This window comes from Colossoma macropomum, unplaced genomic scaffold (assembly GCF_904425465.1).
Source record: "Colossoma macropomum unplaced genomic scaffold, Colossoma_macropomum, whole genome shotgun sequence".
In the NCBI taxonomy this organism is placed as follows: Eukaryota; Metazoa; Chordata; class Actinopteri; order Characiformes; family Serrasalmidae; genus Colossoma; species Colossoma macropomum.
Window position 1 is genome coordinate 14,537,252 of NW_023494794.1, and position 72,089 is coordinate 14,609,340.

The window sequence follows — 72,089 nt, forward strand, 5'->3', positions numbered from 1 at the left end:
GCTCCTGGGTGGTTAATCGCTGTTTAAACTGTCCTTTATGGTCAGAACACGACAAACATTAGCCAAACAGTGGAACATTTCACAAATCTGTCATGGGAGAGTGGGAGAGAGTTTCTGGTGAGCCGTTTTTACCAGCTGGAAAAGCACCGCTGTGGTTTTTGTAATAGTCATAATTTAAGAAAGAAAACATTATTTTAGCTGTCTGGTGACGAGTGCTAGACTATCCCGTTACACATGCTAAACAAGTGGCCAACAACAGTGCTAAACTGTTTAGTTTCTCAACAATGTCAACAGACAAACGGAGTCCTCCTTTTAGGTATTTTTAAGCTGAAAGCAGTGCTTTTGTGACTTGTCTGATCTACAGTATCATCAATTCGCCATGCTGTGTGAGTGACGGAGCGCTCCCTCAAGTTAGCCAGCTGCTAAAAACAGCTAGCCTGGAAAGATAGCGCTCTCCCGCTTTGCAATGCCTCGGGTATGCACTAATACTAAAATACGACTTTTTGAGCACTGTAACAGCGCTTTAGTTGTGAGGATTTAACGCTGCTAAAGCTGGTTAGCATGTTAGTAAAGAGGTGAGTTCGCTGTAGGACAGTACAGTTACACCACTTATCTCATCACTCACACTCGGTCACAGGAGAGCAGATCGCAGGTCGCCCCACTCAAACAGGGAATGTATAACTCCGCGTTTCAGACATTGCTAAAGTTTATTTGGCGACCCTTTTTTTTTTTTACTCATGGCCCCCTCCCTCTCTAATCATGTCGAAAAACTCGGAAGTGCGCCATCTCCTGGCGACAGCAGAGTAGTGTCGCTTTCCTTGCAGTAGAAAACGCCACCAGGGCTTTCACTGAACGTGGAAGTGTGAGAATGGTGTATTATATCGAACATTCATCGAATATGTCGCATCGCTCTATCGAGGAAAAAAGTTATATCGTGATAATTATCGTTATCGTTTTATCACCCAGCCCTATTTAAACCCTATATTTCACTGAAAATAGTACAACACATCAAATGGTAAAACTGAGAAGTTTTATTGTTTTTGACAAATGTATGCCGATTTTGAATTTGATGGCAGCAATGCATTCCAAAAAATTTGGGCCTGTTTACCACTGGAACTGAGGAAACCAATTGCTGTAGTTTTGAAAGTGAAATGTTTCCTGTTCTTACTTGATATAGGATTTCAGCTGCTCAGCAGTTCAGGGTCTCCTTTGTCATATTTCTCGTTTCATAAAGTGCCATATGTTTTCAGTGGGTGACAGGTCTGGACTGCAGGCAGGCCAGTTTAGGCCCCCTAACTTTGTAGAATGTGGTCTTACACTGCCTTGCTGAAATAAGCAAGGCCTTCCCTGAAAAAGACATGGTCTGAATGGCAACATATGTTGCCAAAACCTGTATCTCTCATTCAGAATTAATGGTGCTTTCACAGTTGTGCCAGTCACCCATATCATGTGCACTCCCATTTCATCACGGATGCTGGCTTTTGAACTGTGTGCTGATAACAAGCCTGATGGTCATTAGCCTGGAGGGCACAGTGTCCATGGTTTTGATTTGTTGGACCACAGAACATTTTCCACTTCACCTTCACCTGGAGGTTAGGGAACCAGCCCTGTGACCGGAAGGTCGCCGGTTTGATAACCAGAGCCGACAGTACGTGACCGAAGTACCCTTGAGCAAGACACCTAATCCCCAACTGCTCCCCAGCTGCTGCGGATAGGGCTGCCCACCGCTCCGGGCAAGTGTGCTCACTGCCCCCTAGTGTGTGTGCGGTGTTTCACTTCATGGATGCGTTAAATGCGGAGGTGAAATTTCCCCATTGTGGGACTAATAAGGGTCACTTAATCTAATTAATCTCAGTCCATCTCAAATGAGCTCAGACACAGAGAAGGTGGCAGTGTTTCGAATGTTTAAATTAACCACCAAGTGTTTTTTTTAGCAGTACACAACTTTACCAGTCTTTTGTTTCCTCCGTCTCAAATTGTTTGGAATGTGTAGTTAACATTGAATTCAAAATGGGCATATATTTAAAACACAATACATTTTTTTCAGTTTCAACATTTGATATGTTGTCTTTGTACTATTTTCAAATAAATATGGGGTTTAAATGATTTGCACATCATTGCATTTTGTTTTTATTTACATTTTGCACAGCGTCCCAACTTTTTTGGATTTGGGGTTGTACATCCACTCTGCATCTAAGCGCTGATCAGCCGCTACAGTCTATTAACTCACTACAACCACATCTGTAAAAGTGAAACTCAAGCAGCTAGATAACTAACAATCATACAAGCCTTAATGACACTTACTAAAGGGTACTTCGCTCACGCACATAACAGTGCATGATAAAATTAAGTACTTATACTAGAAGACTTGGAAAAGACTTGGAAAAGACTTTGAAAAGACTTTTGAAAGACTAAAACACAGTGTCACAGTTTTTAGTCACAGAGTACTGAATCTTGCAGGGTCACGATTTGTGAGACTGCAACTAGATTTTTGAGATTATTTCCCATCATGCACCTGGTGGAACTTTACAAGCAGATAAACACTTTCCTTCCACTCTATGGTGGTACAGATGGGAAGATACGCTGGCTGGGCATGTAAAGATCTGGGGCTCAGAGCAGTTCACTGTAGAGCTGTATACTCTGGCAGATCATCGCCCAGAATCTTTTCATTAACCTGTAAAATGATACTTTTTACAGGTTATACTTTTAAATTTGATATAATGATTTACGCATCAACACAACAGGCAGCGATTCAACGTTGTTGATTTGGTGTCATGAACTAAACCACAAAAAACAGTGTAACAGAAAGCAAAAATAAATAAATAAATAAGGAAAAAACATAAATGATTCTTCAATAATGCCATTCTTAAAGTCCTGAAATATTAAGGCAGTCAGTTTACATTTTAAGTTAATATGATTATTGTATTAAAGTGGAGCAGATTTGCTGTTTTTACAGAGATTTCAGGCTCTCACACGTACATTCTCTCTCTCTCTCTCTCTCTCTAAGCCAAGACTTAAAACTTCCGATAATATTAAACACGGTTGATTCTGTCGCAGCGTCACGACGAGAAAAGGACTGGTTTAAGACCACCATCAGGACCACCTTACACTAAACGATCGAGATCGACGCGACTCTAACAAACTCATGATTTTATTCCGACATTGGAGATTTGTCTGCAACAGTAAAATCGCCGACATTATTTCTCCTAAACGCGCGACGCTCAGAAGAGTCCGGAGTGAAACACTTTCTTCTCTAATTCAAACTCTTGCAATAAAAGAGTAAAACATCCAACTTTTAGTTCACGAGTTCACCCTGTGCAGGAAGAGGAAGCTGTTTGTGTCGCCAGCTGGCTGAGAGGAATTAAACGAAGATTCACTTTAGACATTCCCCCTAATTTCATTCGACTCCTGTGGGTACGCGACCCTAAGTTACCTCAGGAACCGCTGCTTTAAGGTAACTTCAAGTTAGCTGAGCTGTCGTTAGCAGTTATTTATTATCCTGTTCTCGGCTTAAATCAAAAATGGGTTCATTAACATTTATCAGGACAACAGTAAGTTTAATGAGACAGTGTTTCAGTGGTACTGAAAACTGGACGATCACTAACCTCTCTGTACAGGCCAAAGTGCCGCTCCTTCAGGTGTTTGGTCAGATTTGTTGTGTTAGCACCCGTAACTGGAACTGTCCTGAAGCACCGTTTGCATACTGGCTTGCTCGCGTCTTTCGCCTCTCCATCCTGATTTGGTACGAAGCCAAAGTATTTCCACACAGCTCCCCTGCTGTATTTTTCGTCGACTAAGACCGAACTCGCTGCAGCTGCCATTGCAGCAAAACAAACCGCACCACTAGTGAGACCAGAGAACTTGCAGAGAGAGACGGGGAGACCAAAGCCAGGTTAAGGTGAGCCTGGCCACTCCCCAATATCATCCATTTGCAGCGACGCGCCGCCTTACGTCACCAGAGGCTTTATAATACTAGAGATGACGTCAGCGTAGTAGAGCAACATTAACAGTGAAAGTAGTAATAAAAAAGCAGGTAACAAAGTATGGGAAAACAAATTGAAGGGTTGTTAGAATAATAAAGGCAATACTAAAAATAGGGAGAAAAAAATAACAGCACATATTTGAAAGGGAGAATAAGTCTGTCTCTAAAATCCAAAATCTAAAATTTATATATATTTTTGCATTACATTTTTTTTCATGCATCTCAGAGAAGTAAAAAAAGATATTCATTTTGAATAAAAGTTAATTTAATAAAACTGAAAGGATGGGGAGTTTTTTTTGTTTTTTTTTTTTTAGAAATTTTACTTTGTGAATGAATAATTTAACTAATAAATTCAAGTTAGTAATTAGGAATTCAGTTTTCCTATTTTGCCCCCACAAGTCATGTTTTTGCTAGTAAACATGCACAAATTCGGAATTTGAAGTGTTGACCATTCATTCAATTTCTTCCAAAATGTTTGGCTATAATTGCATGTAAAAATCGAATTGTCTGATATTTCAAGAGCTGTCAGGCAAAAAACACAGTTATTATGGTCGAAATCAAATCTTAGTCTCAAAAATTCACTGGAAGGGTATGTCGTGTTCCGAGTTTTATAGTGAACCTCCTTGACTTCAGGAGGGACAGGGAATTTTAAATAAAGCGAATGAGTATGTTTAGTTATGTGACATGGGGAAATGGAGGAGATCCACTTACTGTTATATGAAAAGGGATACTGAGCCTAAAACAAAGTTGGGCTCTAATAAACAAAGTTGGGCTCTAATTCATTTCTTCCTACATACCATGTACAAATCTTTAAAGGAATACTTAACGTTGCGCAAGATTTTGCTATGGAAGCAGAACATGGGAGCAAAATGGGCTGAAACCCAAACAGAATGAATCTGTTTTAACATTTAAAAAGACTTCATCAAGAACAGCAAACAAAGCTATAATCAGATTTCATTTGTGAAGTCCAAATTATTCTCACCAGTCAGACTTACTGTGTTAAGGTTAACATTACATAGTTTACACAATAAATTAAAATCTTTACGGTGCTTGACATTGGTTAGCACAGTAACATGAGTTATCTTACCCTGCTAAATTTAAGCTTGGTAAATAAACCTGAATTAAAATTGAGCTAGGTTATCTAGTGTTAGCTGACAGTTTGCAAGTTTACCCAAATAGTTCTAACAATATCTATTGAGTTACAACAAACAATGAAATAACACACAGATGAATTGTTTCCGGGCTGTATTCAGAGATTAATCACATTTGCCAAATAACATTATTTCTCTTCTTATTCCATGTTATTTCTAAAGAGACGATAACGTTAATCTTCTTACTTTAGTATTCTGCTGCCAGGCATTAATGGAGAAGGCAGGGCTAGGAGCCGCCCTGGGGGGAGGTGTGGCATTGAGAGTGAGAGGGAGAGATGTGAGCTGGTTCAGGAAAGCTGGCTGTTAGAGAAAAAAATAGCTTTGTTTATGTACAGCATGGCTGTGGCTGGCAACAACTAGAAAATAAAGCACCATAACTTATGCGAAAGCAGTGTTTCTTTTAATAGCAGTGAATGCTAAAATATTATATTACACCACTCTACACTACAGTATAGTGTAATAATAGTGAGTCCAGTAGCTGAACATATTGACTGTGCTGTGAGTTGTTCGAAACTGTGCTCAGTCACTATCGACCTTAAACTATGTGTGAGTCAAGTAGGCTCTTGTCATTTTCAAAAATGACTTCACTGATGTATGTTAAATGTCTCAAATGTTTCTTTTGAAGAACCAGCAGTAGTCAGCAAGCATGCAAGTAATGCATTTCCTTGTTGGAATTGTCTTGACGTGTGCCATGTCACGGACATGCCGAGATTCTCAGAAAAGATATCCAGATAAGAGTCTGAACATGTTTTTATAGTGACGTTACACCCACCCCGCAGATCTCTATGATATAAACAGGCCACTCCTTATGTCTCGGCCGTTTTCTGCCTCATGATTTCCCAAAAAGTTCTTATTAACTCTTGAATGACAGCCATGCTGCTGTTACTGCTTGTCTCCTCTTTTTTAAACATCACAACTAAGCAATTAATCCTCCTGTTTAGTGCATAAAAATGCTGAGCAGGCCCAGCTGACCTTCCTTTTGGATCATGATGTGACTTTGAAAATGGGATCATCATTGTTTCACAGACACCCAGAGCTTCAGTCACAAAGACTGCTCAGCTGACTAGTGCTTTAAAGGGACCAGTGACTAAAATGGCATCTGCATTTAGATCTGTGTGAAAGACATCAGTAAATAGGGCTGGAAACTGGTTGAAGGCACACAATCAGTGACCGTGATTATTGCACATTAGTGCACTATATAAGAGCAGCTGTTCCTCAGGTGACTGAGAACATCAATACAAGACTGAACAGTCTGTCCACAACTACATAGAGAGGCATTTTAGAGTAGAACTGCAGTTCAAAACCTCATTACATCTCTTTACACCTCATCACAAAGACAAATTCACATTTGAGAGATCAGTGGTATAAAACCATCTGCAATAGTCTACAGATATGTGAAAGAAAGCGAGATGGTCCGATGAGTCCTCCTCCACCACACTCTACACAAGTAAGTGAGTGCATGCGTGGCATACACCAAGAGATTTAAACAGGCCTGGATGCTCAATTTCTGTAGATAGGTGGTCTGGTGCTACATTTAGCTACATACACTATATGGACAAAAGTATTGGGATGCACCTCTTAATCATTGAATTAAGGAGTTTCATTCAGTCTCATCACAGGTGCATAAAATCAAGCGGCTAGCCATGCAGCCTGCCTTTACAAACATTTGTGAAAGAATGGTTTGTTCTAAAGAGCTCACACAATTCGAGCATGGTGCTGTAATAGGATGCCACCATTGCAACAAGTCCGTTCACGAAATTTGAAATTCCACCCGTTTATCCTCTAAACTGAAACTGATCCTGTGTTTTGATGCACCTGAAGCAGGCTAACTACATTAGCATTAGTATAGCCCAGCAGGGTACAGATCAAAAACAGCTTAGATCTGCATGAACTCCATGCTGGTCTAAGTTGATCTGTGCTGGTTTAAGCTAGCCTATGCTAGTTTAAGCTGGTATAGTGCTGGTCTGGTGCTGGTTAACTGGTTACCTATGGTCAACCACTGGTTGACTATCGGCATCCAAAACACAACAATGCTGGTTTTGCTGGTGATTAGCATATTAACTTTCTTTGCTGCGGACCTGCATTGCAGAATTCAACATGCAACATATGCTGGTTTTGCTAGTGACTGGCTATGCTGGTCTATGCTGTTTTTTTAGCAGGGTAGCCTGGCAGGCTACAGCTTAAGACACTACAGAACTGGTTTCATTTAGGCTTTCTGCCACTCCAACATCAATCAGTCAAATTTGCTCTCATTATTATGCATTTTTACTGTCTATACCTGTGATAGCAGAGTGGTGTTTTTTTTTTTTTTTTTTTTAAGTGTTTCGCAAAATGTTTTCCCAAAGTTGGCAGGTCTGCCCTACGCAATACCAATAAGAGTCCTTGGGACGGGACAACTTCATTACCTTCACCTACATCTGCAAAATGATCAAACTGTTAGTTGCTGTGATAGACAGTCCACCAAATGCTGTAAATGTAGTTCCACTTTTTAGCTTAAATGTGAAACTAAAGTTTGTAAATAACACTATCATTTTCTTATACATGGGTTTAAAAGCATATTGATGGAATCCAAAGTAAATATATGAAGATGTCATCATGTATTTGTGGAAACGGATTCTAAACTAAAAAAAACTTGAAAACGTCTCGGGGGAAAAATGCAGTGAGCATGGTTAGTCTGCTTGCAGTGGTGGACAGTAACTAAGTAAATGTAATTCGTTACTGTACTTAAGTAGTTTTTTTGTGTATCTGTACTTTACTGAAGTATTTCTATTTTGGGTGACTTTTTTACTTTCACTCCACTACATTTCAAAGTCAAATATATTACTTTTTACTCCACTACATTATGAGAAATCTGTCGTTCCTTTTGGTTTATGTGTGTATAAAAACATAACATATCATAACAAAAGAAGCACGAAGCAAGAACACCAATCAGGGCACAGCGCGCACTTTGTTTTCAGCTTGTTTTGACCTGTTGGATGTAGCTACCCAGTTCAACGTCAGTGCAGCAGCGTAAAAGTTTGGGAGTGTCTTTTCCAACATAAATCATGGAAGAAACTCCTGACTATAACTAAATTTTGTGTAAATAAACCACACTTAGTTTCTTTGTTCTAAATTTATACAAACACTATTTCATTTTATAGTAAATTCGTTTTGGCTAGTTTATGTTTATGAACAGGGTCCTACAGATGCAGTTTAGTAAAGGAAAAACAAGTTTTTATTAAACTTAAACTTGTAATTAAGTTGCAAATAAATCTTAAACTGAAACTTTGCTTGTTCGCAAAAAGTTATTTCAGAGCCACTCAGTTCTACCTAAATTGTTTGCCTTCAGTGTTTTGTGCTTATGATAATTTTAATAGACATCAGCGTCAGACTACTTAATGACATTCTATTAAAAGACTGGTGTTACAAGAGTGACACTGGAGTATTTTCACCTAAAATGAGTAATGAAGCAAGTCTTCTTACAAAAACAGGACATTAGAGTCACAATTAATCTTTTAGTACTTTTACTTTCGATACTTAAGTACATTTGAAGGCAAATACTTTTGTACTTTTAATCAAGTGGAGGTCTAAAGGGAGGAACTTCTACTTTTACTGGAGTAATATTTAAGTTGAGTATCTCTACTTTAACTCAAGTATATTCTTTGTGTACTTTGTCCACCACTGTCTGTTTGTATAATTTGATCTATGCTGAGCATGTTCAGTTTAGTAGTCAAATGTCATGATCTTAAACCTTGTTTAAATGTCTCCAATATACTGCTGTAAGACAGAAAACTGCAGTTGTGGGAATGTTATGAAGTTTCTGGTATGGTGTACAATAGGGTTGTAGTACTCAAGACCTTTTTTTCAATCATCTCAGACTTTAGGATTTATTTTGGTCTTGCCAAATGTTTTTTTTGGTCTCAACTAAAGTTTAAAAAGATTTTACTTCTGTCACCAGTACGCTGTACACAAGCAGCTCAGAGCTTTAACTCAGCCAGAGCAAACCGAAGATGAGATCTGTCTCAATGGCAAACAGAGCTGAGCTCCTGCGCTGAAATTTGATGCAAATGCAAGCCTTCTCGCAAGCCTATGAAATATTTGTGAAATCCATTCAGCGATTAGATGAGATGAAATAACGTCTAAACAGTTGCACATTATTATTTGTCTCTCATGTTTAGTCTACTCTCTTGCTAAATTGTTGTTGCTAAATGTGCTCACAGGCACACATTTGCACCTAGCTAGCTAACAGTATTTGTACTTTAATATTGTTTGCTAATCAGTGTGAAACTAGTTTGTTATGTTAAGTAGGAAGGCTGGTTTACAGTAGTTTGAGAAACATGTTTCCAAAATCTGTTTTTGTGGCATTAAATCTGGCAGTAACATGCTGCACAGAGGGGAACCACTTCACTAGGTTTCTGTATAAACTGTATTGCACTGTACTCTCTTAAAAACATCAGACAGATGATCCAAGCAGGTAACAGGACAGGGAGGGCTCTTGATGCCAGATCCCTAACCCTAACCCTAACCCAAGTAAATTAACTGACTTAATTAATGGTTTAGGACAGATACAGATAGGCTGTTATTTTGTTTCACCTATTCATGATATTTTAATGATATGGGCACTGGTCAGATTCATTCAGAGCAGGCATTGGTCAGATTCATTCAGAGCAGGCATTGGTCAGATTCATTCAGAGCGGGCATTGGTCGGTTTCGTTCAGAACAGGCGTTTGCTGGATTCATTCGGAACAGGCATTGGTTGCCTTCATTAAAAATGACTAAAAAAGATTAACTAAGGCGTGTTCTTGAGGAGGACTCGTTTTTTTTTTTTGGCTATTGGTCTTGACAGTTTTGCATTCATTCGGACTTGGTCCTGTCTCAGTCTTGCTCTCAATTGGACCCAGCCCCCTTTAGGCTCAATCTTGACTAAATATCGACTAGCCATGGTCTTGGACTTGTCTTGGACTCAACAGTGGTGGTCTTGACTGCAGATCCTAGGTGTGCATATGTTGTAGTTATTCACAAGAAATTCATTTGTTCTTATCTATCTGTCTGTCTGTTAATTTGACATTGGGCAGAGCTAAACTGATGTAGGTTCAGTGGGTTGTGTGGGCAGAGCTAAACTGATGTAGGTTCAGTGGGTTGTGTGGGCAGAGCTAAACTGATGTAGGTTCAGTGGGTTGTGTGGGCAGAGCTAAACTGATGTAGGCTCAGGGTGGTGTGGGCAGAGCTAAACTGATGTAGCCTCAGTGGGTGGTGTAGACGGAGCTAAACTGATGCAGAGCCATGTAGATAGAGAGTCGTGTCATCTCCATCCTCTCCAATGGACCATTTTTTTCCAGCAATGGCGGATTGTGGAGCCTCTCAATAGTTCCCAGAAGTTAGCAGCAAATACTAGCAGCGCAGCAGAACAGACCGTTTGTGATGCACTTTTAAAGGGTAAGGTATTTAAAGAATCAGTTTCTATATAATCCACACATCGGAATCAAATTATCATGTATATTAAAGCATGTTAGTGAATTATCCCCCACTAAATTAGTAGATTTAGGGAATATTAACAGATAACAGATTAGGCTAGCATACTGATTAAAGTTAACAACACATAGCACTAACCATACACAGCTTATTAATTGTAAATTCCCTGATCTTAATGCCATTTCATCCACCGTTGTTGAATTAGAGAAAAATGCTTCTTAACATGATTTTTCACAGGGTGGGGTGGGAGTTAAATATTGGTTAAATATTACATTGGGGTATGAGCTTGTAAAGTGGTGGTGGAGGAGATGAAATGAGGATAACGATATCCATTTTGGAGTACAAGCTAACATACACAATAAAAAAAAAAAGAAAACCATATACTCTCTCCTTTCTCAAAATGACTGAAGCATCTCCATGCAGCAGAGCAAACCATGCTGGGGACTATATGTTAGGACAACATGGAGAAAAGAGCACAGACAAACTGATTGACATGCTGTTCATATTTGAGTTTGTTATAGCTTTATTTAATGAATTCGTTGCAGTAAATAAGTGCATAGTACTTATAACTAATAACACCAATTCCAAAAAAAGCTGGGACGCTGTGTAAAATGTAAATACATGTAAATAAAAAACAGAATGCAACAATGTGCAAATCTCATAGACCCATATTTTATTCACAATAGAACATAGAACACATATCAGATGTTGAAAGTGAGACATTTTACCATTTACTGAAAAATATTAACTCATTTAGAACTTGATGGCAGCAACGCATCTCAAAAAAGTTGGGACAGGGCCGTGTCTACCGTTGTGTAGCATCCCCTCTTCTTTTAACAACAGTCTGTGAACATCTGGGAAGTGAGGAGACTGATTGCTGGAGTTCTGGGAGAGGAATGTTGTCTCATTCTTGTCTGATGTAGGATTCTTGCTGCTCAGCAGTCCTGAGTCTTCTTTGCCAGGTTTTTCGTTTCATGATGCGTCAAATGTTTTCTATTGGTTAAAGCTCTGGACTGCAGGCAGGCCAGTTCAGCACCCGGACTCCTCTTCTGCAAAGCCATGCTGTTGTGATGGATGCAGTATGTAGTTTAGCATTGTCTTGCTGAAATATGCAAGGCCTTCCCTGAAAGAGATGCTGTCTGGATGGGAGAATGTTGTTCTAAAACCTCTATATACTGTTCAGCATTGATAGAGCCTTTCCAGATGTGTAAGCTGCCCACGCCACAGGCACTAATACAACCCCAAACCATCAGAGATGCAGGAACTGTGCACTGATAACAAGCTGGATGGTCTCTCTCCTCTCAAGTCTGCAGGACACCACGTCTATTTTTAGACGCGGTGTTTCGCAGATTGGTGAACCCCTGCCCATCTTTGCTTCTGAGAGACTCTGCATCTCTAAAATGGTCTTTGTATATCCAGTCATGTGAGTTAGTTTACTTTTTTGGAATTGGGGTTGTAAAAAGGTGAGATACATAGAATATGTTTATATGTGTACAAATATATATAAATAGATGTGATGTGTTTTAATGTACCCCTTTTTAATAGCAGATTTCTGCACATGCAAGCCAAACAGTTTCTAGTATAAGTAGTAGTATACCTTAAGTATAGATTCAGTATCAAATAAATGTATTCATAGTTAGTTGAACTATTTCCCTTGATTGTACATTCCGGCAGGAAAGCACGTCAGCAGATTTGTGCGAAACCTGCAAATCACTAATTGCTGATCAGCTCTTTCATCTCATGAAGTAATCTGTTACGGCTTAAACCAAACCCTGTGCCTAGATCATCAGGGTCAGGATCCATATGGCTGGATCATCAGTGTCAAGTTCTTTCTCAGCTTTGAAGGCCCATTTGTCCTCTGTAGCACAGACATGTTTCTCCGGTGCTTCAGCTTGGATTTGCCAGTGTTCATGTCATTTTCTGATTTGTTGTGGTGTGTATTGATAATGTAACATGGACTACTTTGTCAAGAAACTCAGTGGAGTCACAGATCTGGTCAATAACTCAGGTTTATTTACAAAATCCATCATACAAGACCATCATACAAGATCCTCATTTGCTCCTGAGATGTTTTTTCTCCTCTGATCTTATTGTATATTTCCTTGCTCATCATTTCCTTGCTTAATAAATGGTCCACTATCTCCATCACATAGGAGACTCTCTGAATGAGCGTTGTCCTGTGTTCATCCACAAATTTAACAGCTGGAACACAAATAAACATCAGAATGACACTTAAATAATGTACACTGTAAGACTTTAAGGCTTCATCCCGTTACTTTGCCTTCAGAAGATCTATTTTCATGCACATACCAGTAATGTAATATTTTGTAAAACTGAGAAAATCAGAAAGTCTTACCTGCCACCACTTCAGCTGAGGTTGCCTCTGTACTGTTATCTGCTGTAAAAAGATTGCAAGTTCATACAATATTAAAATAGTGTACAAAAAATGTATTAACACTTGTCTACCTGTAAGAAAGACACGTCGGGGCTCCCACACCTCCCGACCATCTTCATCCAAAAGACCTATTCTGGCATTCTTAGTGTCACAGTCAAGGAACACCTCAAATGTGGGATGAAAGTTGAGAGACTTGAAGTGTATGTCACTCTCAAATGTCTCAACCTAGTGGAAAAAATCAAAGCACAGCAGACTATTACAAAATGTGTAAAGTATACATTACATACAGCCAGTGTTTTGTAGAAGAGTAATACTTGGGCATTGATGGAACAAGTCTTGAATAGTAGATTTCGTAGATCTCTTATTATTCCAAGCAGAGAGAGACCTTGGATGTGTATGATCACATGTGTGGAAGTTACTTGCAGGGGTGTAATGATCTCTACATTATCATCAGTGAAATGTGCCACAGCCTGCTTGACCTTATTCTCTTCTGAAATGAGAAAACAAAAACATATAAGAATCTTTACTGAATGTTAACATTTTATTTTGGAGGCGCTGTTTTCATGTAATTTTCGTGTAATTTCATCTACATAACTGAATTCAATATTCACATAACAGTAACTACATTTGTCGTTGCATGATTAATAGCTTTTGGCAAGATAAAACAGTGCTGTCTAAAACATACAGAGTCCATTATGGTAACATTATAACAATATAAGGCATTTTGTTGTAGGACTGTTCTGATCCTTCAGAGTACTAATGAGGAAAGAATACATGTATGCCTCTCTGCCCTCTACGAATACTCCAGCCACTCAAGAAGCATCTACCAACAAAGTATTTTTTTACTGCAAGCAGCACCGACTTTACACTATCTGTCCATTTCAAACTAGCCTTCTTCTGCCAATCTGTGCATCTCAAGGGTAAAGAAAAGAAAACAAATCAACAAACAAGCAAATATACTAGCCCACTATTCCCAACTTCCTGATGGAGGTCCACACCTTCCTGAAGACCCTTTGAAAGATTATATCCAAGTCTTGCGATTTAATTGGTTTACTGATAATTGAAGCATAAAATTCATAAAATGTTATGAAAGTAAAAATAAACTTACCAGTATCATCAAGTATCTCACAGTGTGGGAGGTGCAGATGACTGATTGGACCTTTGAAGCACTCAATATTGTATAGAGGACCTGCAGGCTTCATCTGGCCTAAACCATCTAACTGCTGGGTATCCCAGGGCTCTATTTTGTACAGTACCTCCCCTTCACCCTCCATCACAAACACAAGACCAGTCACTTTGCACTGAAAGTGACCAGCATGAGGGCACAAAAATCTGAAAAACAAGAGAAAAACATGTCAAATGTGGCCTTTATCGATTATCAATTGCTTGTTCTCCTTGTTTAGAACAGAGATTCTCAATCTAGACCTGAGGGCCAAAGCCAGATCAGTTGTTTTTCTGGTCCAGCTCCTCACACATGGACCTTGGGTCTGTTACACCAAGAGGTCTAAACTAAGGTGGTCTTAACTGGTGAGACAATCATAGCTAAGACTAGTTTTCAGAGTGGACTCTATGCCAGTTGCACCAACTAAAGTTTTCCAAAGTATACCTTGGCACAACTAAGACACAGGCCCAACTAAAGCTTTACACAGTGAAATTTACCTGCAAACTTAGCTGCTTGAAACCTACATAAAAATAAATTTTACTTTAGTGGCATAATCTAACGCATCTCCCCCAAATCAGCCACAAGTTGCAGGCAGCTCAACTTTCAAGGTTCAGGAACTGCACACATGAACATGATACACCACTTAAAAGGATTGGTTATGAATGGTGTCAACACGATGGACAAGAACATGAAATAGAAGTAGGTCTTTTGGAGTGAAAGAGAGATTCTTTTGACTGCAAGGTTGGTGGCTTTTCATAATGTCAATTAACTTAATTAAATTAAGTGATGACAACAAACGAGAGTTTCTCAAAGCTAACTAGCCAGCTAATGGTAACAGCTGTTTAAAAGGCTACTTGCAGTAGAGTTTATTCTAGTTTGTTAGCCTACAGTTACATATTTATCTAGATTCATTTTCTCCTCTCTTGATGCTCTAATTTTACACAGAGCTCAGATTCTTTTAGAATCCAAACAAATGAAAATTATTACAGAAAGGTGACCAAGATGCTTGATGAACATGTTGTGCTACTAAGACAAGATGAACGAGACAAGTGCAACTTTGATTTTGTGTAACTATCAAGTTGCATGGAAATTATATCACAAGCAACTTACAACATGCAGCTAGTTGCTTGAAAGTGTTACAGTGTAAAGCCAGTCTTAACGGTGCTTAAAGTTACTAAGCAAAACTGCTGTGTGCGTACCGACAGCTGGCATCTTGCAGACTGATGCTACTAAAATCCAAACATCAGAAGTAATTTCACCAACAGTGAAATGTGCATATTGATTACATTACATCTGCTAAAAGTCACACTGGTGTATAAAAAATTCAACAGCTTAAGAAATCTACATGGGAGGGCAGCTGAATAGTGTTTCTCCACCTTTTTGAACTACAACCATCCAAAGATGTATTTTAAGATGTACCCTACTGTTGGTGCGAGGGTCTTAAATTAACTCACATAATAAAGGACTCGACTCAACACCCAGCTAAACTTTTGGGAGTGGGAATGTATGAACTGCTTTCAGGGTCTCTGAGGTTTAGATTGAAAACACATGGAAACATTTCCAAAACAACTAATTTAGAAAACATAATGAAATAATTACCTGTACGAGGTTGTGATCTTGTCTCCTTGACTTTTTTCAACCATTTCAGGATTAAATATTTCTATGTCCATCAAGGACAGCTAGAGTAAAAAAAAACATTAAATTATATTCTAGATATTCTAAAGCTAATAAGGATCTCTCAACAGTGATTTGTTACTCAGAATTATACACCAACTACACTACTGAGCAAAACTCAGATACCAGTTTACACTGTTGCAAATTCAAAACACAATCATTTCTCTCAATTTTACAAGTAAAAACACAACACATTATTATTATTATTATTATTATTATTATTATTATTATAATTATTATTATTATTATTTTTTTGTTATTATTATTACGATTAGCTTTAAGAGCTCCATATGCAGCGTTTGTTTTAGCCACAGTATCCCTAATTGCGAATAGTGCACTCACGTCTTTAATGTCCGGCTGCGTTAATGTTGCAATGTAACTGCTGAAAATATAACTGTGTCCAGAAAGTTCCTCCACTAAGGACGGCTCTGTCATTTGAAGGATTTTAAAGAATTCTTCTTTCACAGCTGTTCCTCCTGAGTCTAGAGCTCTGTACAAGATCCTCATTTGCTCCTGAGATGTTTTTGCAGTTTTTATGTGGCTGTACGTTTCAGCAGTGATCATGCCTTTCCACTTTAACCAGCCTGCAATTGCCATCACTGAGGAAACTCTCTGAATGAGATTTTCTCTGTTTTCATCCACAAAAAAAGTAAAAACACCTGAAAAAAAAGAAAATTGAAGTGAATTACACATTTTTAACTCATGCACGCATTGAGTGTTGGGGATTTCCCTTCTTCTAGACACCACAGTGGACTCTGCTCTGTTTCCCTGCACCAACCACTCCTTACTGACATGAATTCTGACAGAAAACCAACTTTCAGCACAAAATATATTTTGGTTCATTGGATATAACATCACACATAACATGATCCCATATATTTCACATCAAAATGCTCCGTTAACTACGTTGCGACTTTCCAAAACTGCAGCAGCAACTTCAGTGGCTGTAAACTTTCTGCTGGCCGTTTCACAAGTTTCTCCAAAGCCCACTTAATAAAGGGCTGCGTTCATTTTCGACTTGGCCTGACTTGATGGTCAATGTGAGCTGCCGATGACAGCAGAGAGGAGTATGAAAACACTGCTGTGGACACATTATACTTTACTTACCATGAGCTCACAGCAATAGCTGATTTTCCCGCGTGTGCTTTATTGTTGCAGACGAAATTGATGTGCTTGAAATTAACGCTGGAAATAAAAACTGCAGCGTTTGGTGACCAAAAGAAAAAAAAAAAAGTGTAGTTTTTTAATTTTTTAAATTATCTTTAATTATAATTAACAAATAAGTAAATAAATGAGACTTGGCATGTTTATGATTGTTCTGTCTACAATTATGACTCATTGACTCTTGAAAGAATCATACAAGTATGAAATAGAAGAAAATAGCATGAGAGATTTTATTCTATTTAATTCATTATTTTATTTTTGTGTGTTTGTTTTCAGTGGGGTTGACAGATTTTATTATACTGTTATTAAAAATATTTTTGGTTTATTGTGTTTTATTTGCTTTAAAAAGTAAGAAAAAACAAATGAAGCATCCTCTAATTTAGTGAATTTGTAGGCATGATCAGAGTCCTCTCTTCTCTACAGGCCAGTGAAATGATATGATCATCAAAGCAATGAATAAAAAAATACATATTAAAGTTTGTTTTAGAGTTTCATGAATTGCATAACATTTTAACATGTGGTCCAGTTTAAGTTTGACATTGGCTTTTTTTCTTTCTTTTTTTCTTCTTCTAGTTCCAGTGTTGCTCAACCAGACATATCAACTCTGATCTCAGATCAGTTTGTGAACTTCCACCGAATAAACTTTTGCTTTCTTTTTTTTAAGCTATTAAAATGTTGTGAGGTGAGAAATGTGATGTAATAAACAATCCATGTATGATAATGGGCTCTTGGACCTGAATAGTGAAGAATAATAACTATTATTAGATTATTCTTAAGTATTAATATTATAGGCCATTTTTAATTAAAGTTTAAGTTTGATATTGGGGTTCATTTCCCCTTTGAGTCAGTAATTAGACTACCATGGTGAAGTAGTTCACACACACAAATAAATAAAGTAATTACAGAAGTGGAAGTTCACCTGCTTTTTTGTTGGAATTTCTGTTCTACCTTAAATAGCGCAGCAGTTACATTCTGGCACTTCAGGCTAAATGTGTGTTCTGATGTACTCACTACTCTCAGTAAACCATTTCAGCTTCTCTGCGATTCGATTGCAGCCAATCGTCCTTAAGATCTCCATCGTCACTTGAACAGCGTTCCTCGTGGTGAAGGTGTTAATGGGAAGGTCTGCCAGGTCCCAGATGTCCCTCACCTTCTCCACATTGTGGAGGCGCAGGCGAGGCTTCATCTCAAGATTGCATAGTTTGTTCTTGAATTTCTTCAGATCAGCTTCCTCCAGGTGGAGCAAAGCCCTCTCCAGGTGGTACTTGATGATCCTCTCCCTGTATTGTTCACTCTCTCTTTTTCGTTCACTGCTCTTTAAACAAACAAACAAATAAATAAATAGATAAATGTTTACAGTAAACAATAAAACATATGATTTGTAATATTAACTGAAAAAATGAATAAAAAATCATTTGTACTTAATTGCCTGGAATGAAATGAAGCATGATGTGTGACTTTTACACAGTACTGCATACAAAATAAGACTGTCCTAAATTGTGCTACTAAACTGAAATCTTGTACTTTTTCTAATATACTTATTAAAGCCAACTTTATTCTTGCATTTATTTGATTATATACTAAAACAATACAGGAAATGTCAACTAAATAAAACATATTGAGGCTCAGTTACTCTATTTCTCACTGCACAGTAGTCCAGTTTTGCCATTTGTCCGTTTTGCTGTGAGCAATGAATCAGATCTTGTATGCATTCAAAAACATTCAGCCTGTTTGTTTTGTACTTTATCTCGTATGGAACTACATCTCAAACTTAGCTGAGACTGAAGGAAGAACAGAGCTTTATCTCCTGAAATGAGGAGGAAAAACTCCCTGCATTCTGTACAGTCATTAAATTTAAATTTGACAATCAATTTCCATGTAAATCATTTCTACTGGTCTTTTTTGTTCAGTGTGTGCAGCTGTTAAAGTACAAGCCTAAAGAGGCCAAACCGATTAGCTATCTTATCTCCTAACTGTCGATACTTAGTAGGCCTAGTTACCAACTGACCGACAGAACCAGCTCAAGCTCAAATAAAAAAAAAATACTCACTGCTGCCCCCTAAAGCTGTTACAGCACCAGTCAGAAGTTACAGCTTTTGTTGTCTCAGCAGTGTTTAATGCTTTGTCTTATTTACATGCTTTTGTGTCAACCTAAAGGTAAAATGCGCCCATGCATGTGATCAGATTATGGAAAAATTGTTTAGTTTTTAATTTTTATTACATTATAACTAAATATTTTAAGATACAATGATATTCATAGCAATTTACTCCTCAAATAAGTGAAGTTCCTCTTAAAAGCTCTACTCAACTGTTCTGGGTCCAGCCTCCAGTTCATCCGCTAAGAAAGGCTGTGTCTTTTTAAGGATTTCATAGAATTCTTCTTTCACAGCTGCTCCTCCTGAGTCTAGAGCTCTAGCAATAGAGCTGTTCCTCCTGAGTCTAGAGCTCTAGCAATAGTGCTACTGACTGCTGATTGGTTGGCAAGCAGAGGAGCTCACTGACGTCATGGATGTACATGAGGCGGCATTTTAAACCCCTATAACTCGAGTTTAAAAGCTCTTACAAAATATAACAGCAGTGTAAAAATGTTTTATACTATTCAGTGTTCAGGAAATTAATGTATCCTTTTATCTTACAAATGTTTACGCATTTATAAATTACGATGTGGCACAAATTGCACATCTTATCCCATTCATTTTGGTCTCGCTCAGGAGCGCCCTCTAGCGTTTGAGAAACCCAGAAGACATTACAGAGTGGCAGTACTCTGGCAGTAATTCGCTGGTCACGTCCAGTTAAAAGTCCAGTAATAGAGTTTGGTTTCGAATGAATCAAAAAATCCCTCAAAACTAAAGAGACATCACCAGACCAAACAATTAGTCTTGGGAAATTGGAGTATTTTTAGTAAGAATGCGATGTGGACGTCACTGTCCACATCTACATTCCTGTTCTGCTTTTAGCATCACTACAACTGTGTGTGTGTGTGTGTGTGTGTGTCTGTGTGTGTGTGTGTGTCTTTTTTTAACACATTTTATGTTTTTTAACATGCCTGCAAAAACCCACAGACTACTAGAACAGCTGATCCGATCTTGTTCAGGCCCTAATTTTTAGGTTTTCAGTGTTAAAGTTTAAGAAAAGAAAATTAAAGTTGTGTTTAGAAAAGCTGATTTTAGTTTTCCTCTGGGCCGCTATGGCCTGTAGTTATACACAGGTGGGCTTCGGGCTGGAAAAGTTTGAGAACCCCTGTTCTATGGGTAAATTACAGTGGTCAATAGGCTAACCCAAATCTTGTTCTAGACTGAGATCTTGGAGAGGTATTCCAGTGTGTGACATCAAGTTAAATGTATAGATTTTAGAGACAACATGTTGTACATGAATCAGACAAAACCACTTGCGTTGGGGAAGAAGAGGATGTGGAAAACTGCTCTTTATGGAATGGGCACTTCAACAGGGTTGAGGAGGGTAGACACTTCTAACCAGTAGTTCACCACAAAACCCACCCTCCTCAGACACAATTACTCTAATAAACACAACTATATACAACCAACTCCCACACAGTAACAACAGTCCCTTTTTTACCTGAAGTGTGGCATGAGGGTCACTTTGCATGGCCAAACCTGCCAAGCTCTTCACGCAGCACAGAACCTGTGGTGGCCATTTGACTTGAGCTCACACCTCTGATTTTAGCTGAGTGGTGTTATAAAGTTGGGAAATGCAGCAAATTCACAAAACCAATCAAATGATAAAGCCATGAACTCACCAGTCATGGATTTGAGGACTTCTCTCTGTTCATACCCCTTCTTCTTCTCTTCCACCTCCTGTAGAATCTTTTTGTCCAGTTCAAAATGGCGTCCACTGTTTGCTGCCACCATCTCCTCTATCTTCTCCAGCAGCTCTGTGACCTGAGTGTCATCACTCCTGTTCTCATTGTTGAGAACATGATACCTGTTCCCACATTTCTCAACCAGCCACTGGAGCTCCTTCCCTTCACTCTCAATGTGCTGCTCTGTGGAAGTTTCACCTAAAGAGTCTGGGTAAGAGAACAGAACTAAAGTATAATTCCAAACTCTCATAGTGAGTAATTCTAAGTTCGTCTGTAGGTCAAGTACATCCACATTTTCACATTTTTTGCTCAGATTTACCACCAACAGTACAGCATGGTGTCCTGGAGAGCAAAGAGACACAGCAAACTCCATTTCTTGTTGAAGTAGCCTTGATTGATCAAGTCCAGGCTTTGTCTTTTTCCATCCTGGAGCTTCAACCACAGTGATGTGTCTCCCTGCTACTTCTCTCTGTCTCTTCACACACTGAGCAGCTCTCTTTAACTCAAACTCCTCTCTGTTCAGGATGGTGTTTCCTGCTGAACTCTTCCCAGACTCTGCATTTCCCACCAACATAATCCTCAGTTCTGAGAGGTGGTGCTCAGACCCTGCAACAAAATAAAGCACATACATCATCAAGACTGGATATGGTGAAGATGTTTTTCAAATGCTTTGAAATAAATGTAAGGCTTCAACAAACAGCTTTGTTCATGATCAGTTAGTTGCTTCGATATGACTTTAAAAGATAATTAAAATAAATAAATTACTAAAATAATAATGCAATTATTATTTTATTACTAATTTTATATATAATATTATTTTAAAATAATGAAATATTTAATCAATAAAACAATAAATTAAATAGCTTCTGTGTGGTTGATAGGCCCATGTATCTTTTGGTTATTCGATATTCATTTCAAAGACAGTATTGAGAAACGGCAAAATGGGTTGATTCTTGTTTTGGTTCTGTTATTGTCAGAGGAAAAGTCAAGAAATAGCTTTATAGACAGCTTTAAAAACTGAGACTGTTGAAGATATTTTTTAATTAAAGGGTCATATGTTACTTATCCAAATTTAAAATTTCCTATCACTTAAATCGGGCACACGCAAAAGCACAGAAAACAGGCCTGCAGCTTGGGGCCACGCCCTTTCCTCCTGTGCAGGTCGTACAGCCACACACGCACTCCGGGTGATATCGGCTGATGCACAGCAAAGAGATGGTGGCGGAGCTCCTTGGTATCCTCCACTCTGGTAATGCTGTCCTTTCCATTGGGTTCCTGAAGACAAGCTCCATAGTGTCCCGAGCTCACTGCTGAACATAAGGAGAGCTGGAGTGATCCCTGTCGACTCCTGCACAACAGAATGGCAAGCCAGTAGGACCAGAGGCAAATGTTGGTCAACATAAAACATTTTATAAGACCATCACCCTGAGGGTAGAGCAGTGGAGTCTTCCAGATGCCCTGCTGGTTGTAAACAGCCATGACTACTGGCAATTCTTAGCATCACATGGGTGGCAGGACATGGCATCTGCACTACTATGAAGACACCTGGCAAGTTGTACTTCTGTAGTGTCATTATTCATCTCTCTACTTGGCCCTCAGTCTCCTTGAATTGCATGAATGCACAAAGCGCCGGTAGTATGAAGCCAAACCAGAAAGCTACTTAGCTCACCAACACTCCACAATGTGTTAGTCTGGTACCTGGACCAGCACATCATTGAGATGAGTCAATGAGTGCAGTGAGATGTTCACCATCAATGCTGCACTCCATTCACAGCCTGCAGCAGTGGTTTCTCTCCCAGGTGGCTGCAACACCAAGGGTTATTCTCTCAGGGGACACCTCGCCATGCCCCCTCTTCCATCGCATGACACAGTGTTACTCGCTTCAGAGCCCTGTTGTAGAGGATGAGCTCTGCTGTTTCGGCTTTAGTGGCAGCAGCTTGGAAGCTAGTTGGTTTGTCCTACGTGTCACCTCAGCATTTCTGCTCCGCTATGCCCCAGCTAGATGCCACCAGTCACTCTGCTACTTACTATTTTATTGGTTCCATTTCTTTTGCTGGCCACTCCACTGCTTCTCTCACTGGCTACCGTTGCACTGCTTCTGTCCATTCTTCTTTTCTTCACCACCATGTGCTATCAAAGTTCATTATAGTACCATTCCTCTCCAGGCCACTGGGGGGCACTTTGCCACTTCTGACACCAAATATAGCAATGTGCAGAAAGCGAGTCAGGAGAGGCCATAAAATGCTGTTTTATTTTGAACAAAGAAGAAAAACCTCTTACCTAACACCTAATAGCTGAGGTCACCTAGAGCAATACAATTCTATTCTATGGGAAACACTTCATTCGTCTAACTAAACCCACCACCCAGCCCATAAACACACAGTAAACACAAACATGTCTCAAACTAACAAACAACAACAACAATAACACTCCCTTTTTACTGGGGGAGCACTCCTTCAATGAGCCTCTGCGAATGGTCATTTGCAGAGCGTGTCTCTAAGATCCTGAAAGGTAGCACACTTCATGGTAGCTGCCGCAATATACATTTAAATCATTTTTTTAATATCAATATTATTGGTATTAAATGTTGCAGCCTTAAACATATGGGAAAATGAAAGTGCTGGATTTGAAAGAGTCTTTTAGTGAAAATGCACAAACACAAAGGTCACCATATTACAGCTCACAGGCCTGCAACATATTGTAGCATCAGTATATGCATGCGTTCTGCTTGAGTCCCCCCACCCCCTACCCCCCCAAACAAATGCTTTTCTTCTGTTGTTAATTTGTAGGGCAGGGGTTAGGCTGAGGCTAGGCTAGGCAGTCATTGTTGAGTAACAGCGGCTAAGCTAAACACAGTTCTGCTGTAAATGTTTTGAACTATGCCTTGAGTAAAGCTGCATTATGGACCAAGACCCTGACTCCCTCAAGTTTCTTGGAGAAAATGTTCACATCAGCTCCTGATGTGATCATTAAATCCAAATGCAATTTGTGGAAATGTACATATTTTTTAACAAATAAAATAATGTTTGGTACAAAAGTACTATTTTTAATGAAACAGTTTAAACGTACAGACCTAAAGAAAAATACCTCTGCACTATGCTGCATTTATTGGGAAAAATTTGCCTTTAAATACACAAAGTTAAAGATTTTGTTTGGGTTTACTAAACATCAGTGACAATAAATGAAGTTAAACCACTGACGTAAGACATACTTTACACTGGCCACTTTGGAAATGAATGTAAGCCAATTAATCAGGTGTCTCTTGTGGAAATAAAGAAAATAATCAGATACAGAAGAAACAATTTGAATAACTCACCAGAGCAATAACATTTAGCCATCATTGATCCCATCTTTTTCTCTTTAACTTCTGTATCTAGAAAAAAAAAAATAATGTGAATTCAGAGCTTTGAGTAAAGACAGCAAAAGACGCAGTACATATATACCATAAAATGCTGAGTGGAACTCGCCCACACTGCCTACTGTACAATTATTCATAAAGAAACAACACCAACAAGTCCATGAGCCATTTTCATGTAGCTTATATTCAGAGATGGGGAGTAGCTAAGTAGTGCACACTATTTTTATAGCTAACTACAATTTTCTGTAGCTAGTAGCTGTAGCACCTACAAAGTTTTGTGTATCTATAGCGATAATTTTCGCTGCACTTTTGCTACAGACTTCAGGCAATCTGCACAAAATCTGAACCACAGAATGTGGTCTTAACTGGGCTGGTGGCGATCGTGCAGTCCCGACTGAGCTGCAGACAGTTCCTTACTAGTAGGATTAGCTCAGGGGTCGTCAACCGAAATGTTAAGAAGAGCCATTTTAACATTTGATGTCCGTTTTACCATCATGGCAGTAAATATGTCTCAGTGTGTGCTGATGTCCTTGTATAGGATAAAAATATAATATAAACTAAAATGCAGACTTACTTTTCTCTGCTTTAAACTTCAGCTCAGCTATAGTCATATTTCTCGCATCTCCAGCTGGAAATGTTTTTGTAAAATGTCTCTCAACGTGTGACTTTTTATGAGGCTGAAGTCGCTTCTCATTCACCAGCTTTTTGATCAAATTGTCCCGTTCCACCTTAAATGGGACCTGAGGCACTGGAATGTACTGCTGCACCATTTAAGGTGGAACGGGAAAATTCGAATGAGAAGCTGGCGAATGAGAAGCTGGCGAATGAGAAGCGACTTAGCGTTTGACAGTTTCTCGTTGCAGATTAAACATATCAGGAAACCAACTGGAGTGATTATAAATGCAAATAAGTCTAATTGTCTCCAAATTATGGATGTTTGTCTTCACATGATGTTGCTGTTTTCATTTGTATGTAAAGAATTTATATAATATATAATGATTAGAGTCTTTGATGCAGATGGTGCAGAGAGAAGCAGAAACACTAGACAGAGAGAAGTGCATTTACTCAATACACTTAAATGACAAATGAGAACCCAGTTTCTTGGTGCATTGCTAGTGCAAACTGAGGCTTTACATAATCATAGGCTGAAAATGACTGGTTTGTAGGAGTGACTACATAGGAGCAGTCTGACAAAATAAAACACCCCTTGAAAGTGTATGGGGAAACAAATGGTCAGAGTAATGAAAGAAAGATGGACACACTGGACCTGGGGTGACAGAGCTGTCTCTGTAGCTGCCCCCACTCTCTGGAACTCTCTCCTCAAACCTGCACCAATCTATGTTCATATCACTGGTCTGTATGTTGTGATTTCTGGTCTTTTTGTTTAGAGTTCTGTTTGTCATTTTAAACTCATGTAAAGTGTCTTTGAGTACCTTGAAAAGCCCAATATATAAAATGTATTATTATAATTTTTTTACTGGGCATAAGCAGAAGGTTCTGGATAGTTTGGTGGCTCTAACCTATAAGACAATAAGAGAAAGAGAAAAAAAAGAAAAAAGAGAAGAAATAAATAATATATGTAATTAAACAAACACCACCAAAGGCAGATTTATAAATGTTAACAACCGCTGCCAGATAAACTAGTTGATGGCTCTTGAGGCTTATATAATAACTTACTGTCCAACATGTGAATCGAACACATCCTGTGGTGAGAGCGGTTATGTGCACCAGGCTTTGGGATCGGCTGGAAGTGATCCGACACCACAGTGAACATTTTCATTTTTTGTTTAAATTCATTTTTTTTATAAATCTGACCCAAGTCAAACAAAAAAACACTATCTGAGTTCAGATGAAGTCGGGCTGAAGATGTAGAAAAGTTTATCAGGTGCAGTAAACCGCATATGCTCTGAATGCATTACAGTAAACAGAGTGTGGTAAAACTGCTGTAGGTCATTTATTACAGCCCTGTAAATTATCCTGCAGAACACACAAATTATTTCAGAAACACCACAAATATAATGGGAAAACGACTCTCTTACCTGTTTCTCTGTCGTTTCTCGGCCAACTGGAAAGTGAAAGAACCCAAAAAAACCCAGACAGTAGTTCCTCCTTAGCCTGGTGTTGTTTTTAGGCAAAGGGTGAAGAAACAGAGTGAAACACATTTTAACCCGTACTATCCCATTTTCTGTGTTTTGATTTTCCCCACTGAAGATTTACAAGGCACTGTGAAAGGACACAAGCTTTCAATGCACATCTGCCATGTTGGAGCGGTTAAGATCCACTTGTAAACAAATACACCTGTACTGAGATATGATGAGTTTAAATAGATGAGTTTAATAGAGCTGAAAATACTTTGTTAAAATGCAATATAAAGTGGTGATGACACCAGAAACAAAAATCTCTGTAACAAATGCATTTTTTAAATAACACATAGATCTCATGAGGAGACTCAGGTCCTTTGGCGTGCAGGGGGCACTTCTCAGGACCTTCTTTGTGGTGGCATCAGCCATTTTTTATGGAGTGGTGTGCTGGGGCAGCAGCATCTCCATTGCTGACAGGAAGAGACTGAATAAGATCATCAGGAAGTCCAGCTCTGTCCTGGGATGTCCTCTTGACCCAGTGGAGGTGGTGGGGGACAGGAGAATGAGGACTAAGCTAACAAACATGCTGAAGAACCTGTCCCACCCCATGCACCGCTCTCTGACAGTACTGAGCAGCTCCTTCAGTGCCCGGCTGCGGCACCCACGGTGCGTGAAGGAGAGATACCGCAGGTCCTTCCTCCCAGCCGCTGTCAGACTCTATAACAGTCACGGCACTCAGTAGACAGTAGTTTACAATTACTTTCCATGTGCAAGAACTCTCAACATCACTGCCACAGCACTTTACTGTGTGCAATATCTCAATCCACCATGCGTAGTATATTCACTGCGGATCATTGTCAACATGTTTACCACCATTATGTGCAATTATGTCAAGTGCAATATTTCTCCATTTATTTTTTATTTATTTGCTATTTTATTCACTGTGCAATACTCACTACAATACATACATTTCTACATTTCTAAATTTAAATTTAATACTTTGTATATTTTTCTTGTAATCTTTGTACATATACATATATATCTTTATACTTTTATTGTTTATTCTATTTTATATATTGTTTGTATATTTCCTGCTGCTCTGTCTTCTGTGCTGCTGTAACACCGCAAATTTCCCCGTTGTGGGATTAATAAAGGATTATCTAATCTAATCTAATCTAAAATGTAGTATAATCTTGATGATATATATAGCAAACATGAATCTGTTTATACAATTTCTTAAGTTAAACCTTTTGAAAATATTGTTTTGTATTGAAAATGTTTTGGTTATGCAAGGAGCTGTTTTGCATATGCAGAACAACTTTAAAACATGATAAAAAGAGAAAAATCCATAAAATCATAAGAGAAATGTGTTGTTTAATTAATTTATTTAATCTTAGGTCTATACATACACATATGTACACACACATTACATTCTCTCTCTCTCTACACTCTGAAGCTGTATATATATATATATAGCTGCTCAGCATCGCTGTGGGAGCATGTGGGCCAGTGCTGGGGGGAGGTTGTTCTCCACAGCTCTAGCACAGATGGTGTGGCATGGAAGACACAACAGCAGCAGAAGTCTGGGCCAGTGTGAGTGCACTCCTTGCTGTAGTGCTTAGCATGTGGGCATTGGTCACTCCAGTCTTTCCTCCCAGACTGTACTGACCAGGCTGTGGAACCACCCCTACCACTCAGTCTCACAGGGCAGTAGGGTCTTGGTGGTGTATACAGCCCAAAGGAGGTCCAACTGATCCAGGAAGCTGGAGGCAAATGGCTGGCTCTTGTTCAATTGTACCCAATTTTATCTGTTGGCCTTCACCATAGTTTATTACTGTACAGCAGTCACCATGGTTAAAATCTGGAACTGTTCCCGCGTTTTTATTTCATAGATGAAAAAATTCTATGACAAAATATGGTGTGCGCTGCTGCGAGTTGCCCTGTAAAGTCTGAATTAATCATTTAAACGTCAAAGGCATTGGGTCGGATTTTAAGGGTGTTTTTCAGATAACACTATACATCATTACATATTAACATAACATGCACAGACTCCAAAAGAATATCCGGCTCGATATTTAAAATAATGCTCAAAATGTTCAACACCTGCAATTACACATTTCTGCCAGAGAGGTCTCCAAACTCTAAATCTTTCATGGCATAGCTTTAAAGACCTTCTGCACTCAAAATGTATGTTTTAAATGGTTAACTCCTCTTGGATGGCTTATTATAGAGTGACATATACTAAAATACACTAGTGAGAGGATATGCCATGCGCTGATGAGTTGTGCCATGAGGCCAGAGAAAAAGCCCCAAGCACCAATGATGCTAAATAGTTTGTAAATAGTGGTTTGAGCCCATGCTATTGAGGTTAAGCATCAGCTGGCTGTCTTAAAGGGCAACATGGGCACCTGAACCGAGAGAGAGAGAAAGAGAGGGAGCGCTTGTTGCTCCTTCCTCTGTTGACCCAGCTCTCTCATCCCACAGCAGTGTCACCGGGTTCATACGTGAGATGTGCCACACTGCTAAATGTTAGCACTGAAAGCTAGCATTAGCTTAGCGAGAAGGTCTAAGTTTTACACACAACATTGCTGAAGTCTCACTGTGGCAAGTTTAGAGGATTAAAAAGTCAAATCTGAGTGAGTGAAGTGAAAGGGCAGAGTATAGAAACGGAGGCAGGGGGTTGAGTGATTCTCAAATAAAGCATTCATAGCTTTTGAATGGCTTTATCTTGCTTTATCTCTCGTCCATCTCATGAGCTTACGGTCCAGAATCTTTAGTAGAATCTTCCATACTTCCTGTAGTGGAAAAGAGAAGAAGAAATAAACTGGACAGATCTACACAGCATTGCAGAGCACTGAAGAGCACCTAAACCCCTTAGTAAATGTAATGAGATGAGAAGTATTCTCAGTTATATCAGATAATAAATATACATAATATATAATAATATACATACACTGACATGCCAAAAGTCATGGGACAGGAACTAGTATCGTATAGGATGCTCTCGCACGCTTGTTTGGGGTCTTTGTGGAGGGAGAATGTGGACATTGGTAGGAAAGAATTTAAAATGCATGCATGCATCAGGGGTTAAGAACTATATGTAAGATTTTCAGATAAAAATAGTGATATTTGACATACACCTGCAGTGAACAAGACGTATGCACAATTCTGCAAGAAAAACAGTCCTGTCTGTATATGCACCACTAAACTACTGATAATTAGGGATGTTTGTGATGATGTCAGGCAGACTGTTTTGATGTACCTCACCTTAAGAGACTGTTAAAGACTGATAGGAACATGCGTATGAAGATTGGACATTGTAAATACTGAATGTGTACTTACCTGTTGTGATGCCACTACAGGAGTGAGAGCCTAGGTGATCACATTCCTTTCTGGTTCCAGAAGGGATCTTGATGATCCGGGCGGGGCAACCTGTGGAGAGAGAGACAGGTGAAAAGAAGTTATGATTAGAGCATGCTAATTAAGTAAAGAAATTAATACCATGACAAAAAGAAATGACCCAAAATGACTTGGAAAAAAGTCTTGTTCCATTGACTTACATTTAAAGTAAAGTATGTTTTTTCATTCTCCTGTAAAGTTATCGTTTTGGAGATACAAGGTTTTCTTCCGACAACAGCGATATATTAATGTTGAGTGCAATTATGTCTCTGTGGTAAGTGGAGCTGATAAAATGAACAATGAGTATAGATACAAGCAGGCGGTTTTAAAATTATGGCTGATCAGTGTATACCAGCGGTCACTAATAGGCGGACCGCGGTCCGAGTCCGGACCCAGACGCTGTCTTATGCGGACCTGGACCTACAACCGATAAACTATAGAGAATTATTTAATTTGTTTTACTGTTTTAATCGGCGTAGCTTTTCTAGTCATTACGGTAGCGCTTTAGGGGCCCGGGAAACTCACAGACCAATTGCATGCGTTGTAAATATCATACGTGACGTTACTCAGCCAATCAGGTCTGTGCATTACGATGAGCACCGAGACTCGAGTGAGTGATGCGCACACAGGGGAGGGACGAGGCGAGAAACAGCAGTCAGAGAAGAAAGTGAGTCAGAGGGAAGTTATTTCACATGTTGTGTTCTAAAAAGAGAAAACTGATGATAAATATTGTTGAAATGTTACTGAATTGTACTTATTTGATTTGACATTTAGTTGTTGACTGTATAAGATGTTGATATAACTACTAGGCTACTTCAGTAGACAGTCTATGGCACTGAATCATGATGCAAGTTAGACATTATGATGTTCTGGACCTTTGCTTGAGGAAATTTTCTCTAACTGGATCTTATTTAATTTTAATTAAAGACCCCTGGTGTATACTCTTACTGAGTTTATCACAAACTCCTCCTCCTGGGCCTGTGTGTTAATGCTCATGGTTAGGCCATGTGCTTCTGTTTTTCTTTCCCAGCTTATGTCCACCCATTCATTTAGTACACCTGCAACTCATTTTCTGGACTCATTACCACCATCATATTGTTCTCTGTTTGTAGCTTTCTTTTTTGATGTGTCTGCTCTGTTCTGTTGTGTTCCGTTGTTTAGTTATTGGTTTGTGTCATAGTTTGTTTCAAGTTTTTATTTTTTCTACTTTGTTGGACTACATACATGCCTACTTGTCTCCTGAGCTGGGAATGTTATGCTGAGATACACCCTCAGCTGTACCACTATAAAACTGTCTCGAACATGCGCCTTTGCTCACCTTGTTCATTGCATGGTTGCATAAACAAGCATTGTCTTAACAGCGTTTGTTAATGATACTTACTGTTTGCTTTTTCAGAGTGACACAATTGTGTTTGTAACAAACTTAGCAAGCATTCATCTGGTTTCTTAATTTCACCAACTGGAAGAGAAGGTGGATGAAAAAAGAAAAAGCTTCAGATTAAGACAAAATGGCCTTAATACATTAAAGTTGCATACGGTCCAATCTAATCAAACGAGTGCACGCAAATTTCACTCACAATTTTGTTATTCATCAGTTTAATTTTTGGCATATGTATGATCAAACTCACATCTGACAGAAGTGCATATACATTTGATTATAAATATTTAGCAACCTTAGCATTTCACAGCCACATCATTCTACTGTGTTAATAAAACTAAAGCGCTTTGTTTTTGTTTCAGATTTTATTCTTTCCAGGGGGGTATTCCACAAAGTAAGCTAACTCAATAATAAAGCCTGGCTTTTTTTCAGTAAGCCCAGCTAATTTTTATCAATTTTGGTTCCACAGAAAATGCTAATCTTAAGCCCTGCTCAGTTACCATGGTAATATATGCTTTTGGACAAACTTGCTCCATCATTGGCTCGCCGGATTAAAATAACACCCTAGAACATTCCGTCTTCATACTGTCAAATATAATGCTGCATACAGAGCGCACTGTGTTTAATATTTTATTATGAATATACTGTGGGGCTTAATAAGGTCTGACATTAGAAATGTATTTTCTTTTTTAAAAAATATAATTAAAAATATCATAAAAAAATTAAAAAGTCATTTGTAAACAAGTATGGGTTTAATGTATTTCCAAAAAAGTTGGGACAAAATATTTACATTTCGCAAAATGTGCAAAATGTAAATAAAAACAAAATGCAACGATGTGCAAATCATTTAAACCAAATATTTCTTTGAAAATAGTAACAAATCAAATGTTGAAACTGAGAAATTTTATCGTTTTTGAAAAATATATGCCCATTTTGAATTTGATGCCAACAACATGTTCTAAAAAAGTTGAAATGAGGAAATGAGAAGACCAATTACTGTAGTTTTTAAAGTGAAATGTTTTCCCATTCTTACTTAACATAGGATTTTAGCTGCTCAACAATTCAGGGTCTCCTTTGTTGTGTTTTTCATTTCATAATGTGCCAAATGTTTTCAGTGGTGACAGGTCTGGACTGCAGGCAGGTCAATTTAGCCCCCGGACTCTTTTACTACAGAGCAATGCTGTTGTAATACATGCAGAATGTGGTTTGACATTATCTTGCTGAAATAATCAAGACCTTCCCTGAAAAAGACATTGTCTGAATGGCAGCATATGTTGCCAGAAAATATTGTTCAGCATTAATGGTGCCTTCACAGATGTGCAAGTCACCCGTGCCATGTGCACTAATGCACCTCTATAACATCATGAATACTGGCTTTTGAACTGTGCACTGATAACAAGATGAGTGGTCTTTAGACCAGAGGACACAGTGTCCATGATTTCCAAAAATAATTTCAAATGTTGATTCGTCGGACCACAGGACACTTCTCCACTTCCCCTCAGTCCATTTTAAATGAGCTTGGGCTCAGAGAAGGTGGCAGCGTTTCTGGATCCTGTTATATATGGCTTCTTCTTTGCGTTTTAGAGTTTTAACTTGCATTTGTAGGTGCAGCGACAAACTGTGTTCACAGACAGTGGTTTTCAGAAGTGTTTCTGAGCCCATGCAGTGATTTCCACTACAGAATGCAGTGCTGCCTGAGGGCCCAAAATCATGGCCAGCAAATACTGGTTTTCGGCCTTGTCTCTTAAATACAGAGATTTCTCCAGATTCTCTGAATCTTTTAATGATATTATGTACCGTAGATGATGAAAAGCAAAAGTTCTTTGCTATTTTATGTTGAGAAAAGTTATTCTCAAATTGTTGCGCCATTCTCTTTCACAGAGTGGTGAACCCCTCCTCATCTTCTGAAAGACTCAGCTTCTCTGAGATGCTCTTTTTATACCCAATCATGCCCCCGTCCCAACTTTTTTGAAACGTGTTGTTGGCATCAACGTCAAAATGGGCAAATATTTTTCAAAAAACAATAAAATTGATCAGTTTTAACATTTGATATGTTGTCTTTGTACTATTTTCAATGAAATATATGCTTTCAATGATTTGCACATCATTGCATTTTGTTTTTATTTGCATTTTGCACCGTGTCCCAACTTTCTTGGAAATGGGGTTGTAAATAAAGCAAACAATATTTCAATAGAATATATTTGTGATACTCACTTGTTGGTGGAATCTCAATGCTTTTACTCTTTTTTGTCAGTGCAAAGTCAGGAGTGACTGTTAAATAGATTCCAGACCTTTGAGAAAATACTTGTTTGAATAACACCTCTTCACTCCCTGGGAATATAAGGTGGAGATTAGTTATAGTTATAGTGCAGGACAATAAAAATTCATTAATTCTAATAACATGTGATGGTGGTGTTGGGAAAGGTAATCTTAACAAGACGGCAAATTAGTATTAGAAATTAGCATGAAGAAGAATTCTGTAGTCTTATAATTAGACTTTAGGGGAAGGATGGAGTTTCACTGGAAATCTCCAAACAGTTATTTCATAGTATTCATCACTAAAGTAATAACCACGATGCTGTTTTCATGCAGACATATCCATATGCATGTTCAGTATATCGTGACATCATGGTGAAGGAGAAGAATTAGAGAATGTCATAATTCTGCTCAGGAGGCTCAAACAAACAAACAGAAAAGGCACTTAAAGAAAAAGGAGAACAACAGTGATAGTTGGTTTGCTCCTACTGAGGCTGGCCCCTCACAAAAGCACAAGCTTGCTCGGCTAAAAACACAGCGCAAAGCCCACATAGCCTGTTCAAACTAAGGGTCTGTATACAAACTGAAACTAAGAATGAAATGAAATTAAATGAATTGAATGAATGAATAAATAAATAAATAAAATGCTTTTTTTCATTTATTTAAACAGAACAGGCGAGACATTCACCACATTGCACCACCCTTCAAACATCAGCCATCCAGGTAACCCACATTGCTCAAACAAAGTCCTTTAAGCATGCATTGCCCGCAGCTGAGGGCTCAGAACGTTTACTGTCCTGGTCAGCGTGCCCTTCGGCCCAGGTGCTTCCCACTCCTCCTCTGGGCCAGACGGGAGGTGACGGCTCCTCAAGGCCCAGCGTAGTTACCCACTCACAGGGCCAGAACGGGAAAGGTCCTGTTCCCTATGAACTACACCAGTCTGTCACCCTGCCCAGACCCAATACAACAGGTTCAACTAGAAACATGCATTTCCTAAAGGAAACATAGTGCAGCTTAAATGGTTCCCACTTCCTGCTAGGTTGCTAGGTGGTTGCTATGGTATCCAAGGTGGTTGCTTATGGTGTTGCTAGATAGTTGCTAAGGTAGCACAGGTGGTTACTACGGTGCTGCTAGGGGTTTGGTATTGTATCCCTGGTGGTTGGCACACGGTTGCTACAGTGTCCCAGGTAGTTGCTAAGGAATTGCTAGGTGGTTGCCATGGTATCTGAGGTGGTTGCTATATGGTATGAGATGTCTCTTAAGTTCATAGGGAGTTGATAACTGGTAGCTATGTGTTGTTAAAAATCAGTGGGAGTGTATGAGAGGAAGGATGAAAAAAACAACACAGAGGAGTGCAGGTCAGTATGGCTGTGGATTAGAGCTTGGGGACCTGCCCTGAGTAAGTACTTGTACTTTGGTGGCTGTCAGGAAAAAGAAAGATGAGGGCTTTGTTGGAAGCGAAAATGAATGGGATGAATGGGAAAAAACGACACATAAAGCAGTGTCGGTCAGTATGGCTGTGGATTAGAGCTTGAGGACCTGCCCTGAGTGAGGACATGTAGTTTGGTGGCTGTAGGGCAAAGAAGTAATGGAGTTTATGTGGTGGCAAAAATGATTGTCTATCGGAGAAACGAGGGATGGAAAAAAAGACAAACGGATGAGTGCAGGTCAGAATGACATTGAATTTGTGCTTAGGGGCCTGCCCAGAGATAGTACATGTGAAACGGTGTCTTTCGGTCAAGCAGAAGTACAGTAGATGGTCATGCAGTTTTTCACCCCATTCATTCCTATGGGAAAAAATATGCAAAATTCCATTGCTACACGGAATCTGTGCATCCGATCAAAAAGCTGTATACAAGCATGCATCAGATATTCAGACCGGACAATCTAGGGTTTCAACAGTGTTGGTATCTCAAAAAATGAGGGATGAGTAAACATCTGGTATTTTTACATCCATTTTTATGGCTGTATTGATTTAAAAAACAATGATGTGGTGAGTAACAAACACACCAACAAGGGTTAAGTGTGTTCTCTGTAGAGGATGTGTTAACTTATTTTCTCTTAGAAAATCAGTACAATTCACTGCAAAAAAATTATATTATAAATAAATAGATAAATAATATTCCTCATTTTGAGATTGTTTGTAGCCTTATCTAAGGTTTTTAACATTATTTACTGACTATTTTTAATTAAGCATTTTTATTTGTTTTATGTCATTTTAATAAGTAAAATCATCATCATACTATACTGGCAGATGAGACTGCTTGTTTTTAAGCATTTTTCTTACAACAAGCGACATCATCTAAATCAAACAAAAAATGTTTAGGAACAAGTTTAAGAATCTCATCATATATTAATGATACTCACTGTCATGTGGGGTTGTCTTGCTTTCTGAGTTTTCACATTGAAAAAGTGAATCTGAAGAGTCATATCCAGAGCTGCAAGGTGACCCTTGTCCTGGCCCAGTTACTTTAATGGTAGGAAGTTCCAGAGACAGTGCGTGTGACCCCTCTTTACTCTCTGTTAAGAAAAGTAGTTACAAACTTTTAATTCACAAATTTAAAAACACAGTATTTCCAAAAACATGCAACAGAATGCAAGACAAGCTGTTTTATACACTAAAATAACGACCAGGGAATATCAAATTACTGTTAATAATTGTTCACTTAAACAGTTTTAGAAACAAGCATCTTGAATTATATATTGTAGCCTAATGTAAAGTTAAATTATTTATAATATATTTAAAATTACATTTAAACTGTGTTCATCTGAACTAGCCAATACATATAATTATTGAAATCTAAACAGGTTGCATTTTATTTTGCATACATTTTCTCATCCATTTTGTCCAGAAAGGACAGTGTTGACCTGCCCTGGTTGCATATAAACAACAGTAAGTTGTTGGATATTCTTACTGTTGTTTCAGCTTCCAAATGCACTGTGCTGGACAGCTGAGATGTAACAACAAACATGAGTAATTACACAAACAAATCTCAATATCTAAATATCAAGCATTCCAGGCTACAGCATACTGCCATGGCGGACATGAAAAATATTTATGCATCGTTTGTATCTTACCTTTGATGCCTTTATTCACAGAACACTGCTGCTGCTATGTTTTGTGGTTTTTGTGTTTGACTTTGGAAATAAGTATGGTCTACTCTGTCGAGGTATCAGGTCTTGCTTTTACAGATCCCCCAGGTATATCTTTTACATAACTGGAGCTTAAAGTACATTTACAGGAAATTTTGGCTTGCTGCTTAAAAAACTGAAAGCTTGAATGACGTAATTGCAGATAGGAGATACAGTAGATTGTCATGCAATTTTTCACCCCATTCATTCCTATGGGAAAAAATATGCAAAATTCCATTGCTACACGGAATCCGTGCATCCGATCAAAAAGCTGTATACAAGCACGCATCACATATTAAGACCGGACAATCTAGGGTTTCAACAGTGTTGATATCTCAAAAAATGAGGGACGAGTTAACTGGTGTGTCCCTTCACTCTATTCTCCTACATGGCCGGCTGTTAGTGTGTGTGTGTGTGTGTGTATGTGTGTGTGTGTGTGTGTGTGTGTGTGAGGGTGGACAACATGGAGAGGCTGCTGACTGGCTACAGCTGCTAAAAGAGAACCCTATGCTGGACACTTGTGATATTTTAAACAATTAAAAAAATATATATTATAAATAAATAGATAAATAATATTCCTCATTTTGAGATTGTTCTAGAATTATCTAAAGTTTTTAACATTATTTACTGACTATTTTTTAATTAAGCATTTTTATTTGTTTAATGTCATTTTAGTAAGTAAAATCATCATCATACTATACTGGCAGATGAGATTGCTTGTTTTAAGCATTTTTCTTACAACAAGCAACATAATCTGAATCAAACAAAAAATGTCTAGAAATAAGTTTAAGAATCTTGAAATTTTCCCTTGCTAAGATATCATTTTTTGCAGTGTCATTTGACCTGGGGTGCCTGAACTTTTGCATACAAATAATTAAACTGAATCTCATCATATATTAATGATACTCACTATCATGTGGGGTTGTCTTGCTTTCTGAGTTTTCACATTGAAAAAGTGAATCTGAAGAGTCATATCCAGAGCTGCAAGGTGACCCTTGTCCTGACCCAGTTACTTTAATGGTAGGAAGTTCCAGAGACAGTGCGTGTGACCCCTCTTTACTCTCTGTTAAGAAAAAAAGGTTACATACTTTTAATTCACAAATTTAAAAACTGGTATTTTTACAAAAAAAATTTTAGGCTGTATTGATTTAAAAAACAATAATGTGGTGGGTCACCAGACCACTGAGTAACAAACACACCAACACCACACCAGGGTTAAATGTGTTCTCTGTAGAGGATGTGTTAACTTATTTTCTCTTAGAAAATCAGTACAATTCACCGCAAAAAAATTATATTATAAATAAATAGATAAATCATATTCCTCATTTTGAGCTTGCTGTAGCCTTATCTAAGGTTTTTAACATTATTTACTGACTATTTTTTAATTAAGCATTTTTATGTCATTTTAGTAAGTAAAATCATCATCATACTATACTGGCAGATGAGATTGCTTGTTTTTAAGCATTTTTCTTACAACAAGCAACATCATCTGAATCAAACAAAAAATGTCTAGAAATAAGTTTAAGAATCTTAAAATTTTCACTTGCTAAGATATCATTTTTTGCAGTGTCATTTGACCTGGGGTGCCAAATGAATATCAAATTAATGTTTATAATTGTTCACTTAAACGGTTTTAGAAACAAGCATCTTGAATTATATACTGTGGCCTAATGTAAAGTTAAATTATTTATAATGTATTTAAAATTACATTTAAACTGTGTTCATCTGAACTAGCCAATACATATAATTATTGAAATCTAAACAGGTTGCATTTTATTTTGCATACATTTTCTCATCCATTTTGTCCAGAAAGGACAGTGTTGACCTGCCCTGGTTGCATATAAACAACAGTAAGTTGTTGGATATTCTTACTGTTGTTTCAGCTTCCAAATGCACTGTGCTGGACAGCTGAGATGTAACAACAAACATGAGTAATTACACAAACAAATCTCAAAATCTAAATATCAAGCATTCCAGGCTACAGTACACTGCCATGGCGGACATGAAAAATGTTTATGCACCGTTTGTATCTTACCTTTGATGCCTTTATTCACAGAACACTGCTGCTGCTATGTTTTGTGGTTTTTGTGTTTGACTTTGGAAATAAGTATGGTCTACTCTGTCGAGGTATCAGGTCTTGCTTTTACAGATCCCCCAGGTATATCTTTTACATAACTGGAGCTTAAAGTACATTTACAGGAAATTTTGGCTTGCTGCTTAAAAAACTGAAAGCTTGAATGACGTAATTGCAGATAGGAGATACAGTAGATTGTCATGCAATTTTTCACCCCATTCATTCCTATGGGAAAAAATATGCAAAATTCCATTGCTACACGGAATCCGTGCGTCTGATCAAAAAGCTGTATACAAGCACGCATCACATATTAAGACCGGACAATCTAGGGTTTCAACAGTGTTGATATCTCAAAAAATGAGGGACGAGTTAACTGGTGTGCTCCTTCACTCTATTCTCCTACATGGCCTGCTGTTAGTGTGTGTGTGTGTGTGTATGTGTGTGTGTGTGTGTGTGTGTGTGTGGACAACATGGACAGGCTGCTGACTGGCTACAGCTGCTAAAAAAGAACCCTACGCTGGACACTTGTGATATTTTAAACAATTAAAAAAAAATTATATTATAAATAAATAGATAAATAATATTCCTCATTTTGAGACTGTTGTAGAATTATTTAAGGTTTTTAACATTATTTACGGACTATTTTTTAATTAAGCATTTTTATTTGTTTAATGTCATTTTAGTAAGTAAAATCATCATCATACTATACTGGCAGATGAGATTGCTTGTTTTAAGCATTTTTCTTACAACAAGCAACATCATCTGAATCAAACAAAAAATGTCTAGAAATAAGTTTAAGAATCTTAAAATTTTCACTTGCTAAGATATCATTTTTTGCAGTGTCATTTGACCTGGGGTGCCTGAACTTTTGCATACAAATAATTAAACTGAATCTCATCATATATTAATGATACTCACTATCATGTGGGGTTGTCTTGCTTTCTGAGTTTTCACATTGAAAAAGTGAATCTGAAGAGTCATATCCAGAGCTGCAAGGTGACCCTTGTCCTGACCCAGTTACTTTATTGGTAGGAAGTTCCAGAGACAGTGCGTGTGACCCCTCTTTACTCTCTGTTAAGAAAAAAAGGTTACATACTTTTAATTCACAAATTTAAAAACTGGTATTTTTACAAAAAAAATTTTAGGCTGTATTGATTTAAAAAACAATAATGTGGTGGGTCACCAGACCACTGAGTAACAAACACACCAACACCACACCAGGGTTAAATGTGTTCTCTGTAGAGGATGTGTTAACTTATTTTCTCTAAGAAAATCAGTACAATTCACTGCAAAAAAATATGTTATAAATAAATAGATAAATAATATTCCTCATTTTGAGATTGTTCTAGAATTATCTAAAGTTTTTAACATTATTTAGTGACTATTTTTTAATTAAGCATTTTTATTTGTTTTATGTCATTTTAGTAAGTAAAATCATCATCATACTATACTGGCAGGTGAGATTGCTTGTTTTTAAGCATTTTTCTTACAACAAGCGACATCATCTGAATCAAACAAAAAATGTCTAGAAATAAGTTTAAGAATCTTAAAATTTTCACTTGCTAAGATATCATTTTTTGCAGTGTCATTTGACCTGGGGTGCCAAATGAATATCAAATTACTGTTTATAATTGTTCACTTAAACGGTTTTAGAAACAAGCATCTTGAATTATATATTGTAGCCTAATGTAAAGTTAAATTATTTATAATATATTTAAAATTACATTTAAACTGTGTTCATCTGAACTAGCCAATACATATAATTATTGACATCTAAACAGGTTGCATTTTATTTTGCATACATTTTCTCATCCATTTTGTCCAGAAAGGACAGTGTTGACCTGCCCTGGTTGCATATAAACAACAGTAAGTTGTTGGATATTCTTACTGTTGTTTCAGTTTCCAAATGCACTGTGCTGGACAGCTGAGATGTAACAACAAACATGAGTAATTACACAAACAAATCTCAAAATCTAAATATCAAGCATTCCAGGCTACAGTACACTGCCATGGCGGACATGAAAAATGTTTATGCACCGTTTGTATCTTACCTTTGATGCCTTTATTCACAGAACACTGCAGCTGCTATGTTTTGTGGTTTTTGTGTTTGACTTTGGAAATAAGTATGGTCTACTCTGTCAAGGTATCAGGTCTTGCTTTTACAGATCCCCCAGGTATATCTTTTACATAACTGGAGCTTAAAGTACATTTACAGGAAATTTTGGCTTGCTGCTTAAAAAACTGAAAGCTTGAATGACGTAATTGCAGATAGGAGATACAGTAGATTGTCATGCAATTTTTCACCCCATTCATTCCTATGGGAAAAAATATGCAAAATTCCATTGCTACACAGAATCGGTGCGTCCGATCAAAAAGCTGTATACAAGCACGCATCACATATTCAGACCGGACAATCTAGGGTTTCAACAGCGTTGATATCTCAAAAAATGAGGGACGAGTTAACTGGTGTGCTCCTTCACTCTATTCTCCTACATGGCCTGCTGTTAGTGTGTGTGTGTGTGTATGTGTGTGTGTGTGTGTGTGTGTGTGTGGACAACATGGACAGGCTGCTGACTGGCTACAGCTGCTAAAAAAGAACCCTACGCTGGACACTTGTGATATTTTAAACAATTAAAAAAAAATTATATTATAAATAAATAGATAAATCATATTTCTCATTTTGAGACTGTTGTAGAATTATTTAAGGTTTTTAACATTATTTACGGACTATTTTTTAATTAAGCATTTTTATTTGTTTAACGTCATTTTAGTAAGTAAAATCATCATCATACTATACTGGCAGATGAGATTGCTTGTTTTAAGCATTTTTCTTACAACAAGCAACATCATCTGAATCAAACAAAAAATGTCTAGAAATAAGTTTAAGAATGTTAAAATTTCCCTTGCTAAGATATCATTTTTTGCAGTGTCATTTGACCTGGGGTGCCTGAACTTTTGCATACAAATAATTAAACTGAATCTCATCATATATTAATGATACTCACTATCATGTGGGGTTGTCTTGCTTTCTGAATTTTCACATTGAAAAAGTGAATCTGAAGAGTCATATCCAGAGCTGCAAGGTGACCCTTGTCCTGACCCAGTTACTTTATTGGTAGGAAGTTCCAGAGACAGTGCGTGTGACCCCTCTTTACTCTCTGTTAAGAAAAGTAGTTACAAACTTTTAATTCACAAATTTAAAAACACAGAATTTCTAAAAACATACAACAGAATGCAAGACAAGCTGTTTTATACACTAAAATAATGACCAGGGAATATCAAATTACTGTTTATACACAAACAAATCTCAATATCTAAATATCAAGCATTCCAGGCTACAGTACACTGCCATGGCGGGCATGAAAAATATTTATGCATCGTTTGTATCTTACCTTTGATGCCTTTATTCACAGAACACTGCTGCTGCTATGTTTTGTGGTTTTTGTGTTTGACTTTGGAAATAAGTATGGTCTACTCTGTCGAGGTATCAGGTCTTGCTTTTACAGATCCCCCAGGTATATCTTTTACATAACTGGAGCTTAAAGTACATTTACAGGAAATTTTGGCTTGCTGCTTAAAAAACTGAAAGCTTGAATGACGTAATTGCAGATAGGAGATACAGTAGATTGTCATGCAATTTTTCACCCCATTCATTCCTATGGGAAAAAATATGCAAAATTCCATTGCTACACGGAATCGGTGCGTCCGATCAAAAAGCTGTATACAAGCACGCATCACATATTAAGACCGGACAATCTAGGGTTTCAACAGCGTTGATATCTCAAAAAATGAGGGACGAGTTAACTGGTGTGTTCCTTCGCTCTGTTCTCCTACATGGCCGGCTGTTAGTGTTTGTGTGTGTGTGTATGTGTGTGTGTGTGTGTGTGTGTGTGGACAACATGGACAGGCTGCTGACTGGCTACAGCTGCTAAAGGAGAACTCTACGCTGGACACTTGTGATATTTTAAACATCTGGTATTTTTACATCCATTTTTATGGCTGTATTGATTTAAAAAACAATAATGTGGTGAGTCACCAGACCACTGAGTAACAAACACACCAACACCACACAAGGGTTAAGTGTGTTCTCTGTAGAGGATGTGTTAACTTATTTTCTCTTAGAAAATCAGTACAATTCACTGCAAAAAAATTATATTATAAATAAATAGATAAATCATATTCCTCATTTTGAGCTTGCTGTAGCCTTATCTAAGGTTTTTAACATTATTTACTGACTATTTTTTAATTAAGCATTTTTATGTCATTTTAGTAAGTAAAATCATCATCATACTATACTGGCAGATGAGATTGCTTGTTTTTAAGCATTTTTCTTACAACAAGCAACATCATCTGAATCAAACAAAAAATGTCTAGAAATAAGTTTAAGAATCTTAAAATTTTCACTTGCTAAGATATCATTTTTTGCAGTGTCATTTGACCTGGGGTGCCTGAACTTTTGCATACAAATAATTAAACTGAATCTCATCATATATTAATGATACTCACTGTCATGTGGGGTTGTCTTGCTTTCTGAGTTTTCACATTGAAAAAGTGATTTTGGAGAGTCATATGCAGAGCTGCAAGGTGACCTTTGTCCTGGCCCAGTTACTTTAATGGTAGGAGGTTCCAGAGACAGTGCGTGTGACCCCTCTTTACTCTCTGTTAAGAAAAGTAGTTACAAACTTTTAATTCACAAAATTAAAAACACAGTATGTCTAAAAACATGCAACAGAATGCAAGACAAGCTGTTTTATACACTAAAATAAAGAAGGAAGGAAAATCAAATTACTGTTAATAAGAACTGTGTACCAGTCCCAAATCATGAAATACGAGGCTCCTGTGCTCAGTTTTCTGTCTGCTGCTATCTGGAAATTTTTTTTTTTTTTTCATTACATCACAGATGTTATACAAGATGTGCAGCACCACAATGCCAGAATATTAACCATGGTGCTGGGCTGTGTCTTAAGGCCTGTGTGTATTCATGTATGTTTAATTCAGTTAGCCTGTTCACTTAAACGGTTTTAGAAACAAGCATCTTGAATTATATATTGTAGCCTAATGTAAAGTTAAATTATTTATAATATATTTAAAATTACATTTAAACTGTGTTCATCTGAACTAGCCAATACATATAATTATTGAAATCTAAACAGGTTGCATTTTATTTTGCATACATTTTCTCATCCATTTTGTCCAGAAAGGACAGTGTTGACCTGCCCTGGTTGCATATAAACAACAGTAAGTTGTTGGATATTCTTACTGTTGTTTCAGTTTCCAAATGCACTGTGCTGGACAGCTGAGATGTAACAACAAACATGAGTAATTACACAAACGAATCTCAATATCTAAATATCAAGCATTCCAGGCTACAGTACACTGCCATGGCGGACATGAAAAATGTTTATTCACTGTTTGTATCTTACCTTTGATGCCTTTATTCACAGAACACTGCTGCTGCTATGTTTTGTGGTTTTTGTGTTTGACTTTGGAAATAAGTATGGTCTACTCTGTCGAGGTATCAGGTCTTGCTTTTACAGATCCCCCAGGTATATCTTTTACATAACTGGAGCTTAAAGTACATTTACAGGAAACTTTGGCTTGCTGCTTAAAAAACTGAAAGCTTGAATGACGTAATTGCAGATAGGAGATACAGTAGATTGTCATGCAATTTTTCACCCCATTCATTCCTATGGGAAAAAATATGCAAAATTCCATTGCTACACGGAATCCGTGCGTCCGATCAAAAAGCTGTATACAAGCACACATCATATATTCAGACCGGACAATCTAGGGTTTCAACAGCGTTGATATCTCAAAAAATGAGGGACGAGTTAACTGGTGTGTTCCTTCGCTCTGTTCTCCTACATGGCCGGCTGTTAGTGTTTGTGTGTGTGTGTATGTGTGTGTGTGTGTGTGTGTGTGTGGACAACATGGACAGGCTGCTGACTGGCTACAGCTGCTAAAGGAGAACTCTACGCTGGACACTTGTGATATTTTAAACATCTGGTATTTTTACATCCATTTTTATGGCTGTATTGATTTAAAAAACAATAATGTGGTGAGTCACCAGACCACTGAGTAACAAACACACCAACACCACACAAGGGTTAAGTGTGTTCTCTGTAGAGGATGTGTTAACTTATTTTCTCTTAGAAAATCAGTACAATTCACTGCAAAAAAATTATATTATAAATAAATAGATAAATCATATTCCTCATTTTGAGCTTGCTGTAGCCTTATCTAAGGTTTTTAACATTATTTACTGACTATTTTTTAATTAAGCATTTTTATTTGTTTAATGTCATTTTAGTAAGTAAAATCATCATCATACTATACTGGCAGATGAGATTGCTTGTTTTAAGCATTTTTCTTACAACAAGCAACATCATCTGAATCAAACAAAAAATGTCTAGAAATAAGTTTAAGAATGTTAAAATTTTCACTTGCTAAGATATCATTTTTTGCAGTGTCATTTGACCTGGGGTGCCTGAACTTTTGCATACAAATAATTAAACTGAATCTCATCATATATTAATGATACTTACTATCATGTGGGGTTGTCTTGCTTTCTGAGTTTTCACATTGAAAAAGTGAATCTGAAGAGTCATATCCAGAGCTGCAAGGTGACCCTTGTCCTGACCCAGTTACTTTATTGGTAGGAAGTTCCAGAGACAGTGCGTGTGACCCCTCTTTACTCTCTGTTAAGAAAAGTAGTTACATATTTTTAATTCACAAATTTAAAAACACAGTATTTCTAAAAACATACAACAGAATGCAAGACAAGCTGTTTTATACACTAAAATAATGACCAGGGAATATCAAATTACTGTTTATACACAAACAAATCTCAATATCTAAATATCAAGCATTCCAGGCTACAGTACACTGCCATGGCGGGCATGAAAAATATTTATGCACTGTTTGTATCTTACCTTTGATGCCTTTATTCACAGAACACTGCTGCTGCTATGTTTTGTGGCTTTTGTGTTTGACTTTGGAAATAAGTATGGTCTACTCTGTCGAGGTATCAGGTCTTGCTTTTACAGATCCCCCAGGTATATCTTTTACATAACTGGAGCTTAAAGTACATTTACAGGAAATTTTGGCTTGCTGCTTAAAAAACTGAAAGCTTGAATGACGTAATTGCAGATAGGAGATACAGTAGATTGTCATGCAATTTTTCACCCCATTCATTCCTATGGGAAAAAATATGCAAAATTCCATTGCTACACGGAATCCGTGCGTCCGATCAAAAAGCTGTATACAAGCACACATCATATATTCAGACCGGACAATCTAGGGTTTCAACAGCGTTGATATCTCAAAAAATGAGGGACGAGTTAACTGGTGTGCTCCTTCACTCTATTCTCCTACATGGCCGGCTGTTAGTGTGTGGGTGTGTGTATGTGTGTGTGTGTGTGTGTGTGTGGACAACATGGACAGGCTGCTGACTGGCTACAGCTGCTAAAGGAGAACTCTACGCTGGACACTTGTGATATTTAAAAAATCTGGTATTTTTACATCCATTTTTATGGCTGTATTGATTTAAAAAACAATGATGTGGTGAGTCACCAGACGAGTTCTCTGTAGAGGATGTGTTAACTTATCTTCTCTTAGAAAATCAGTACAATTCACTGCAAAAAAATATATTATAAATAAATAGATAAATCATATTCCTCATTTTGAGATTGCTGTAGCCTTATCTAAGGTTATTTAAAATTATTTACTGACTATTTTTTAATTAAGCATTTTTATTTGTTTTATGTCAGTAAAATCATCATCATACTATACTGGCAGATGAGATTGCTTGTTTTAAGCATTTTTCTTACAACAAACAACATCATCTGAATCAAACAAAAAATGTCTAGAAATAAGTTTAAGAATCTTAAAATTTCCCTTGCTAAGATATCAGTTTTTGCAGTGTCATTTGACCTGGGGTGCCTGAACTTTTGCATCAAATAATTAAACTGAATCTCATCATATATTAATGATACTCACTGTCATGTGGGGTTGTCTTGCTTTCTGAGTTTTCACATTGAAAAAGTGAATCTGAACAGTCATATGCAGAGCTGCAAGGTGACCTTTGTCCTGGCCCAGTTACTTTAATGGTAGGAGGTTCCAGAGACAGTGCGTGTGACCCCTCTTTACTCTCTGTTAAGAAAAGTAGTTACAAACTTTTAATTCACAAATTTAAAAACACAGTATGTCTAAAAACATGCAACAGAATGCAAGACAAGCTGTTTTATACACTAAAATAAAGAATCAAATTACTGTTAATAAGAACTGTGTACCAGACCCAAATCATTAAGTACCAGGCTCCTGTGCTCAGTTTTCTGTCTGCTGCTATCTGGAACATTTTTTTTGTGTGTGTGCATGTTTCTTTTATCATTACATCTCGGATGTTATATAAGATGTATGTGCAGCACAACAATGTCAACATATTAACCATGGTGCTGGGCTGTGTCTTAAGGCCTGTGAGTATTCATGTATCTTTTAATTCAGTTAGCCTGTTCACTTAAACTGATTTAGAAACAAACATCTTAAATTATATATTGTAGCCTAATGTAAAGTTAAATTATTTATAATATATTTAAAATTACATTTAAACTGTGTTCATCTGAACTAGCCAATAAATATAAACATTGGAATCTAAACAGTTTGCATTATGTGTTGCATACTATTAACATTTTCTTGTCTGTTTTGTCCAGAAGAGACAGTGTTGATCTGTCCTGATTGCATAAAAACAATAGTCAGTTGCTTGATAGTGCAGTTTCTAAATGCACTGTGCCGAACAGCTAAGATGTAACAACAAAGATGAGGAATAACACCAGCAAACTTCAAAATCTTCCAGGCTACAGCATACTGCCATGGCGAGCATGAAAATTGTTTATGTACCATTTATATCTTACCTTTGACAGCTTTATTCACAGAACACTGATGCTGATATGTTTTGTGTTTTTTGTGTTTGACTTTAAAAAAAAGTATCTTCTAATCTGTCGAGGTTTAAATTAGTAGCTGTGCTGCTATGTAGACAGTGCTCTTCATGAATCTTTGGCCCCACCATGAGTCAAAGTAGCTGTTCAGATTTTGCCACAAATGCTTTCTCAGACCCCTGGGTGCACACCCATAAAACTCACGGGATGCTCCAGACCTGCTCTGTACGACCAAATGCATTATAAATGAATTATTAGGGCCACCTATTGGGAGTGGGAGCTTTTAGGGGTCCAAACACTAGCAGGTAAGACAGGTTTTATTCCCTCACAGTTTGTTACTGCTTCCCAAAAAGAAAGGTTGTTATGCATTAGTGATGAACAAATCATTTTTTTAACTGTAATTTTCAGAATCACGCTTTTCTCCAGCATCTTTGCAATGCTTACTTCCATGTTGTAGGCTGAATAATTCAATAAGATTCACATAATAAGCTTTCAGAATTGAACCTCATAAAATCACAACGTAAAGCACCACATATTAGTAACTATTTCTTTCAGATTTGCTAATATGTTCTCTTTGTAGGCTGTAGCTTGTGGCTTCTTCCTGTTATGTGTGACATCATGCACCGGCTTCTTCATGCAGTGTGTGTGTGTGTGTGTGTGTGTGTGTGTGTGTGTGTGTGTGTGTCCTATGACAAAAAAAATACTCTTCCTGTTATTGAAAGTGTACATTAGCCCGGCATAATAGCCAGTCTACTCTGACGAGTACAGAGAGTCCAGTTGCAGAGAATATAAAATACAGACCTGATAAAGAGAGTCTGATATCAGTGCTGTTTTTTTCCCACTTTTGCAGCACAAATGTGGACTTTTGTACATTGGTCTTGATTTACACCACCATTTTAATGTTTGCACTGAAGTGCAGTAGATGACCAGCTATACGAATCTTCAAGGTGTGCCAAAGAGGTAAATCTGAATCTCTAGTCTAAGAATGTCTCGTCTTTCCAATGTCTCTTTTGCCACATCGCAAGTAAAAAAAAAAAAGAAAAAGCTAAAGGACTATAACGACTATTAATATAATAAATATAAATAAAATAACTGTAGTTAACTATAAGGACTATAATTATAGTCCTATCTTGGCTTGTTTCAGTACTTGCTGTTATTCTTGCTCTTCGTTCAGCAGCATCCATGCTGTTGCTTTTTCTAAGCTGACAACTTGCTCTTGACTTCTCTCTATTGCACTGACAAAACAAGGTACTTACATTTTAAAAACTCTGTTGAATGTAAATGTGGATAAGCGATGACTCACCCATTATTTCATTAGTAACCTCATATTGATTTCCTATCGATTAATGCCTTAGCAGTTGGCAGACAGAAACTGTGGTGAGCCGAAACTGAAAGTAAGTAGAGTCACGAAGAAATGTTTTAAAGGGATGGGTTGCCAGATTGCACGAGTAAAAAGCTCAGTGAAGCCTGAAGACGGAAACACACCCGAGTTTTCATAATCTTCTCTTTATTTACTTCCCACACTTCCCTCTTGACATTATCCTGTACACTACAAACACTGAGCTTATCATCTACACATATGGACTCTTACATATGTCTGTTCAATCAGCTTTGCCAAGCTGTGAATAGGACCGTCTAAACCACTCATCACTATCATCCTCTTCCATTTTATGCTGTCCAACAGTTGAGAAAATGCCATGCAAACATTTCAGCCTAAAACGTGTTACATAAACTGCACTGCATTCCACATAAAGCTGAAGTTATGCATGACTCATTTGTTTCTGATCTGCTGAACTGCAGTAATTAATTGTTGTTATAATTAAATGTAGCAGGCACAGATACATTTTTGCATCATAAACATATCACTGTTGTTGGAAAACAAAACCTTGCATCCCCAAAATGGTAACTTTACAGGAGAAGAAAAAAACTTACTTTACTTTTAATGTAAGTCAATGGAACCAGACTTTTTAAAGTCATTTTGGGCTGTTTTTTTTTTTTGGTCCATTCATTGTGAAATTTATACATTATGTAAAGAGAAACAAGCATTTTCAAATTATGTCAAAAACTGAAAAACGTTTTTCTCCTGACATACAGGATTCTTCAAAAAACAAGACAACGCTGTGTAGAAAGGTCCCATCTGGCAACATCACTGAGCATGCCAGCAGAAAAGAATCAGGAAGAAGGCAGGAAGGAACTAGACAAAACTGTCATGACACCTTTGCATTGAGTCTGTTCTGAAGCCATAAAAATGATTCAGCATAAAAACAGATGGATAATAATTGTTTATTTTGTTAAATTAACCAAAAATAAAAAATTTATTCTTGAACTTTGATTGTAGTTATCTTTTGCATGAGATACAGCAGGTCACAGCAGTGAGTTTACAGTTCCCAAATTACAATACAATATAATACAATCATTTTCATTTTTATTTTTCATGTAGTGGTTTTAAAATGTATTAACATGATTGTCTGCCATGTATGATCATTTTATAACTATAGTTTTATTATGATGATAAACCGAGTTCCAAGATTTTTTGTCAGCGGTGTTGCAATGATAAGAAGAATCTTTTTGAGTCTTTTTAAACTTCATGGATGGACAGAAAGCTCACAAGAAAAACCATTAACACAGAGAAGAGCATGGTCAGCGAGATCTCTTCCAGTAATTCTGAGCAATCAGGTTAAATACTAACTTCATGATTTCATGTATCACAAAATATTTCTGTCAGTGGTGTTACTCATGCAAAATAAAGTGTAAAATGTAAATAAAACAACAAAATAACAGGCATGTAGTTTTTGAAAATACACATATAGCACATGACTTTGAAACTAAAATGTCTACTCTGTAGAAAAGCTCAGATCTGAGTCATTTTGTCAGTGGTGTTGTGGTCAGTGGTGTTATGGCTTCACATTTAATGCCACTGACATTGATTACACTTGTAATAAAATGATGGCCAAAACTAAATCTGTGCTTTGCTGAATGGGACAAAGATTGTTAGCTGATGGTATGAAGGCCTCTCTGTTTTGAACAGTTTCCTGTGGCAATATCACTGTAGCTGTGACTGAGCTGTAGTGGCGTAATTTTACTATTTACTATCTTTATCAAATGTTCTCTCTGTGATGTTACTGATGTCTACTCAGGATGTGCAGTTTTTTAATCAGTATTATTTTCAGAATATAGGTTCATTAATTAGTTTTATTAGATTTTTGATTTTATGATTTATTCGATACTTTTGTGGAAGAGACAAATATTAACATTTATGTTTTTTATGAACAGTCTAAATGATTTTATGAGTTTCCTGGATTTGTTACATTACACGTTTAAACTGTAATACAAATAATGAGCCGCATTTTAAAAACTGTCACTGGTGTAACGTCAGTGGTATCATTACTGATCTAAAGCGTTTTGATTTAAAGAGGAACTCCACCAATTGTTCAAAATTTCTGCATAATTAAATGTTTAACATGTCACATGTGAAATGCTTTGTTGTAGAGAAACTCACAGAAACAGAACTGGTCACAGTCGTTGTGATAGGAACCAGACATCTGTAGAAGTTATTACATGAAATGGTTATAAATATAGTGCCGCTATAGAGACGTTGTTTTATAATAGTTTTGTGACAAAGTTTTGGTCTAAAAAGTATTTTAATTAATTTATTTTAACTAATTCCTGGTGGAGGGATACATGAAAGGTGTTCTAAGGGAAAGTAGTCCCAAAAGAAAACTTTTTTTTTCAGATTGACCATTATTTTACCATCATCAACGCTACATATATAAACTCAGAAGACTTGTGAAGGCTCACTGGTGGTCTTGGATAGTAAATGAAATGCTTATATTTGTGCTGTGAGCATCAGGACTCCCGGTTCCCATCACCACCACTGCAGTTTCTCTGCAAATTAAACATTTCACATCACTTTGAATGACTCTGTTTGCATCTCAAAGACTGAATTATTCAGATATTTTTGAAAAAAAATTGTGAAATTCCCCTTTAAAGCTGCACTATGTACGTTTTGGGGATTTGGAGACCTCTCTGGTGGAAATGTATAATTGCAAGCAACGTGCATATTTTGTAACGTGGATGTGGATGAACCTGATGATTGCGAGTGTGTTGAAGGAGAATTCAAAGTCAGAACTCAGTCAAAACCTATAAAGTAACTTATATAAACTAAATGTTATTGAGAAAATTAACAACACATACAGCACTTTTACAAATTTATTTCTATTACTTCAGCATTTACATCTTAATTAAGATATTTACATCATAATTAAGTGTTTACATGACATCACATTCCTCACATTCTACCCTGTAAACAAAACAGTAGTTATTGTTTACTCTAATTTACAAATAATGTACACATATCACAAAGTAGTAAAGAATTTACAAGTATCTTTTCAATTTTTGTAATGCCATACTGTCAGTTATCTTAGATGCTTATTTTGATGACTGACAGCATCAGATTAATCAAATCATGCCTTATGATGTCACACATATTAAACATATTGAGCACTCTTTTCAATGCACAACTTTCTGATGAGCTTCCAGCAGATTTAAAAGATATTTCCCAGCTCAATCTGCATGGTGTTCCTGAGTTATTCACATCCTGGGAACTCGCACTGTGTGGTGTGACCAACAGCATAACATTACAGTGAAAACATCATATGAACAGTACCTGCATTATGCTTTAAATATGGGTGCATATCGTTACTGTCATGCAAAAACCTTGTATCTCCACTGTTGCTATGTTAACTTTTTTGCATAATTTGAAAACTCCAGTTACCGTTTAAATTATATTATAATTTCATGATGAATGGACCAACAGAAATGGTCCAAAATTACTTAGATTTAAAATCATGTTCCATTGACCTTTTATTACAAGTTAAGAAGTTTTTCCTTCTCTTGTAAAGTTACCATTTAGGAGACAGAAGGTTTTGTTCTGCAGATACGCTAAATATGTCACTCAGAACTCTGAGGAAAGGCATGCTGTTATTATGGAAGCCCTTATAATGGATTAATTCACAGTTTTCATGGCTTATATCCCTATAATTAAGGCTGCAGTCACTCCTATATTAGTCTATATTAGTCACTCCTGCAGTCATTCCTATATTAGTCTATTACATGCAAAGAGCTGCTGTTATTCCCACTGAGATTATATTGCTTTTCGTATTGAGGCTTCTGTAAAACAGTCAGACGACACTGCGTACCAAAAAACGACACACACTAAATAAGGTGAATCTAATTTATTTTATGTGCTGAATTCAAATCTGTTTGTAATTTTGTAGACCACTTCTATTGAGGGTGGGTTAAAATCTTTTACCCAAATCTGTTTTTATTTTTCATTTTAAATGTTCTCTGATGTCTACATAGACGGTTGTGACTGGTCAAGGTAAAAAATGCTCAGATTCAGTTTTACACACCTACTTACAACCCTATGATTTGGGCCCTAGAATGAAATTGTTTAAGATGACATTTAAGGTGATCTGGCTTCAAACATCATAAAGTAGATAAAATCACCCAGAATGGCTACTTACAGGTTTTAGTTGGGGTTGTGGTGCTAATAAAGTTTAACCTGCCCCCTCTTCGGTCCCTTCAGTGTGAAACGCTGAGCGAAGCTGCTCGATATTGTCCAAAGTTTGAGAAACTGTCCAGAGTAAAATGTGCAGTGAAAACTAACAACTTTGAATTAAAGTTGTCCAGAATCCTGTTAAAGATGTGGGAGCTTAAGTTGGCTTCCTATTCGCCAGCTTGTTTCGCAAATTTTCAGTTCCACCTTAAATGGTGCTGCAGTTACATTCTGGCACCTGTACAAGATGTGGCATTTAAGATGGAACAGAACATTCGAAGAAGAAGCCAATTTCAGCCTCGTTCAAAGATGAACATCAGCCATGCCCACTAACAGTTCAGTTCCTTGGAAAGGCACCAACGTCACCTTCACAGCCTGGAACAGTGCATTTCTGCACAAAGTCTGCCATTTTCATTCCAGTTGCTCCGTTGTCGTATGTAAATCTTGGGGGGCGTGAATATTAATGAGTGAAGACTGGTGCGTGACAGTTTAGGATTTTGGAATTGGCTTGTTTTACTGCCCTCTTTGCAAATCCGGGTTTTGCATTTGAAGGAGGAGACAACAGGGTTTTGAGGTTCACAGTATGTCAGTTCCATGTACTGAACTCTAAATATTCAACTATGCTAATGTAAATACAGCGATGTGTTAAAATTTTTCACTTAGAAAATCAACTAAACATGTCATTTGACCAGGGGCGCCAAAACTTTTGCATACAACTGTATATAGATTTGCATAACTTTAAAATATAGCGTGCTGCATATTTGAATTCAGCATACAAAATTTGTATAAGTAGTATATGTACTATACTATACTATATATATATATATATATATATATATATATATATATATACACACATATATATACATATATATATATATATATATATATATACAGATACATATATACATATATATATATATATATATATATTAGTATATGTATATTAGTATAATTAGTGTATGTATATTAGTATAATATGTATAATTGTATATTTAGTTTGTCACAAAAAGTGTGTTTACTAGCGTAATTAATGACACTTGTTCAGTGCATTTATATTTAATATATTTCTTTATCCAGCATTGCACGAGTAATAACAACGTGCTGATTAGACTCTATAATTCCCACTGAACTCTAACTGTCTTACCAAGTCGCAATTATTCACAGGGGTGACAACAGAAACCAGACATCCCAAACATTTAATGCCTCTAAAAGTGACCTCACAGGAATGTAGAATGGTTATGAATACGCTGCCTGTTGGTTAATGATACTTTTGCTACAAGACTGTGGCCTAAAACTCATTAATAAGAAGCCTATTTTTTCCTATTTACTACTAATGTTCCATTATCAACATTACATATAAAAACTTAGAAAACACATGTAGGTTCACTGGTGGTTTTGGAATAAAGTGGCTATATTTGTGTTGTAAACATCATGACTTCTGGTTCCTATCACCACCACTGTAAAGAAATCTGAGTTGTTTTTTCTACAATACACCATTTAAGGCAAGTTACTGTTTAAATGGGTTTTTGATTGATTTTCACACCTCATGTACAAACAGTTGCAGAAGCACTTTTAAGTACATTGATGAATTAGTAGTGGTTGATTTTGCCAAAAATGTATGACAGTATAATTGAAATTTGCATATATTACAGTATAAATACATTCTCAAGCTGCAGGCCTGGCAAAAATGGTGCTGAATGTTGTTTTACATCTGAATCTCTACTGAATTTCTACTTAAGTTGGCCTCTTCTTTGGCTGCTTTTTGTTCAAATTTAAAGGTCCACCTTAAATTGAGTAGCAGTTGCATTCTGGCACCTGAATCAAACTGCTGCACCATTTAAGGTGAAACGGGAAATTTAAAAAAGATGCCAACTTCAGCTCATTTATCTCATATGTGTGTCCCACACAATTGCACCTCCAACCCTCATATACGCTTCAGTACTGTTTTACTCTGTGCATTATCTGCACTTATGTGTGGCTTACCAGTATAACGGTTCTGCTGAAACCAGTACAGTTACCTGAGGAAGAATTTCAGCTGGTGTACCAGTTGAACTGGTATAACGACCACTACTAAGATGAATGTACATACGCATTTTTGTTTGCACACTGTTGTATGTTCGCACTTTGTAATTTTGTACTTTTGTACTTTTTTGTTCCTTGTTGCACCGTGTTGTTCCTGGAGGAACGTAATTTCGCTCCACTGTGTACTTGTACATAGATGGAATGACAATAAAAGCCTCTTGACTTGACTTGACTTATGGAGGACATGCGTGGCATGACATGAATTCACAAATTCTATCTCTCTGTCACTTAAACAAACCCACGGTGAAATTCAGACCAATCTCTGCCTCACGTCCTTCTCACAGCCACAGCTGGGCTCTTTCTGTCCATCCTGCAGCAGCGCAGTGGAGAGATCTAGAGGGCGAAATCACACAAAGCCATACTGAGTACAGGTCACTGCAGTAATGCCCTGCTGTCAGAACAAAACCTCTTCACTCTATTTTTGTTGTTTGTATTTCTTTACAGAATTTGAAAGTGCCCGCTGCCCTTTACAGCATGCTAACAAGAAAAAAATCTTGTTCCTTTTACTTCCATTCAAAGCTAAGAACGTTTATTCCTTCACTAGTAAAGTAACCGGTTTGGAGATGAGGTTTTGTTACGACAGCAGCAGATGAAACCTTTACAGTAGAAAAGGTCTAAACTGCATAGTTCCATGGGGTTTGCATGGAATAAAATACATACAGGGGTAGAGCTTCAGAGCAGCGAAACAAACAAGTTATTTCTTTTTTTAAGGGTATAAATAGCCAAATCAGTCACTTTGCTCATTAAAAATATAATTCATAAAAGAACACAGTGCATTTGTTTACCCTTGACAGCTTTCTGACTAAAGTCATAAAAGTGTACTTAAAAGATTTAATAAAAAAAAATGTGAGAACACAAAAATGGCATGTTAGTGGGTGTGTCCATCAGGTTGTTTTTTACTGTATCACAGCAATAGGAGAATTTTAAAAATGCATTAAAATCATGCAGATTTCAAATATACTGTTGCTGATTCATTGAGAAATGTTTTAAATTTAATAAGTGGAATTTTAAATTTCATTTTAATCACAGTGCGGTTCGTTATTGCAAGTGAGAACACTGCCATCTGAACTCTGGTGCACACTAAATAAGAGGATGAAGACCCCCTAAGCAGGTCAGAAAAAATGCTTTTATTTCATTTTTAATTAATGTTGTGCTATAAACCAAACTCGCCATTGTTTATTCAAAATATGCAAACAGTTTGACAGTAAAATACAGACACTTGTAGTAGAACTCGAAATATTACATGGACACTTGAAGTATTCAAAGTTTAAATGTCCCCAGGTGCTCGGTCTTCTAAACCTACTTATTTGCTTGAACTAGACACCCGGCATCCTTTCTTTGCTGCAAGTTCATTAAGACTTGGGCTCAATTTCTGAGCTACTGAGCTGACATTTGGTGTTTACATTGGTCGAACTGCAGCTGAAATGCATTTGGTGATATGGCTGGTATGGAATTGCGCAGAAGTTTATAGAATTGAGGTGTAACCGCTGTCCCATAGACTGTTGTTGAGGTAGGAGAGTCGGTGCGCACATTATGTTGCAGTGCATGCTGGGAACTGTAGTGCAGTGCTTTGTGAAATGGGCTAATATTAATAGAAAATTAAAATACTTTTGTGGGCCGGATAGGATTGTGCGGGCCTTGCGTTTGACACATGGGATCTATACGGACCAAAGACAGAATGAACCGTCGCCTTCTCTCTGCAGAACTTCTTTTGTACAAGGAACGACTTTCTGATGCTGTTTTGACACATATAAGTGTTTTAGCATCTCTTCATAAACTCTTCATTAACATAAACTGTATTGGTAATTATAGACCAGATAGTTTTGGTTTTAAAACAAGGCTGAAGCACGTATTAAGTCATTACAAAATACCTGATATACACATTTGACAGCACACATAAATTATATTATGTATTAATGTGCCAAAGTTTCTCTGTTTAGTAAAAGTAGTAAGCCACTGAAAGCTGTTACAGGGATTTCACCCTGCTCAGCATCCTGCAAAACTATATTAAGGCAGGGAGTCTCGCAGCTAACTGCTCTAATATGACAAAACAGATAGAACGACATAAATAAACCCAACAAGAATAAACAGAACTGAGAATAGCTTCGGATTCAGAATTCAGAAAGTTCAGTGGACATTATCACAGTTATTGTACGTCAGAAAATCTGCCCAATTAGTTGTGACCTGTTACTCATATGTTTACATCCTTTTGATTTGATGTTAAATAAGTAAGTGTGAACATTAAGCAAACCAGAACTGAATTGGCACATTGTATTATATTATATATATTATGTAGTATATATTATTCTGCTTTGGTCTGGACCAAGGAATCCAAACTACAAGTATAAATGCTCCTGTAATCATGTGAAACTGATGTTGCACTAACCTTTGAGCTTGAAAGAGTCTACTTCCTCCTTCACGAGAGCAGATTGGCTGTTGCCATCTATATTGGGGGTCACTTTTTTGTCCACCAAATCGGTCCTCACTTGTCCAAGAGTCCTCAGAAGACACATTGTGTCAAGGCTTTCACTTTCTCCCCCTGTCAGCAACTCTAACACCTGCACATGCACATAAAAGCCACTTCAGTTATAAGCAGATGTGAATCTCCTGACAGTAAATATGAACCTAATTGTCACTACACTGTAAAAACAAAAAGATACTTAATGCACCTTATGGGGTTCCTCAACTTGCCACACTGGCGGAACCTTCAGGGAGCCTTCAAGAATCTTCCTGAAAAGGGCAGTTCTCTGAGGAACTTATTTTACAAGGTTCCTTGGGACGCCATTTTGTCCAGCATGGTCTGATAACTTTTTGGGTGCAATGAACCATTTTTAAACTGCTGGTTTATGTCAGGGTTTAAGGCCTACTACTGACCACACTTGGTAAACCTTTTGGTTACTCAAGGAACCTGCTAGAATACAAGAGGATTATTAGGAACTCCAAAAAACTGTAGGGTTCTTAAAATAACCCCTTTTAGGCCTACAGGTTCTTCTAGGAACCCCCAAAGGTGCGTGAGGGCTCACTCAGAAGAAGTGAGGTCCACCGTGAACCTAGAACGGAAGAGTGGTGCTTAATGGAACCCAGTGAGGTTCCTGCAAGAGCTTGTAAACTGTCAAGGGTTCCTCCAGAAACCCCATTGTGCAGGAAGGTTATTAGAGGAACTTAAAATGTATTTTTCAGTTCTTTGAGTACCCAACTGGATATTTAAGGCACCTAATGTTTACAGTGTATGATCATTCAAATCAGCTTTCAAATAAGTGGAAAACTAATTAGAAGTACAACCCTAAGTTCTGTTGGTTCCTGTTATTTGGGTTACTTCTTGTTTTTGGATGTGCAGAAGAAAAACGTCCTACTTTTATTCTTATGCATTCCGCCATTTCATCTCACTTTGCTCCTGCCATCATTCAAAGGCTGCACATCACAAAAAGCTAAGATCAGAACCGGCAGATATTTTTCCAATCATAGAATATTGGCCAAAAAAATTCAGGACTACTGCATCCCAATTTTTTTTTCCATGATTAACATCATCAATTACATCATCAGCAAGCAATTACAACTAAAACAAAAATCAGCATCTTACATTTTGTTAACTTATTATTTGAAGTTCAATGCATGTAAAACTTTAAGGTTGGTTATTAATTTTTTAAATTTTTATACTGCCTGCAGTCCTAACTCACACACACATACCTGCAGACACTTATAGCTCTTCAGCTCGCTCAAGTTCTCCCTCAGGAAGAGGAGGTAAATGCTCAGGTCGTCATAGTGACGGGAGGACAACTGCAGCCCCTGGGCGTGTCCGAATGTTGGCAGGAGCCGGTAGGGGCGGAGCAAGCGGCCATGCTGGTGTGGATGGGCGGGTGACAGGGTGGAGTATATCACAACAGGTATCAGCAGCAGGTACACACCCACATTAATACAGCTCAGCAAGCGGAACACGCCCACCGCCACCAGCTTACACTGCACAGCAGGGGGTGCACTCCCATTCACAGGCACACCTGAGTACATAACACACACATACAGCCATTAGTACACAAACAAACACTCTTATTCTTCATGAACACACACATCAACAGATTGAGCACATGAAAAAACACACATAATGAATAATTAGCTTGGGAAAAACAGAGCATGACCCAATCCTGACCTGTGCAGGCTGTACTTTAGCCTGGACAGCTCTCACTATGAGTTGTTTATAAGGTTTAAAATGGTTCTATATTACACAGTTAATACAATAATAGTGACTTACACATGATTCAGTAACTGAAAAACCCTTACGATGAAAAATGTTACTTTTATAACACAAAACAAGTCTTCACTGTGGATCTGGAGAAACGTTGGTCAGATTACTATCCAAATTTCTTACTTCTGTAAATTTTCAGAGGACAATACTTTCACTTACTTTCACTTTTCCCCACATTTTGGGGAAAACTATATTTTCCTCAGTTCCACTTTAATCCTTTGTTTAGTTCCCAATGTTTTTTGAATGAATTTCATTCAGTTGTATTGGTTCAGCTCCTAGACTGAGTATGAACATTTTATTTTAGGCCAAAAGGGCCAACAAGTGAGGAACATAGATTAATATTAGTTCACATACTGATAAATGCTAGATGTAGAAGATCTCAGTTATTTCAGGAGCTAAATAATTGACTTTTACCTAGCACATTGGTAGTTGTTTTTGGTGGCTACTTCTATAATCATAGTACTTTTACACCTAAATCTGAAAACAGGCTCTTTTATCCACTTCTAATAATAGTCCGTAAACGAACAGTATATAACGTAGCTACCCCTAACATCGGCCGTCCCCCAATATCGGCCACTTGCGCGTATTGCGCAATTCCTCTCTCTCTCTCTCCGCCAACTGCTCAGCCGAAATTCAAAACACATAAGCTTGCGCCTTACAAGGGCATCTAAACTTTATTCTAGCAAAAAATCATATCTGAAAACAATATTTAAGTATCACTAATAATGTTGTAATTCTGCGTGTACAAAACTGCATGGAACACACAGCCCATTTTCATTCCGTGATGGATATTGGTCTGTGTAGAAAGTTAGCTTATCGGTTAGCTTTCTCTTCTCTGAGGTAAGTTTGCCGCCATGGTGGTGTTACGTATATGGCGTAAGGGTGCCCACAGAGGACAAACTTAACCTCATTGTGAAGCATTGTAAAGCATTGAGTCTGGTAGGAATGATGCGTAAACGCGATTTCTCATATGACTGGCACAATCAGGCGCGCAGCTCCTGAGCTCCATACTTAGATAAACAAGCGAATCAAGTTGAATAATGAAACAATATAATAACATCACATTTTACTAACGAATATATACATATATTTTATGTTTTTTACAATTTTATACGCTGAATTTTAGGCTGAAAGATGAGTTATGGAAAACTGGAAGTGAGGTGGCCGATATTGGGGGACCCCCATCATTCTAGCGATACTAGTGTCAAAGTAAACAAAAACGTTATTATTGAAAAACCTGTTTTCTCATCAAGTCAAATGACTCTTGGACATTAATCTACACATATATCTCTCCCGAAAAACATTGATTTGGGTGAGTAAAGTGCTTTCATTTATTTACAGTTAGCTTAGTTTCCCGATGTTTTGTTTTGAGGTGGCCGATAACAGGGGTACCTATGCTAGAGGTCTCACCTGTGTATAAATGGCAGGAGAACTGGTCAGTGGGGGACACCAGGCAGATGTAGTAGGCCAGGTAGATGCAGGCTAACAGCAAGGTGAGCAGAGTGAGAACCCGACAGAGCAGGTACTTCCACGCTAGTGTCCATGTCCCACGCTTGGTCCTCAGATACTGTTCCACCAGAGGGTACTTAAAACAGCCCTCTGCCACCTCCAGACCACTAACACACACATAGACCAAAGGTGTTATTAAGAAGTACCACAAAGCACAGTCTAATATCTCAATTGCAACTCATAACCTCGCGGCCCATGTTTCTGCAGAGTGAGAATATTAGCAGTGGAGAGGTTTTGCACAATGATCATACAGTATTTTCCATTTACCTGTATAGCCAATAGTTTTAACCTGTCTCACACCCACTGTACTTTACATGGGCTACACTGTGCATTTGCTTTAAAATGCAAAAAAGGTACATTATTTTTTAAATTGATATCGTTACCAACCACAACAAGGTTATCAGTTGTTGTCTTCAGCACTTAAATTCAACATCAGTCCACCAATTAACAATGTGCAAGCTGCATAACTAAATCATCACAATGATCATCATAAATATCTAAGATCTGCTGGCAAAATCCTCAAGTTTGAGTTACTTTTCAGGCTACTTTTCAGAAAGCCATTGTTGGCCGGTGTACCTGTGGGGGTCCTCAGAGATGTCCTTGGCACTTGGGCTACTGGTTGCCAAGCTCTTGGCCAGGCGGATGGCACGGTTGTAGCAACGGTCCAGCTCTTCCATGATAAAGCTGAGGTCTGAGGAGAGCTGAGGAGCAGCCGTGAAACGCCAAAAAAGAGCAGGGACGTAGACGAGGACGGCCAACAGCAGAAGGATATATGGAAAGAACTGTAAAGAGAAAAACAAAAAAACAAAGTGAGAGAGATGTCAGACAATTAAAGTAAGTATAGTTTCCCTTGACTGTTTTCTTACAGTTTTGTGCCTATGTATGTGTAGTTCAGCAAACTGTATTACCTTATGTAGCCAGAGGGGGCAGCCATTCTCTGTAGTTTGGCTCTCCACAGCAACCCAGCAGAAGGAGTCCACATATATAGCCTGGCGCAGGGTGAAGTTTGCTGGCGGGAAACAACTAATCTGGGAACCTTAGAGCAACAGGGCAGTGATGAAAGGTCACAGATGAATGAGGCAGAGTGATCATTTGTAATCACTCTGACTTTGAAAATGCAGACAGTGACAATATTGCAAGATATAGCTAGTGTTTTAATGCATCTCAGCTAGAGATGGCATATCAGTATTGAAGGATATCAGACAGATATCGGTAGTAATTGCTGGATTGGATCTTAGAGGGAAAAAGAATTCAGTCTTGTAATAAATACTATTAATTAGAAAGTATCATTAAAAAAGAAGATGAGTACCTGGGGCCATATTACAGAAACTTCTTAAGTCAGAGATCATATCTTATCTGCTTTGTTGTCATGGCAACTTCAGTTAAGACTAAAGTTAGGACAGAAGCCATTACAGAACAACAGTTCTTAGGTCTATAATCTTTTCTTATTTCCAGATGAGAAAACTGTGTTACAGAAACATCCTAAGTTGCCAAAATATCCTAAATATTTTCTTACATTTCAACCCCAGAGCGACTTAACTTCTGTTTTAATCGTCTGTTTATTTTGTTTTACGCAGTGACAGCAACACAGTTCACTATAACCAGCATAATGACGCTACATTTATTTACACTGAAAACGGTGCTTTGACTTGTGAGGTTTTTTTCTAACAGCGTTTAAAAGCCCCAGACACTGCAGACACGATCTCCACCGTCCCCTCTTATTACATCCGGGGGATAATGTTTGATAAAAACTTGTCAGATACGATATTACAGTGAATGTGGTGAATAATGGGGAGACAGAGCTGAACGTGTGTCTGTTTATTAGGAGGAGTAAGCGTTTGGGAAATGAAACTGAAACTGTAGAGTGGCGACGCTCTGATAGACAGCACCAAGCACTGTCACAACATTAATAACTTCAAGTTCATTGCCCTTTAATTTTGTTGGACCTTTTTACATCAGTAACGGTAGCTAATGTTAGCTATCTGGCTAACTAACTTGATTACGTGTTTACGTTTCAGCTGTGTGCATGTGGTCGGTTGCTAGGTAACAGACACAACAGCTGATTGTCGACTTCAGTCGAGTAAGTTAAGGTCTCCTAACTTGAGATAAGAAAAGATGCTGTAAAATAAGATTCTTAAATTAAGATAAGATTTGCTTCTGTAACACAAAATTGTGAAAAATCTTATCTTGACCTGTCAGATCTCAGGTTAAGACAAAAAGATAGGAAGTTTCTGTAATACAGCCCCTGTTTCCTAAACAGTTACACAGTAAATGTCCCTGAAATGTGCTGAAACTGCTTTATGGTCATTGTTCATTTGTGGTGCACAGTAAGCCAAGAGTTGGGGAATTCCATCAATTTTTCTGAATTTCTGAATTATCCAATCATAGAGATGTAAATAAAGTCATCGCTTTGATGTGAAATGGTTCATTGCAGAGAAACTGGGTCAGTCCTATGGTTTATATTGGGAATCCCAGGATAGAGGCTTGATGATATGTGAGACTAAACATGAGGATGGAAATAGAAATTACCTCTGGGAACAAATGGCAAAGCAAGTATTTATCTAGAAAATGTTTTAAGCCCCACAGGGGGAGACACATCTACTGATTTACCCATAAACTGGAAAATATGGTCAACTGCTCTTTGGCTAAAAAGGCGAGGTGATGGTAAGTGGAGATGACTTGGGGAAGCCACAATCTCAGTGACTGACAGGAACAGGTTCCTTGTCCCACATGTACTGAAGGCTAATCACACATCATGGACAAGTCCAGACAAAATATTCAGTTCATTCCAAAGTGTTCACGCCTACACCCGTACGCCCTGCTCCCTACGAAGGCCCTGCTCTCCACAGTGGAAACTCAATCAGGCTCCAGGGAGCAGAATTTAAAGTAACAGTCATTTAGAAACGCACCTTATCTGTTCTTTTTGCAGCCAAAAATGCTGTTCTATTGTCGCTAAATCACTGACACTGTGAGTTACAGTAAATTAAACCCTTTTTCACAGTAGCCATAAAATGTCATTTCAGCCTGTTTTGGAGGTTCCTCTGTTAATCCTGTAAGTTTCATATTCTTAATTAAATTAGTTGTTTAATTAAATCTGAATTATATTTTACTTTGGTTATATTATTAAAAACGTCAGAGGCCTACAAAAAGAGCTAATAACATTTAATTTCACATAAACCTAGTCTGTTATGTCCTTCTTCAGATTCAGGCAGGATGGTGGGTTCAACCAGTGTAACCAATAAAAAATAAAACTTGCTTTTTTGAGGTGAAAAACTCTGTAACCTTGATAAAAGCAATCTCAAGTGATATTACATTAATCAAAGGGGATGGAAAGGGGGTGGTCTTTTACAATGGAGATGTCGTTTTCTTTTTATTGTTTTATTTTTACCATTTTCCCCTTGCATCCCCCTCAAATCGAGCCCTGCCTCTACATATGGAGAGTTCCACATCAGGCTTTTTTTCTTCTATTTTTGTTTATAGTAGGCTAATAACATTGTGCCCAGAGAGTGTCCATTGGATTGTCCCTCCAGTGCGTCTCTGTTTAGGGCGCTTTGGTGTTTTTAGGACCACTTTTAAGCGCTTGTTGGTTGGGAAAGCTGCTATAATCAGGAGTGCCCCCTTTGCCCCAGACAAGCTTCATTTATGCCCACTGGAGCGCACTAATTAGATTATCATCATTTAGGACATTAAGACATTAGGACTTTGTTATTCTACTACAAGCTTTCCCAAACAAAGAGCGCCTCTACTGGCCACAAATGAAATATGGATTTAGTGCCTATGGCTGTCAGAGAACCTTATATGAAACGTATGTAATGATTTTAAAGATGCCCGGAGTGGTTTTTGCTCTTTAATTACAGGAGTGTGTAAATTATCAATCATATCAGGGCGTTTCTGTTTGACTTTCTCTCAGTCAGACTGTGAAAGGTTCACGCGCCCTGTTGCTTAGCTACTGAATCCGAAGAGGCGGCGCGCGCGGCTTTTGTTTCAATGGGTTAGCCGTTAAGCTAAGAAACTGAAACGGTTCTGTCAAATTATCACCAGAAACGGCCGAAATATCGAAATATTCCGTGTTAAACTTAGATATTAAGCCTAAAATGAAACTCTCAGGCTGTCTACGAGTTGACTAGCGGTCTGTTTCAGCTGAACAATGGAAGAGAACGGAGAAAATAACGGAGTCGCTGCTTCAAAACCGCTCAGAGACCAAGTTCAGCTTCAGCCGAGGAGGAACATAAACAGGTTTCATTAAGTTAGTAGCTAGCTAAGGCTACACACGAAAACCCCTGTTATCTCTTTAATAATCTACCGTTTCTTTCTCTCTCACGCCGCTATAAAGTGCTCCGTCATGTCAGTTTAGCCTGTCACAGCAACACAGAAGCCCCCCATCGATAAGACACGGAGCAAAAGCTACATTTGTGAGGTAAAACTGTCTTGTTTTGAACGGTTTCGCATGTAAAAAGGCGTGAACGCTGAGTTTGGAAGTGTTTCTTCACATAAAACAGCTCCACACTCACCCACAGACACTTCTTGGGCGAAGGCTAGAGAGATGAGGAGTAGAGGGAGTCCCACCGCGATAAAAGCCACCAGTTTGTCCGCAGCCAGTTCCAGACGCACCCCTTTGTATTTAGACTCGTTGGGTTCTTTCAGTAAAAAGTCAGAAAACACGTATTCGGTCGCCACGTGCGCTATTGCCATATTTACAATGTATTAGGAGTAAGAGGCAATAAATACAAGCGTATTAATCCGCTTGTTCCGGTGGGCAGGTTCCACTTCACATCCTGCAGGGGTGACCAAGCCCAGCACTGGAAGAACACAGTTTGGCGATTTGACCACTGGTTCCCCATATTGTGTTAGATGCATAGAACCGTTTGATATGAAAAAGATTTTAAGAGACAATACAGATAAACAAGGTAATTATATATATATATATATATATATATATATATATATATATATATATATATATATATATACGTTCTTACAATACTTAATACTAAATGGGGTGGTACGTCTTCAGTAGTTAGGGGACATAATTGTACCATACGTCATTGCAATTGTAATTTTAACGTCGCACTGACTCTATACATCCTGTCTCGACTCCTGGTTTTTAATTTTATTGTTCTGTTTTAAAACGTGAAAAGTTATGAAAAGGTAAAAATATTTACCTTTCCCATGGGACACAGTTAAAAGAAACACTGACTGTTTGTTGTAAGCCTCAAGATGATGTAAATATCTAATACTATTAAAATATATTGTTTAGAACAATAATAACATAATATCTAAATAACATACCATAATATCTGGTATAAAAAATTGACAAAATCCCTCTAATAGTAGGTTGCCATTTGTTGCAGCATCAATTGGTGGCTGTCTTGTCCATTGAGTGATATACACTATATGGACAAAAGTATTGGGACACAACTTCTTACTCATTGAATTCAGGTGTTTTATTCAGTCCTATTGCCATAGGTGTACAAAATCAAGCACCTAGCCATGCAGTCTGGCTTTTCACAATTGTGAAACAATGTGTTACTGAATTTGAGAGTGGTACTGTAATAGGAGGCCACCATTGCAAAAAGTCAGTTTGCGTAATTTCTTCCATTCTAGATATTCCACAATTAAATGTAAGTGGTATTATTGAAAAGTGTGAGCATTTAGGAACCGCAGCAACTCAGCCACGAAGTGGCAGACCACCTGAAGAGAGCGGGATCGCCGAGGGCACATAGTTCATAAAAGTCACCAACACTGATGCTGACACGAACGTGGATGGAGTGGTGTAAAGCACATCACCACTGGACTCTGGAGCAGTGGAAACATATTCTGTGGAGTGATGAATCACACTTCTCTATCTGTCAGTCTGATAGACGAGCCAGTTTTGGCGAATGGCAGGAGAACATTACCTGCCTGACTGCACTGTGCCAACTGTAAAGTTTGGTGGAGGAGGGATAAAGCTATGGGGTTGTTTTTCAGGGGTTGGCCTAGACCCCTTAGTTCCAGTGAAGGGAAATCTTAATGCTTCAGCAGACCAAGACATTCTGGACAATTCTATGCTTCCAACTTTGTGGGAACAGTTTGGGGAAGAACGTTTTCTGTTCCAGCATGACTGAGCCCACAGTGCACAAAGCAAGGTCCATAAAGGCATAGCTGAGTGAGTTTGGTGTGGAAGAACTTGACTGGCCCACACAGACCCCTGACCTCGACCCCACCTTTGGGATAAATTTGAATGCAGATTGCGAGGCAGGCCCTCTTGTCCAACATTATTATCTGACCTCACAAATGCTCTTCTGGATGAATAGACAAAAATCCCACAGACACACTGCAAAATCTTGTAGGAAGCTTCCCAGAATAGTAGAAGCTGTTATAGCTGCAAAGGGGGACCAACTCCATATAAACACGTATGGATTTAGAATGGGATGTCATAAAAGAACCTGTGGATGTAATGTGTAGGTGTCCCAATAATTTTGTCCATATAGTGTATCCTTCAAATATATCTTCCGGCTTTTTCAGCTTTAGCTGGGCATGACATTACCGAAATGAAAAACTGGGATCGTCTTATTTTCTGTAGGACTGAGTCCAGTGCAGCCATATGACATCAACACGGTGTGATAGTTGTGGCCTACTAGTAGAGGGATTTTTCATGGTTTTATAATAAACAAAACGTTTTCATTTGTTTTATACATCATGTTTTAATAGTAGTCTACGTCTAATAGAAGTCTAAGGTACACAGTTGGGCCTTTAAACCATTGTTGTACCTTTGAGGATACATTCACATTGTTTGTACCTTGAACAAAAATGTACCTGCAGAGTACCTTTGTTTCTGATGGAACACAAAAATGTAGCTTTTGGATTTGAATTAAAATGTTTACTTCATAGACACATAAAGAAAAGATTTTACACATATACACTAATATTATATAAAAAGAAATTCACAACATTAGTACATAACCGTGCATAAATTCATTCGTGAGAAATCTGTAATATTCCATTTAATATGTTTAGGAATCAATGTATTAAAATGAATGAAAGCAACTATTCTAGAAACTGAGATTGTTGGTTCTGAATGTAGAGAAAAGGTGATTTTAAGAAAACAACTAGACCTCTGAATTTGTGCGTCTCTCTGTAGTTGTATTCTGTAGTCTTTACTCACTGATCTTATTTCACTTTTTATTTCACAGTTTGCTTTATCTTGGTTTACGCTGGCAATGAATACATGTTTAACAAGTTTCAGAGAAAGATGTCGAGGCTTTCTGTGTAATTTTTTTTGAGCGTTTATTGACTTCATAAAAAAAGAAACAGAGTCTCAAAAAGACAAAACAGTACTGTAACTGAAAACAGAGATGGTGATTGAACTAAAGACTGTCAGATTTACTCCTAAGAAAGAAGAGAAATTGGATATAGTGAAACTTTGTATTGGAAAGGTTTTTTTTGGATTTTGTTGCGTGCTGTCATCCTGTGTCTGTTGATTCATATGTTTTTAGCCACTTCAGTCGTGGAACAGGTCAAAGAAGCTGTGGTCATCGGGTGTGTCCTCTAAAGCCACGCCATCACAGTAGGCCGGAGGTGCAAAGACATGCACGTCGTCAACCTCCGTCTCCACGTTCATGAAACTGAGAAAGGTCAGAGGCAAGGCAGAGGAAGTTTAGGAGTGTTGTACGTTTAATTAAATAGGTTCATGCTAACCATAAACTAGCTTATTAAGTGAGTATAAGTCATTTTTTTGCCACATTAGCATTCCTTGGTTGAACAATCAACCCTCTCCCCCCAACCAATTAATTTAACATTGAGTAGTGCACTTGCAAATCAGACTGTATCAGGGCTGATTTTAGGATTGGACTCTGGTGCAACATTTGATTAGTTAGATATTTTGTTAATTAGTTAATAGTCAAACTTTTCAAGACTATGTAAACAGTAGCTTTTACATTTTATCAGTTTTTATCCATTCTTAGCTACATTAGAGTTTTTGGTTGAACAGTTAATTTACAGTGTACTTTTTGGATACTTTATTTTTATACAGTGTTCATTAAAGAAATATTTATACTGTATATATAATGAAGAACCATGGCATGCTTAGTCTTTTTGTTGGATACAATGGATGCAGAGAGGTAGCCTCTAAACATTTTTTTTCCCCAAATGTTTAAACTGACCTGAAGTAGAGGTCAGTCTTCTCGCTATGGTAGCAGTAGGAAACAGTCAGGCATCCACAGGATGTGGTCAGCATAGTGTAGTTGGCTGCAACCAAATCAGCAACATGAAGAAATGAGTTCTTTAAAACCACAGTTTATGAAACATTACTAGACTGGATTTGGCTCCTGTATTCTTTGTATTCTAGCAACTTTTACCCTATCTGATGCACTGATGAAATGGCATTAAGCAAAATGACAAAATGAATATTGAATATAAATTTACTAATGATAGACAGTGATGTTAAACATGAATGTCTGGATAAAACAAGTCCCAGATTAAAGAGCACTGATTCTCCCCATAGAATAATTTTTGGCTGTGCTGCTTAATCTCAGGCGTATTACATCCTAAGGCTTATTATTCAGTAATTACATAGAAAACAGTGCAAACTGCCTCAGTTATTATTAAGATATAGAGATGAGGAACAGATCCTGGCTATTTATCATGTTAATATGTGTCCAGAAAAATGTTCAAATATCTTGTAGAGGAATATTTTTTTAAATATGTATATGAAGTTGTTTCAGCTGTTAGTTCAAAAGCTAAGACCTCATGAAGTCACCCAAATCTGCAAGAGAAAGGCAGAGAATGGGAGTGAATGAGGGAGATTCTAACCATGAAGATCAGGTAGCTTTCCGTTCCACGTGCGCACTCTCAGGCCCTGCTCGGACTTGGACGGGCTGCCCAGATACGCCTCACTCTCGTAATGGGCGTCGGAGGGCAGGTCCATGGGGTGCCGGTGGTACTTCAGCGTCTGCTTCTTGCAGCTTTCGTTCTTGCTGTCTATCTCATACAGTACACCCTGTGTGTGAGAATGAGGAAGTGAGAGAAAAGAACAGTCATCTAAATGTGTGTTGTAATTATTGGAGCAATCACTATCAGTTTCATTAGTAAATAATTAATCTCCAAATTATGATTATTTAAATTATTTGACGATGAGTTTTACTATAAAGCATGGACATTGCAGTGGTGCAAAAAACATAGTGGACATAATATCGATTGTAGTCTTATAATCCTGCACTGCAGTAATTGAAGTACGTGTAATATAGCAGGCACAGAATACCCATAATGCATGGTGTCGCAAGTGGTAGAATGTGACTGCTATCATACAGGTTTGAGCGTACTCACCATTTTCTAATTCTGTTCTCTATAATAGTGTAATAAGTATAACAAATACTGATTTGGGACCTTTTTTCACTACACTCTTAAAAGTAAATGTGCCAAAAATGGTTCTTTGGAGCAATACTATAGAAAAACAACTTCTGATTTACCAAAATACTTTTCAGTTGGCTACATAGCAGTGGTTCTCCAACAGGTCCTCAAGGACCCCCAGAGGGTCCAGATTATCACTCCAAACTAACTTGAAACACAGGGAGAGAGCAAAATGTGGACCATCTGGGCCCCCTGTAGACTATATAAAACTATCTTTGTGAAGAAAGTTTTCCCTGAACCAGGAACCATTGGGGAATCATTTTTAAGAGTTCATCCAGGTAAACTTTAGCCCCCCTAAGGCACAAACAATGTAAAGGTACCCTCAGTAGTACATGGTCCTTAAGGTTCAATTGTACTGCAGGTACTAAATGTAAAGGTACTGAAGACATAACATTGAGCACTTAGCCACAGGTACAGCTTTTGTACCCTAAAAGGTTTCATTTTCTAAGAGTGTCGTGTTCTGTTTCTGATTTTCCAGTGTAGGTAATAGTGATTAGGGACCATATCAAACTAAACATGAAGTAAAGTTACCTCCTCGAAGTGGATGAGCACATCCATGTGGGAGCTTTTGTGCGAGTGGCTTTCATTCTCCACAAAGCGGAGCTTCTTCGCTGTGGAATTGTAGTTGAAGTGCCCCTCAGCAATGTCATGACCACCAGTGGAGCTCTGTGTTTGTAAGAGAGACTTTGAGTTGAGTACTTAGTTCAAGAACATACTGAGATAAGTTTCTTTGTATTTTCTGCTTTGAGGGGTACTGAGCTGTCAGTAATCCATCTACCTACCACACTCAGTGTACCGCTGGTCATAGATGGTGACTCTGAAAAAGAAATGGGGAAAAAACATTACAAGACTCAGCAAAACCACTGCACTGCTTAAATGAAACGTTTCAGTACCCACTGATCTGCTGCATAATTGGATGTATTCTAATTTCTGAATAAAGCCACATTGACTTTACCACCATGCAGTTAATCTGTGAAACTGTTTGGTTCTGTAGTTATGAGAGTGTGAGTCATTTTTTGTTCATCAAGGTACAAACAATGTAAATGTGCCCTCAAAGGTACAACAGTGGTTTTAAGGTCCAGTTAAGTACCTTAAATAGGTTTTTCCAGGTGAAAAGTACATATTTATACGATTTCATAACCTAATGTTTTAAAACAGAACAATAAAATAAAAAGCCTGGAGACGAGACGGGGTGTGTGGAGTCAATACAACTTAGAAAATATAATTTCAATAGATTATGGTACAATTATGTTCCCTGATTAAAGGTGCTGAGATGTACCCTTGAGGGTAAAGGAAGGAGAAGTTGATGAGACACTTACGGCAGGGCTCCCGGTTGGTGGAGGCCCAGGCAGACGCACAGAGGCACCAGAAGACCACGCAGAACAGCTCAATTGCGCGCATCGTTGCTTTCTGTCGGATTGCCCCTCAGGTCCAGACATGGCCAAGTGCTTTGCAGACAGTCCTTTTTATACAGAGGGTCCATCATCACCCTCCTGCCCCTCCACTGACCACCTTCTATCCCTCCACTCCAGCAACAGCAATCAAACAGCCTCTTCTTCAAACAAACATCAGCTTGTTGGCCTTGCACCACTGCACTGGGGTTTCTGACGTTTGGGAAATTAGCGTCGCTGCCCCAGCAGGTCGTCAGTTCATGTAAGGTGACTTTCACCACAGGTCCGTGCTGAGCAAAACACACAGTGAACAAAAGAAGCCCTCAATTATCCAGGTGTAAAAACAAAAGTCTGGAGAGAGTTCGTCTTCTAGAAACTTCTTTTCGATGAGCACACTCAGCAGTCCAGACTTTTACCCTTTCATGACCACAGATGCAGAATTCTCCCTCATGGAGCTGTAGAGTGTAACTGTATTTCTGTGACCTATATAGAACCATTTAACTGTAAAAT

The 72,089-nt window shown here is 37.8% G+C and overlaps 4 protein-coding genes across 5 annotated transcripts in view; all 4 read right to left on the minus strand.

Annotated features, from left to right (window-relative positions):
* The window catches only part of LOC118814635 (caspase recruitment domain-containing protein 8-like), a 34,893-nt gene extending 30,984 nt beyond the window's left edge, over nt 1–3,909 (minus strand). For both annotated transcript variants that reach the window (XM_036580334.1, XM_036580333.1), the window contains exon 1: nt 3,606–3,909. In XM_036580334.1, coding sequence (XP_036436227.1) covers nt 3,606–3,821 — 216 coding nt within the window. In that variant the 5' untranslated portion in view covers nt 3,822–3,909. The remainder of the gene's footprint in view (nt 1–3,605) is intronic.
* Nucleotides 3,910–27,775: 23,866 nt separating this feature from the next.
* Nucleotides 27,776–48,793, minus strand: LOC118815038. Its single transcript, XM_036580969.1, has 11 exons — nt 48,714–48,793; nt 46,476–46,628; nt 45,023–45,175; nt 41,483–41,635; nt 39,396–39,548; nt 37,314–37,466; nt 35,639–35,791; nt 33,230–33,346; nt 31,019–31,096; nt 29,581–29,670; nt 27,776–29,033 (listed from the first exon to the last, which is right to left on the minus strand). Exons 1-11 carry the CDS (start codon nt 48,715–48,717, stop codon nt 28,996–28,998), a joined length of 1,245 nt encoding a protein of 414 aa, XP_036436862.1. The 5' UTR covers nt 48,718–48,793; the 3' UTR covers nt 27,776–28,995.
* Nucleotides 48,794–53,962: 5,169 nt separating this feature from the next.
* panx1b (pannexin 1b) lies at nt 53,963–65,550 on the minus strand. The gene is made up of 7 exons (XM_036580970.1): nt 65,313–65,550; nt 61,710–61,837; nt 61,378–61,583; nt 60,703–60,908; nt 58,740–59,047; nt 57,439–57,610; nt 53,963–55,385 (listed from the first exon to the last, which is right to left on the minus strand). Exons 1-7 carry the CDS (start codon nt 65,491–65,493, stop codon nt 55,303–55,305), a joined length of 1,284 nt encoding a protein of 427 aa, XP_036436863.1. The 5' UTR covers nt 65,494–65,550; the 3' UTR covers nt 53,963–55,302.
* Nucleotides 65,551–68,048: 2,498 nt separating this feature from the next.
* Nucleotides 68,049–71,648, minus strand: LOC118814638 (ependymin-1-like). Its single transcript, XM_036580337.1, has 6 exons — nt 71,508–71,648; nt 70,971–71,005; nt 70,720–70,854; nt 69,592–69,778; nt 68,943–69,027; nt 68,049–68,405 (listed from the first exon to the last, which is right to left on the minus strand). The coding sequence occupies exons 1-6, from the start codon at nt 71,587–71,589 to the stop codon at nt 68,282–68,284; spliced, it is 648 nt and encodes a 215-aa protein (XP_036436230.1). The 5' UTR covers nt 71,590–71,648; the 3' UTR covers nt 68,049–68,281.
* Between the last annotated feature and the right edge of the window lie 441 nt (nt 71,649–72,089).

Bases quoted from the DNA above. Each gene is read 5' to 3' on its own strand.
- LOC118815038 (XM_036580969.1), bottom strand. The intron at 33,347-35,638 runs GTGAGTATCATT...TTATATTCCCAG, and splicing joins CAAGACAACCCCACATGACA to GGAGTGAAGAGGTGTTATTC. The intron at 29,671-31,018 runs GTAAGTATCATT...CTCTCTCCACAG, and splicing joins TCACTCTGAAAAAGCAAACA to GTTGCCCCGCCCGGATCATC.
- panx1b (XM_036580970.1), bottom strand. From the start codon at position 65,493: ATGGCAATAGCGCACGTGGCGACCGAATACGTGTTTTCTGACTTTTTA. The intron at 59,048-60,702 runs GTGAGACCTCTA...TTATGTACTCAG, and splicing joins CTCCTGCCATTTATACACAG to GTGTGCCTGTGAATGGGAGT. The intron at 55,386-57,438 runs GTTAGTGCAACA...TTCGCCCTCTAG, and splicing joins AGACTCTTTCAAGCTCAAAG to ATCTCTCCACTGCGCTGCTG.
- LOC118814638 (XM_036580337.1), bottom strand. From the start codon at position 71,589: ATGCGCGCAATTGAGCTGTTCTGCGTGGTCTTCTGGTGCCTCTGTGCG. The intron at 69,779-70,719 runs GTAACTTTACTT...TCTCACACACAG, and splicing joins TGCTCATCCACTTCGAGGAG to GGTGTACTGTATGAGATAGA. The intron at 69,028-69,591 runs GTTAGAATCTCC...ATTTGGTTGCAG, and splicing joins AAAGCTACCTGATCTTCATG to CCAACTACACTATGCTGACC.